This window comes from Homo sapiens, chromosome 8 (genome assembly GCF_000001405.40).
Source record: "Homo sapiens chromosome 8, GRCh38.p14 Primary Assembly".
NCBI classification, from domain to species: Eukaryota; Metazoa; Chordata; class Mammalia; order Primates; family Hominidae; genus Homo; species Homo sapiens.
Genome location: NC_000008.11, coordinates 141,827,986 through 141,900,074, shown reverse-complemented (window position 1 = coordinate 141,900,074; position 72,089 = coordinate 141,827,986). Strand labels below are relative to the sequence as shown.

General features: G+C 48.4%; 2 annotated features.

Moving 5' to 3' along the window:
• Positions 25,606-26,107: an enhancer, noted in NCBI's record as "H3K27ac hESC enhancer chr8:142955329-142955830 (GRCh37/hg19 assembly coordinates)". NCBI's record gives its function as "activates a minimal SCP1, AML or CMV promoter by ChIP-STARR-seq in primed H9 embryonic stem cells {active_cell/tissue: H9 hESC(primed)}" and the evidence as "EXISTENCE:reporter gene assay evidence [ECO:0000049][PMID:30033119]".
• Positions 46,901-47,401: an enhancer, noted in NCBI's record as "H3K27ac hESC enhancer chr8:142934035-142934535 (GRCh37/hg19 assembly coordinates)". NCBI's record gives its function as "activates a minimal SCP1, AML or CMV promoter by ChIP-STARR-seq in naive H9 embryonic stem cells {active_cell/tissue: H9 hESC(naive)}" and the evidence as "EXISTENCE:reporter gene assay evidence [ECO:0000049][PMID:30033119]".

Here is a 72,089-nt window from a genome sequence, read left to right as displayed (position 1 = left end):
AGTTGCTTCTCCGGCCTCTCATCCTGCTCACAGTTTCCCTTCAAGAGGATGGCACTGACATCCCCCCAGGAAGGCTCAGGACCCAGCCGCAGGGCGGGCACAGCCTCTGCTGCAGGGATGCAGTGCGAGCTTCAGTATGCACCGGGTTCATCCCCCAACGCCTGTGGAAACGCATGGGCCCCCCGCTCCTGGAGGATCCATGGTGCCTTCGCTGGACAATATCACCTTGGCTTCTCTCATTTCCAGCAAGTTCCAGAGCTGGGACGGGGCCCTGGCGATGTGCTTTAGCTCTTTCTTTGGGCCTGGCTTCCTTGATGGACAGCAGCTGGCCCGATCACTAGCTGCTGCTGTCTGGGAGACAAGGCCAGGTGGTTGGAGGGGCTGGCAGGGAACCAAGTTCAATTCACAAGGGTTGTGTGCAGGAGGCTCAGGCAATGGGATGGAGGCTCAGGGTGGAGACACTAAGAAGGAGTCAGAGAAAGAGCACAGTGCTGTGGAGGGTGGCTGTCCAGACCTGCCCAGGATGCCAGCAGGTGAGGCTGGGCTGCACCCTGAGCCACCCAGGGCAGGGGAAGGTGGCCGCAGGGGGTCCCGGCCCGGGAGGGTAGAGAGATAGAGGTCATAGACTGAAGACATTTAATGAAGTATGACCCGGCAGAGTTCACTCGGGTTTGCCCACATCAAAGAGGAGGAACGAGAGGCTCTCTCTGCTACACACTAGGTGCATTGGACCTTGCCCCCAAGCTTGATCCCTGGAGAGTCCCCATTCCCAGGCAGCACAGCTCAAATCCTGTGTCCTGGGGGTGAGCCTTCCTTATCAGGAAGGCTCTAGAAGGATGTCCTTGCTCCTTGCTCTTCTGAGCAACCCTGGAACTTGGGCTTTCCTGGACCACAATCTTTGGGAGGATGGTCCTGGCCCCAACCCACTCAGTAAGCCTGTGACTGAAGGAGTCCCATGGGCCACCCTGACTCCAGGGAAAAGCCCCAGTGGAGCTCAAACTGCACGTCAGTGGCACTCACGGGAAGCGTCATTGGAGTCTTGTGAGATGCTTGGGCTCTGGGAAAACGCAAGTGATCTTTGTAGGAAAATTAAAAGCACACACACACATGTGTACACACATGCACACACACACTTATACACACACGCACGCACCCACGCACACACACACACACACACCCATCTAATCATGGTCCCCATCTGACAAGCCCTGGCATTAGATGACTTAAAAATAATCCTGTTTGAAGCCATCACTGGACTGGGCTTTTCTTTGATTTTGCTTCTAATTATGGAAGCTCTCAGCGGCAAGGCTCCAGCTGTCCTGCTGGTCCTTCCCAGCTCTCAGAAAGGCTGTGGCTGTCACCAGCTTCCCACCCATGACTCTGCCATTCTCAGGGGCCCTGGGTGCAGAGTTGGGGGGCCTCGCCTCTGTGCTGTGGGGGCCTCTGCAGGCCCTGAGAAAAGAGTGGCATTGCCCACTTCCCTACTCTTGTCTTAACTACCAGGCACCCGTCCTTGAATTTCCTGCAGAGGCCTAGGCTTGCCCGTGAGATTCCAGTACGGCATGACATGGACCCTGCCTTCTGGGAGCTCATAGTTCAATGGGGAAAGGCATAGACATTCAGAATATCCCACCTGCCATGTATCGGGGTTTCTCTGTTTGCAAAGTAATGAACTGACACCCATTAACCCATTTGATCCCCATTATCTTCATCCTCCCTCCACAGACAGGAACTGGCAGCCAGATCTGGGCAGTACCAAGAAGCAAGAGAAGCCTGAGTTTCAGGGTCAGGCACAGGGTTCTTTCCCCACCTCTGGGCAGGCTGCAGTAATGAAGACCCCACAGGGCTCAAAAATATAGGCTCCAGAGCCTTCTTTGTTGGGGTGGAGGAGAAAGAGGACAGTCACACCATTGGGCTGGATATAAGTTGTTTGTACGGTGTCTTTTAATTTGTTCTAGAATTAACTTTTTTTTTTTTTTTTTTTGAGACGGAGTCCCACTCTGTCACCCAGGCTGGAGTATAGGAGTGTAGTGGCGCTATCTCAGCTCATGGCAACCTCCGCCTCCCGGGTTCAAGCAAGTCTCTTGCCTCAGCCTCACAAGTAGCTGCGATTACAGGCTCCCGCCATCATGCCCAGCTAATTTTTTGCATTTTTGGTAGAGACAGGGTTTCGCCATGTTGGCCAGGCTGGTCTCCAACTCCTGACCTCAGGCGATCTGCCCGCCTTGGCCTCCCAAAGTGCTGAGATTACAGGTGTGGTGAGCCACCGCACCCAGCCTAACTTTTTAAAAACATTTTATTCTGAAGTCATTACAGATTCGCAGGAAGTGGCAAATATAGTCCAGAGAGGTCCCATGTACCGTTCACCCAGTTCCCTGCTGTGGCTGCATTCTACACAATTATACCTACAGCAAAATAAAGATACACATTTCTCTGTCAAGACCAGGGATTCGACATTGGAGCAAGATGTATTGAGCTTTGTGGCGTGTGATTACCACGCAGATTTGTGAAACCACCACTGACATGGAGACATGGAGCCGGTCCGTTGGGCTACCTTTTACGGTCACACAACCTGGCCCCACCACCGTTCCTCACCCTTGGCAACCACACTAATCTGTTTCCCATCTATGATTTTGTCATTTCGAGAATGCTATATTCATGAGTTCATAGGACCTTTTGAGGCTGGCTTATTTCTACTCAGCATGCCATTGGGATCCATCCAAGTTGCTGTGTGTATCCAAGGTTTGTTCCTTTTGATTCCTGAGTAGTAATCCATGATACGGATGGGCCACAGCTTGTTTACCCACTCACTTATGGGAGGTCATTTTTGTTGTTTCTAGTTTCTGGCTATGGCAAACAAAGCTGCTATAAATGATCGTGTCCAAGTATGCATGTGGACATAAGCTTTTATTTCTCTGGGATAAATGCCCAAGAGCACAATTGCTGGGTCATATGGTAAATGTTTGATTTGTTTTTAAAGAAACTGCCAAACTATATTCCAAAGTATCTATACTACTTTACATTCCTGCCAGACATGTCTGAGTGTTCTGATTTCTCGGCATCTTCAGCATTTGGTGTTTGCCTATACGGGATCTATTGTGTCTGTAATTGTAGCTGTTCTATTAGGTGGGCAGTGATTTCCTACTGCTGTCCTAATTAGCATTTCTCTTCTCGCAGGTGATGTCAAGCATCTCTTATGTGCTTAGTTGCCATCAGTACATCCTCTCCAGTGAATGTCTTTTCCATCTTTTTACCCATTTTCTAATTGATTTTTTGTGTGTATTTTTTAACTGTTGAATTTTGAGAGCTTTTTATATGTCCTAGATATGAGTCCTTTTTTTAGATATGTGGTTTGCAAATAATTTTGTTCCAGTCTGTAACCTGTCTTTCCATCCCCCTAACAGGGTCTTTTGCAGAACAAAAGCTTTTAATTTTGCTGAGGTCCAATTTATCTTTTTTATTTAAATTTTATAGCTCATACTTTTGGTGTCAAGTCTAAGGACAGTTCATCAAACCTTAGGTCCTGGAGATTTTTTTCCTACGTTATCTTTTAAAAGTTTTATAGTTTTACATTTAAATCTGTGGTTCATTTTTAGTTAATTTTTATATAAAGTGCAAGGTTCAGGGTTTTTTTTTCTTTTTCTTCTCTTTTTTCTTTGACCTATGGATGTCCAATTTCCTCCACTGAATTGCTTTTACATATTTGTAAGGGTCTATTTCTGGATTCTTTACTCTGTTCCATTGATCTTTCTGTCTCTCTCTCTCTAGCAATACTGCACAGTCTTGATTATTGTAGTTATATAATATATCTTGAAATCAAGTAGACTGATTTTTTCTAGTTTATTCTTTTTCAAAATTGTTGTTGCTATTCCAGTCTATTTGCATTTCCATATAAATTTTTAAATAGTCCTGTCTATATCTATTAAAAAAATCTGACAGATTGGAATGTCATTAAACCTGTATATCAGTTTGGGGAAAACCGATGTTATCAGTATTAGTCTTCTGATCTCTGAACGTGGTATGTCTCTCTATTTCTATAGAGCTTCTTTGATTTATTTCAACAGTATTGTGTAGTTTTCAGCATGCAAGTCCTATACATATTCTGTTAAATTTAAACTCACTTATTTTTTGGAGCAATTGTAAATGGTATTTTTAATTTTTGTTTCCAAATATTCATTGCTAGTGTTTAAACTGCAACCTTGCTGAACACATGCTTACTACTTGGAGTTGTGCGTGTGTGTTTTGTAGATTCCTTAACACCATTGTGTTACCTACAAATAGGTACAATTTTATTTCTTCTTTTCTGACCTGTATGCCTTTTATTTCCTTTTCTTATTTCACTTGCTTGACCTTCTAGTATCACACTGACTAGCAGCCCTGTTCCTGATATCAGAGAGACAACATTCATTTTCATTTTATCACCATGAATGCTAGCTGTAAAATTTTCATAGATTTTTTTATGAATGAAAGGTTCCCCTCTACTCTTAGTTTTCAGAGTTTTAATCATAAATGAGTGTTGGAATTTGTTAAAATGACACTCTCAGGTTGTGTTTTGAGGGAGCAGCTGATGAGAAAGTAACTGAAAAGCCTTAGGGCCCAGGAAGGCGGCTTTGAAGCAATGACCTGGACGTGAATCCGAGGGAGAAGAGAGACAGCCAGGAAAGGTCCAAAGCAGGTAGAGTATGGAGGATGAGGAGGCTGCACAGGCAGGCGGGGGCCAGACTGCCACCATCAGAGACGACAATAAGGTCTCAGTCTTTATCCCAATGCAACAAGATAAGGGTGGGAGGGCGGGTGGCAGAGACTACACCAGTTCCGAGGCCATTGCAGTAGCCAAGGTCAAAAGCAATTATGGCTCAGCTGTAGGGGTGGGTGGGGGACAGAGAGAAGTATAAGTGGTTTAAAGCAATTTAGAAGGTGAAGGGCTCAGGACTTGGTGATAAATCAATGTCGGGTTGATAGCTGGGGAGGTGTCATGAGACTGATCTTGTTAATGGGTCCCCTGTTTCCCAAGAAGTCAACATGTTAACTCAAGAGATTGCACAAGGAGTCTTCACAGGTTCCCATCATTTCCTTGGTCATAAAACCACCCCTGAGCATGGCACTTAATAGCGTAGGGGGCACTTTCAACCTTCATCATCTCTGGGAGCCCTGCTCAGGGTTCTTTAGTGCCTCCCCATCAGCACAGACCATGGCCAGTCCCAGTGGCAGGGACCCAGTAGCCAACCTCTCCCCGCCATTTGCCCTGCGCCCCCATTCTTCAGGTTGGCTGTGTCTCTCTGTGCCTTTTCGCGTGTTGTTCCCGCACCCTGGCCTGGCCCCCAGACTCTTCCTACTGCAGGGGCCTGGCCTCAGCTTCAGAGGCCCAGCAAACCCTCTCTGGATTACCTTGGAGCTTTTCCATCAGAGGTAGCAGAAAGGCACTTCTGCACTCCGTTGGACTAGGTATCCTTCATTTCATATGCATATCAGATAGATTCACGCTGTTTGTTTTTGTGCCTGTCTTTTTTTTTTTTTTTCCAAGATGGAGTACCACTCTGTCCCCCAGGCTGGAGTGCAGTGGCATGATCTTGGCTCACTACAACCTCCAACTCCTGGGTTCAAGCAATTGTCCTGCCTCAGCCTCCCGAGGCAGCTGGGATTACAGGCGCCCGCCACCACGCCCAGCTAATTATTTTTGTATTTTTAGTAGAGGCAGGGTTTCGCCATGTTGGCCAGGCTGGTCTCGAACTCTTGACCTCAGGTGATCCACCCGCCTTGGCCTCCCAAAGTGCTGGGATTACAGGCGTGAGCCACCATGCCCAGCCTGTGCCTGTCTTCATAATGGGTCTCACATTCCCGGGAGGTAAGGACTACTGGGCTCCCCTTTGTGCCCCCACCAATCTTGCTATGTTGCTATGCCCAGGTAAATACATTTTTGCTAAACTGGATTTTGTAGATATTAAAGTGTGTGGTTCTGTGAAGCATCAGGTCCAGGAGAGGCTCAGAGAAGACAGTGAGCTGAATCTGGGTTTGCAGGGAAGGTGTTGGGCTCACTGAAGCCAGGAGGGGCAGATTAAGCAAAAGTGTGGGAACTAAGTGAGAGTCTGCAGAAGAAGTTGTGGACTGGGCCTCAGCCAGGATTTGCACATAGGAATCTGAAGGGAAGCTAACCCTGGGATTGGTTGGCTGGGCATTGGCAGGTACAGACAGTGAGGTGACTCACATCACAGTCACTGCAGAAAGCAGCACAGTTCCCTAGAGCTGGGAGTGTTTACCATACCTGGGAGCTCAGAGGAGCACCCTGTGGGGCTGGTGTTGGGAATCTCCCAGGGGAGGCTCAGCTCCTGGATCTGCTGGCTCCTCTGAGGGGGTGGGGAGGAGCTGGAGGCTGAAGCCAACTGCCTGGTAAGTGCTGAGGTCTCACAGACGAGACCTGGAGCATGGCAATGAAGCACTTTCCCCCACTACTGCCCTCCTGTTTCCCACTGGCAGAAATAGAGAAGCCAGATGGTGAGGGTGGCTGGGGAATATGGTTTGCCCGAGTCCCAGCCCCAGAGCCATAGAACAGGGCATGGAAGGGCAGGCTTGGAGCCCAGAGACCCAGGGAAAACCCACTCTGGATCCACAGGAAGGGAACTGGGGGCTAACTGATGCGGCATCTTTTAAAAAATTGTTTGCAGTAAGTTGAAAACAAGCACCTATATCTACCCACCCAAATTAACGTTTTGTCATTTTTGCCTCAGATCTCTTAAGTGTAAGGGACATTAACAATTCTGATGAAGTCTCCTTTTTTTTTTTCCTCAGGGTTGGAGAAAACTTACTATCTTCATTTTAGGATGAACTTCTGGTGCTTGTCTTTGTATTTACACCAGTAAACTCACGTCAGTGAGGGATACATGGAGTTGCCTTGGTGGGGGGCGGGAGAGGCGGTTAAAAATTACGTAAGAGTGATTTACAAATCAAGACTATAAAGCTATACTAATTAACATGCTCTCCTGTTGTATATATTGCACAACTTGCTTTTTTTTAAAAAATAGAGATAATATCTTGCTTTCTTGCCCAGGCTGGTCTCGAACTCCTGGACTCAAGCAATCCACCCACCTCAGCTTGCCAAAGTGCTGGGATTACAGGCATGAGTCACTGCACCAGCCATGCCTTACTTGTTTTCACTCAAATATTGCTTTTGAAATTTATCTATATCCTTCATTACACAGAGTTCATTAAGATCTTGTAGCTATCCTCGAATTTATTCAAACAGAACCCTGCCTCTTAGATTTATTTTAAACTTTTGCTGTGAACATCCATATATGTTTATCTGTGCATCTTTCTCTTTCAGATTTCTATGATTCTATATTCCTCTAAGTTGAATTGACCAGTCAAATATTTGAACATCTGCACTTGTGTTTGCATATTTAATTTTATTTTAAATTTACATACAGTTACATTCACTCCTTGTGGTCTATAATTGAAGGGGCTTTGGCAAACCCTCAGAGTCATGTGCCCACCACCACAATTCAGAAACAGAAGAGTTTCAAACAGAAGATTGCCCAAAATTCCCTGGTCCTGACTTTTTGTGGTCAATCCTTCTCCCACCACCAACACCCAGCAACCCCTGATCTCTGCTCCATCCCTGTAGTTTTGCTTTTCCGAGAACGTCCTATAAATGGAATCGAGGAGTGTGCAGCACCCGGGGCTGCCTTCTTCATTCGGCATCACACCTTTGAGATTCATCTGTACTTTTGTGCAGCAATAGCTTCCGCCTTTATATTGCTGTGGAGTATTCCAGGGTATGGTTGGAGCATTGTGTGTTTATCCTGTCACCTGTTGGAGAATATTTGGGTGGGTTCCAGATTTTGGTGACTGCCATAAACATTTACATGCAGGTTTTAGTGTGAATATAGGTTTTCATTTCTCTTGGGAAAATACCTAGGAGTGGGATTGCTGAGCCATATGCTAAGTGCATGTTTGACTTTTTAGGGAAATGCCAAACTGTTTCTCAGAAGTTGCTGGTGTACCATTTTGCATTCCCACCAGCAGTGTGTGAGACTCCCTGTTGCTCTACATCCCTGCCAGCACTTGTTATTGTCATGTATCTAAGGGATATTTGCATCTGCTTATTTGTCACCTGTATATTTCCTTGGGTAAAGTGTCTGCTCATATCTCTTGCCCACTTTGTATTGGTTTATTTGTTTTCTTATTATTACGTTATGAGAGTTCTTTATATATTCTAGATACACATTATTTGCCAGATATGTGATGATTTGCAAATATTTTCTCCCAGATGCAAATATATTTTCCACAAAACGGTATGTATTTTTGTAAATCACAAAAAATGTTTTGATAAAATCCATCCTACCCTTGTTTTTATTTTGTGTATTGTGTTTTTGGTGTTCTGTCAAATAAAACTTTATCAAACAAAGGGGTTGGCAAACTATTTATGTAGAAAGCCAGAAAATAAATATTTTAGTTATGTGGACCACAGATGATCTCTATCTTGATTGCTTATTTTTGGATTTTGTTTTGCTGTGTGTGTGTTATAAGGCTTTAGCAACACAAAGTCCTTCTTAGCTCAGAAACCATGTACAAGCAGACCTTGGACTGGCTCTGGCCCATTGGCCATAACTTGTTAATCCTGGCCTAATCCAAAGTCAGAAAGATTTTCTCCGATGTCTTCTTCTAGAAGTTTTATACTTTTGCCTTTCACTTTTGAGCCTGTGATCCATCTGGAGTTCATTTCTGTGAGGTATTGGCCAAGGTTCAATTTTTGCATATGGGTATCCGGTTGTTTCAGCACCATTTGCTGAAAAGATGGCCTCTTCTCCATTGCACAGGCAATTGCTCTTCCATCTTAGTGAAAGTCACTTGGCTACATTTGCATGGGTCAATTTCTTGACTCTCTCTTCTGGTCCATTGTTCAATACTTTTAAGAGGTTGTTTTGATATTTCAGGTAGTTGTAGCAGAAAAGTTGATGGTAATCACAAAGCCCACCATTACCAGCAATAAAAGTGCCCTGAGTTTACTTACTTAAACACTGTTTGATATTCCATCACACGCAATTATTTCCCAAACGTTCACCATCAGAAACACTACTCTAAGCTACTGCATGTGCAGCTCCCATGCATGTGCTTGAGGGGGTCTCCTGGGGCACTGGTGCATGGTGGGTGCCGCTGTCTCTGCCATTACTACTCAAAGGAGTTGACATAGTGTGGATGCTTGTCCCCTCCAAATCTTATGCTGAAATGTGACCCCAGTGCTGGAGGTGGGGCCTGGTGGGAGGTGTTTGGGTCACGGTGGTGATCCCTCATGAACGGCTGGGTGCCCTTCTTGCAGTAAGGAGCAAGTTCTCATTCTGTGTTCATGCGAGATCTGGTTGTCTGAAAGACTTTGATGCCTCCTTTTCCCTTGCTCCCACTTTTGCCATGTGACGTTCCTGCTCCTCCTTTGCCTTCCACCATGATGGGAAGATTCCTGAGATCTCACCAGGAGCAGATACCAGCACTATGCTTCTCGTGTAGCCTGCAGAATCATGAACCAAAGAAACCTCTTTTCTTTCTAAACTACCCAGCCTCAGATATTTCTTGACAGCAATTGCAAATAGACTAAGACAGGAGCATCTGCTGCCTTCACAGTGCCTGGGACCACAGCAGTAACAATTAGGGAGGAAGGCCAGACTTGCTGGACGCCTTGCGATATGTGGGTCAGCATGCACATGAAGAATTGTCCTATGTCTCACACAACCCTCAGATGTCTCATCTGTGCATTCACATAGGTAAATATCTTCAACCACTTTGACATGTAAATAAACATATTTTTGTATGGGTTTAATACAAACTAAACATATACGCTGAATATTTTAGGAATGCAACTATCTTGTAAACAGAAGATAGATTGAACGGTGTTTTGTTCACAACTTTATCAAGAGTCATTCACTGTTTCAGATAGTCATGTCACTGAAGGGACAGTACTCATGGTATTTGAGCAATGCTGCCACATTGGTTCACCTGGGGGCTCCTTCTTTACTATAAATGTCACCCACACAGAATCACACAGCATATAACCTTCTCTTATAGGCATCAGTGCAATGCATCTCTATTAGTCTACACTCCCATCAATGATTAAGAGTGATTATACACACACACACACACGCAAGCATTTTTCTTAGTCTTATGTCAAAATGTCATGTGTAAAGCAAAGTATAGACGATATTCAGCTAAATATTTCAATGCAAACTTACTCATTGCAAAAAAAAAGAAAAATGTTTGACACTTTCATTGAGCCTTCCATTCAGGTGTGACTGAGTATTTACATATTGAATTACACATTGTTTTACTATACATGACTCCTTTTCTTTCCACTTTATGTTATAGATAGAGCATTATATTGATTTTGTTGAAATAATTTGTACTGGTTAGGTTATATTGCCTGTGGTTTTCACTTCAGGAGAGCAAAGGGGTGTCATCTAATTCTTGTAATGAGAAGAGCTTGCTAGGTGTGAAGGGATGTAAGTGGGATTTCTGGAACAGGGTATGCCCAGGTTTTCACTGTCCCTGGGCCCGCCTGGCTGCTGTCCCTGGTGCTGAAACAGTGACTTGCTTCCTGCTGTGCGGCAAGCTGCCTCCCTTTCACATCCTCATCCTCATCAGCCCTTGGTGTCCTTCCACAGGGTGGTTTTGCTCCTGTGCTGGGTGTGAAGTGGTATTTATTGCTTAACTTCATTTCCCTCATTGCTGGTGAATTTATGCACCCTTCCCCTCCTATTAGCCACTTGGGAATGCTCTTTGTGAGCTGACATTCATATCCTTTCTCCATTTTTTCTACTGTGTTACTCACTTTTTTCTTATCGATTGGTAAAACTTATTTATATATTCTGGACACTAGCACTTTGCTACATGTACTGCAAATTGCTCCTTGCCTGTGGTTGTATTTCTTTTGTCTTTATGGATTTTTTTTGTGGGAGGGGAGTACTGAAGTTTTTCATTTGTTGTAGTTACATGTATCAATCTTTTGCTTTAGGTGTTGTTCTCTTAGTGTCTTGTCTAAGAAATTATTTCTTTTTTTAGGTTATAACAAAAATATATTACAATTCCTTTGAGAAGTTTTAAAGTCTTTTTTAAAAGAAATCCTCGTTTTTGTCTTTAATCATGTGGAATTCATTACTTTGAATAGGGTGAAGGAGGGAATCTAATTAAATTATTTTCTGATAGAAAGTTCCCATATTAAGTCATCCATCTGGTCTTCCCTGATTTGTAACACCACCACTGTAATGCATTAGGTTCCCACACATACATCATTCTGTTCCAGGGCTCTTCCGTGTTCTGTTTTTGTTCCATTGATCCATTTGTTAATTCCCAGTGCCCACATAGCCCAGCTTATTTACTGTGTTTTCATGATACTTCTTTACTTTTAGTATGTAAGTCCCTCTCCTTAAACTTATTTTCTCCAAAATTATTCAATCAATTCTTGGACCTTATGACTCCGTATAAACTTTGAAATTGGCTTGTCAATTTTTACCAACAATACTATTGGGATTTTTATTGGAACACCACTGGATTTATTAATTAATTTTGAGACAAATTGTCATATTTATGACAAGTCTACTCATCCAAGAAAATCTCTCCATTTATTCAGATTTTGTATAATGTCTGTCAATAAATTTTGTAATTGCGTAATTTTTCTTCATAAAAATTCTTATGCATGTTTTTTACATTTATTCCTAGGTAACACACAGTTTTTGTTGCTGTTGTGAATGAGAATTTTTTTCTCTATTACATTTGTTATTTGCTATTTGCTGGCATATGTGAACACCATTTTTAAATGATTTTTTTATCTTCAACTACTCTGTTTTTATAAGTTGATCATTGCATTCAGGAGGTCTGCTGAATTCTCTTCCTAGCTCTAATAATTTGTTCAGATTTTTCTGAATTTTCTTAGTAGACAATTGTGTAATTTTCAAATAAACACAATTTTATCCATTTCCATTGTCTATATTTTTTCCCTTTCTTATCACATAGATAACTCCTCTGGTGAAATGTTGAATTGTTGCACTGATCATGCTCAGTCATGTCTTATTCCTAACTTAGGTGGAAACACCCCTCCAGTTTAACCATCAATTTTCTTAAATTCAGTTTCACCTGATATTAATATTGCTAGAATAGTTTTGCTATGACTAGTAATCTATGATTTTATTTATTTATATTTTATTTTATTTTATTTTATTTATTTATTTATTTAGAGACAGAGTCTGGCTCTGTTGCCCAGGCTGGAGTGCAGCAGTGTGATCTTGGCTCACTGCAACATCCACCTCCCAGGTTCAAGCGATTCTTCTGCCTCAGCCTCCCTAGTAGCTGGGATTACAGGCATGCACCACCATGCCCATCTGATTTTTGTATTTTTAGTAGAGATGTGGTTTCACTATGTTGGCCAAGCTGGTCTCAAACTCCTGACCTCAAGTGATCCACCCACCTCTGCTCCCAAAGTGCTGGGATTATAGGCGTGAACCACCGCTCCCGACCATTTTATCTTAAACTTTCTATATGCATACATATACACTCCATTTATATTCCCATTTTATCTGTTTTTTTTTTTAACACAGTTGAATTTGCTGTATTTATTACTGTTATATTGGACTTGTTTCTGTTCTTTTCTGTTGACTTTACTATCCTTTGCTTTTCTTTATTTTTTTCATCCTCTGTCTTAGTCTGCTTGGGCTGCCCTAACAAATACCACAGACTGAGAGGCTTTAAACTACAGGCCTTTATTTCTTACTGTTCCGGAGTCTCAAAGTCTCAGATGAAGCACCAGCAGATTCAGTCTTGGTGAGGGCTCTCTTCCTAGGTTGCAGATGGCCGCCCTTTGTTTGTGGCCTCACATAGCAGAGAGCAGAGAAAGGAAGAAAGCTCTCTTATGTCTGTTATTATAGGGGCAGTGATGGCACCACAAGAGCTCTGCCCACAAGACCTGATCACCTCCCAGAGACCTCACCTCCTAATACCATCATAAACAGGATTAGGCCTTCATCCTACGAATCTTGGGGGACATGGGTAACATGTGGAACATCCTGTCTCGCCGTCTGATGGATTGATACTTTTCCTTTTATACTCTGGCAGGTTTTAAAGAGATGAATTATATTCCAAATGTTTTCATGGTTACATAAAATTATAACACACATAATTAACTATTTCAGAAAAGATGAAGTGACTCGGAATTTCCATCCTCCTGGCTGACCCTGGTCAGGACTATCCCAGGCTCTGGCTAATCATGGAGCATCATTAAGCACTGCCCAGGGCTTCATTTTAACTTTTTCTTAAAAAGCATAAAAAGCTGGTGTGCTTTTAAGATAGTTAACAGTGGGTTATATTTACAAATACACTTTACCAATCAATGCACCCTTTTGTGTCCTGAATTTTACTGTCTCCTCCACCCTGGGTTTTTCTCCTTGACGAACTGCATAGCTTACTAGGGTTGGAGATAAGTAATCCCTCTCAGCCCTTCTATATCTGAAAATCTTCATTTTGTCCTCCTTGAGTGATGGTCTGGCTGGGTATAGAATTCTGGGTTAAACATGATTTTCCCTCATCAATTTGAATTTATTGCTGTATTGTCTCCCAGCAGACCTTGTCACCCATTAGAAATATGCCTGTACCTCTTCCCTCTCATAGATACCAGTTTTTCTCTTTGACATCCTGCAGTTTCATTCAGCTACGTCCTGTCATGAGTTTGTTTACATTTATCCTGCTTGGAACAAATTGTGTTTCTTTTAGCTGAGGACTTCCAGCTTTCTTTGGTTCTTGAATGTTCTGAGCCACGATTTCCATCAATATTTCATCTCTCCAGCTTACCTTGTCTCCTTCTGAAACTCATATTAGACTCTGCTGAACCTTCTCAGTCCACCTTCTAAGCTGCAACGTCTTTTTTATATATTTTGCATCTCTCTAAAAAGGTCTGTTGGTTTTAAGCTTTGCCATGTATCTGTGACTTGCAGGAAGACTTCCACGTTACCAACGTTTCACAAGTCTGGAATGAGGCGGGTGTTCATATGTTTGTTTGGTCTGCCGCCACGACGCCTCTAGATTTGTCTTCTTTGGTGCCCTGGGTTCCACCCATACCAGGTTTCCTCCCTCATCCATTCATCATTCCCCTCATCATGATGTGGTAGGCTCAGGAAATAAAAGCTTTGCAGTCCCACCTTATTTTCTCTAGGGAGTTTTCTATTTACAACCCAGCAGTACTAGGAGTAGTAGTGGTACTGCCACGATTACTACCCCTACTAGCCGTACTAGCACTACCAGTAGTAATAGGAAGAGGAGGAGTACTTCAAGTAGTGGTAATTATCACTATTCATATTCCTAGTACTCCTCTTCCTAGTACTACTGTTACCATTGCCACTGCCAGTGTAATAGCAGCAGTAACAGCAGTAGCAGTGGTGGTAGTAATAGCTTCAGTAGCAGTGGTGGTGGTAGTACTAGCCATAGGAGCAGTGGTGGTAGTGACAGCCGCGGTGGCAGTGGTGGCAGTGACAGCCGTGGTGGCAGTGGTGGCAGTGACAGCTGCAGTAGCAGTGGTGGTAGTGACAGCTGCGGTAGCTGCGGTAGCAGTGGTGGAGTGACAGCTGTGGTGGCAGTGGTGGTAGTGACAGCTGCAGTAGCAGTGGTGGCAGTGACAGCCGCGGTAGCGGTGGTGGAGTGACAGCTGTGGTGGCAGTGGTGGTAGTGACAGCCACAGTAGCAGTGGAGGTAGTAATAGCTGCAGTAGCACTGGCAGTAGCAGCTCCCTGCTGCGTGACCAGCCCCAGAATCCTGCAGGGCCCACGTCCGCATTTGCCCAATGGGTGGGTCCTTGCCTGTCACCTCGGAGAGCACTTTCTATGTGTTGTCTCACTGAGCTCTCACAGTGACCCTATGGGCTGGCACAGTTCTCTGTCCTCATCTAAGAATGATAAACCAGGCACAGATCTCAGTGAGTGACCAAAGTCACACAGACAGCAAACGGCCAAGTCGGGATTTGAAGCCACTATCTCGGAGCCCAGGACCAAAGTGCTTGGCCACAATGCGTCTGGAGCCTCTCCATAAGGCACCGAAAGGCTGGAACAGCAGCCTCTAGACTCAGGAGCGGACGAACCGAACATCTTCCTACGGCTGACGACCGGGCAGTGCAAACAGGGGCCGGCCTTTGAGAGGTTCTCGTTATCAGTGGAAGCTGATAGGAAACAGATAATCAGGGCACATTGAGAGCTTCCCGGAGCAGGTTCCAGCAGAGGCTCAGTGTCACTGAGGCCGACAGGAAGCATCCAGGCCTCAGCAAACACTCCGGCACTGCAGGAAGACAGTGTAAGGAGGTCCGGCCGTGGGCCAGGAGTGAGGCAGAGAAGAGGTGGGCGGGGGGTCTTTCTTGCCACATCAAGGATAGAACACTTGGCTCTGTAGAAAAATGGGGGTGGGAGAAGGGTTTCAAGTGTGCAGTGAGACCGCCATACCCAGCTAACAATTAGGGGAGTCTTTTTGGCAGATGTTTGGGTCACTGAGAGCCCTGAAAACAGGGATTTCAGGTTTAGAAAGGGCCATTTGTATCCCAGGTTTGAACTTGCTCCTTTCTGTAACTGGTGTATGGAAAGCCCAGAACTGCAGGAAAGGCACCTGCCCGGGGCGCGTGGTCCTTGCACCATGCACAGTGCCTCCCAGGGGAAGTGGGCAGGCCCTTTTATTTTTCAGCCCCATCTCAATTCATGGGGAGGGAGAAAAAAACAGTGCCGTCAGTAGCAGCAGCTCCATCAATGTGACAAGGAACAATGTGAATGAGGAACTTAATTTAGAAAGAGATGTGGCTGTGATTTAATTTAAGCCACCAGGTTAATGCATTTTTTTTCCCTAATTTCAACCTTGGGTGCACTGCATTCATCCGAACTGGTGCTCCTGGGTCTCAGGCAATGTTCTCAGTCACTTTCATGCGTAACGTTGTTCATCCTTAACTGAATGATGGGCTCCTGAAGGCCAGGCTGTGCCTTTTCACAGGACAGCAACCTCCAGGGTGGGGCTGCATCTCACCATCAGATCAGCAGCTACCTGAGATGGAACATGTCCATCCAGTCACCCATGCCTTGCTCAGGAGCTCTTCCCTGCATATCTGCCATGCTCCAGGCTCACACAGGGCTGGGGCCAAGCTGAACCTAACATGGCACCCACTTGGAGAGGTGTCTGCTGTGCTGAGGGGTCTGTAGTATGGTCACAGCCACAGGCGGGGCAGGACACAGGATGTGATGAGCCCAGTGGGAGGCTTGGGAGGGTCCTGAGGTGGGCAAGACATTTCCCTGGGCGGCCAGGGAGGGCTCTGGGCAGAGACAGTGGCATAGTGGGCACCTATGCCAGAGACAAGGCATAGTGGGCACCTCCCCACCCCCAAAGCGTGAGCTGCCCCTAGAAGGTGGCACTCAGCCGAGCCAGGTAGCCAGGGGCACGGCTGCTGGCTGGGCCCTAGTCCTCAGCAGAGGGCCTGCAGCCCTCATCCTGGAGAGGACAGGGACCCACTCAGGGGTTTTATCTTAGGACTCAGCGGCATCTGTTGGTGTCCCAGAGAGCAGAACTTCTCGAAAGGTAAGCTGCGTGCCAGCCATCTTTCTGCAGGTCTGGGGTGCCGCTCTAGAGCCTGCATTTCTACCCAGCTCTGAGCTCATGCTGAAGCCACCTATCAAAGAACCCCTCTGAGAGAGGGCGGCTGTAGAGAGATGCATCTGGCAACCAGTTTGAAGGGAGAAGACAGGCTGAGGGCGGCAAGGGAGCCAGCAAGGAGCTTGCTTCAGGTCTAGTTGGGACATGGACATTCCCATAGCAGGGAAGAAACAGATACCATTTCGCTTCCTCCCATTTCCCAGAGCCCCCAGGGCAGGGATGTTACAGTGGGTGCTCAGCTTCTTCCCTCCCTCCTGCTTCTTCCTTCTCTTCATTCATTACTTATTCCTTCCTTTGTTCCAAGGAAATACTAGAAAGAAGATCCACTGTTAACGAGCACTACGGCCAATTTGGACAAATAAGACTGACCAGAAAGCACACAGGGCAGAACAGAATGAGGTCCACAGGTCCCCCTCGTCCAGGAAGCCTGTTGTGCCTGTAGCAGCCCATGGCAAGCCCAATTTTCTCCCAGCCCTGACTACACTTAGTGTGCGTGGTCCAGGCTTGCTCTGGGTCAAGTGTTTTCCCACTAAAATCCTGATGTCTCTGTGAACAGAAGGCCCATTTCCTTGTTTCTTCCATGGGGCTTAACTCAGGGTTAGATCCAGTGGAAACTGTTGAGACCTTCTGATTTGAGATACAGGGTTGGGGAGGTGGTTGGACCTGTTCAGTCCACTAAGACCCTTGTTAGAGGAGGCGGGGGGTCTGGACCAGAACAGAGAAGTGACAGGACATGAGGTGAGGGCTCCCTATTTAGGGGTAGAGCCTCGTCACCATCTCCCAGCCCAGGTCCCCCAGGGAGATGGAGGGCATGCAGGGGGAGGGGACAAGAGGGTGAATGTCGTGATCCAGCCTTTTCTTTGTGGTCTGGAGAGGCAATTTCACGTCTCTTGTCTTTAAACCAAACCACAGAGCCTGGATTCCCAGGGAGGAGTCACTGGAAGGGTTAACGAGGCCCCCGTGCTTTGCCAAGACCGTTCTAACAGTTAATGATGCACAACTCAGTCATAAAGGGAGAGTCTACTAGACTCAATATGATCTGAAATTAAAGAAAAATGGAATGTATTAAAAATGTACTGCAGCCTTAATGGAAGATGTCAGCTTGACAGCCTGAACTCCACACATTATCCTACAGCTGGGAGGATCACCTCTAAGGCTGCCCACTCACCCCTGGCCTTCTCCCTGCATGGCCCAGTGGCCTCCCGATGGCAGGAGGACAAGGATGGAAAGAGCTGGGGTGGAAGCCGCTGTGGACATGGCTGGACTCTGCTCTCCCTCTTCCCCAGCCCAGCATCTGCAGGGACCACTCCCTGCACCAGGACCCTTCCCCTCCTTAGGGAGCTGTTGATCTTTACTCACGGATGCATAGTCTGCCTTCCAGTGGCCTTCTCGCTCACCTGGGGGAGCCCACCTCCTACTCTGCTCTTCCAGCACCTTGCAGGTGCCCACAATGCCCTGATCTTGGTAGCCAGGGTCTCTCCCTGCCACTTCCAGACTCATTCCAGGCAGCGCAGCAGGAGAGAGCAGCATGGCAGAGGAGACCCCACTGCAAGGTGCCCTGGGGCCCAATTGGAAGTGGGGAGCTGAGGGGCAGGACCCACGAGGAGCAGGGCCAGCGAGGGGCTTGTTGGATGCCCTACAAAGGGACAGGCACCTGTGTAAGCATGTAGGGGGCAGCAGGGGTGACAGACAGTGATCATCTGGAGCTGGTGAGCTCAGGTGGAGAGGAAAGCATGCCCACAGGGCATCAGGCCTGATCCTGCCTCTGGCCCTTGGTGGGTTTTAAATGTCTACACACTGTTTGATACTTTACCCTTCAAAGGGTGGACCCTCATTCCCCTGTCTTTGAGTGGGAGCTGGACTGAAGCGCTCATTTCTAAGACGTGGAATAAAGCAGAAGTAGGGATTGCAGTGTTAGAGCCTAGGACATAAGAAGCCCTGTGGCCTCTTCCTCTTCTTTCCCTCTCTCTTTCTTTGATTGAGGGCTCTGGGGGAAGCTGGTGGCTGTGTTGTAAGCACACTTGGGCACCTCTGTGGGGAGGCCCATGTGCTGAGAAGCTGCAGCCTCCTGCCCACAGCCACATGAATGAGCCATCTCAGAAGCAGGCAGACCCTCCAGCCCCAGTCAAGCCTTAAGATGATGGCAGCCCCAGCTGAGAGTGTACCTGCAGCCTCTTCCAGCCCCAGTCAAGCCTTTGGATGATGGCAGCCCTGGCTGAGAGTGTAACTGCAGCCTCCTCCAGCCCCAGTCGAGCCTTCAGATGATGGCAGCCCTGGCTGAGAATGTAACTGCAGCCTCCTCCAGCCCCAGTCGAGCCTTCAGATGATGGCAGCCCTGGCTGACAGTGTAACTGCAGCCTCACAAGGGGCCTTCCCTTAGTCCTAACCAGCAGAGCCACTTCTCAACTCCTGATCTCAGAAACGATGTGAGGTCAGAAATGCTTGTGGTGTTAAGCCCCAAAGGTTGGGAGAAAATGAATACTGATGCTCAACAGCTGTTCATCATCAGCCAGCCATCTGACTTAGAGTTTACAGTTCCTAAACAGTTGTGTGAAATGTAAAGACACCAGCCTCACAGCATTGCGGAAGGACCTGGGAATAAAGAAAGCCCCCCGGAGTCCTCAGCGTGGCTCCCGGCCCCTGGTCAGGGCTCAGGGAGCAGCCCATGTCTCTGTTGCTGTCATGTTGTGAGCTCAGGTCAGCAGGCAGAGTGACAGCCAGGCTGCATGAAGGCAGCTGCTTGGCCAAGCCTGATGCCATGATGCTGGAAGTCTCAGAGGCCAGTGTCCAGGGCAGCCAGCAGCACAGGAGTAGGCACAGTCTGGACCACTCATTTTTCAAAGGGAGCCAGTACAAGCGACTGCCAGGCTCCCCATCTGCTTGTGAGGATGAAGCAGGGTTCAACGTATCCACTCCATGATGCCCAGCAAGGAGGGGGAGTGGCTGTCCTGGGGGAGACGTAGAGGCATCACGGGAGCCCCGTGGGGAGCAAGGAGAAGGCCAGGCACTGATGGGTGGGGAGCACTGGGTGGAGGTCCCTGTGGCAATATCTGGGGCTGACCCCCCCACACACTGGGGGAGGGGAGAAGAGGGGCTGAGCCTGGGCAAGGGGTGGAGGCTGGGCTGCTGCCCTGGCTTAGACAGTTCTCCTCCCTGGAAGGGGGTGGGAGGGGCCTGCCACAGGTGTGGATTTTCTTTGCTGAACTGAGATTTCTTTTCCTCTCTTTTCACTTCTGACCAATTAGTATATCTCAGGCTGGTAAAAAAAACAAGAAGCAAGACAGAAAACAGTTGAGAACCAGTGCAGGTGGCCCCAGCACAGCTTCAGAGCCAGCAGGCATTTTGCCAAACAGGGCTCATTACCTCTCTTTTTCCCCTGCACCTGTAACTGCAGTGACCATGAGACCTCTCTCCGATCCAGGACATCGCAGCAGCTCTGGGAGCACAGGTGGAGAGGGGCCTGATGCCCTGCCCTGCTGATGCCCTGCCCCACAGTTATATGCAAGAGCCCTGGGCAAGTCCAGGCACCGTGCTAGGCTCAGGGACTCAGGAGAGATCCAGAGCACACCCAGAGAGGGGAGGAGACTCGCCCGAGCCACGTGGCAAGGGATGGCTGGGACCTTCCAGCTCTGTCCCCTTTCAACCTGTGATGGCCAGAAGACTGTATCTGAGACCATCCCATGGCAAGGGGACAAGAGGGACAGGAGGGACAGGAGGAGAAGGGGAGAAGAGGGATGAGAGGGACAGGAGGAGAAGGGGAGAGGCCCCTATGCGGCAGAGCCCATGTCCTACTCCTGCTGTGTGCTGGCTGGTGGCTCTTCCCTCCTGGGCCTCCATTGCTACAGTTATGAGATGGGGATGATGAGAGGCCTGGGGAATGACATCATCTGCCAGTTAGAAAGCATCTGGTTCAAAGGAAGCGTGGATTCTTGCCAGCTGTTTGCTTTCCTTCCCTCCACCTGAGGCCTGTGCTGCAGGGTTTAGAGAAGGGGTGGGGAGCCACAGCCATGTGGTTGTGGGGGCCACTGTGCAGAGAGGATGGGCAGTGTTGGGATGAGGTTGGGCTGGTCTGAGAGGCAGCTGAGGGCTCTCCCCAGTCCGGGGGCTCTCAGGCTGCACTCAGGAAAAGCTCAGGTGGCAAAGCTGAGTTTGTAGGGATAAGGACCAGCCCAGCCTGGCCCAGCACAGGTGCACGGGGCACACACCCTCCCTGGCCTCAGTACTTCCACCTCTGTGTGAAGCTTCCTCCACCCCCACATCCCTCCCTGACCTGCCCCTGCTCCAAGCCCAGCACCGTGTGGTGTCCCACAAGCGGGGTGGCAGCCTGGGCTCTAGTCCTGACCCTGCTCCTCCCAGCAGTGGGACAGCCAGCAAATCCGTCTCATAGCTCCAGGGTCATCACCCTGGTGTGCAAATGGGTTCAGGGCAGCCACCACCCTGCAGTGAGCTGAAGCCCCAGAGACACACCCACATGCCTCTGAGCAGGGTGCTGATCCTGTCCATGGCACCACAGAGTTGCCTGCACAGTCCCCATGTTCAGCCCAAGGGCAGCTGAGCCCTGGTGTCAGGAGGCTGGGTGCCTCACTTGGCCCAGCCACGGACTGATGGACTGACTGCCTCAGTCAAGCCAGTTCATCATCTGCACCTGCTTTTCCAGCAGTCAAATGCAGAGAGCAATAGCGCCCACATTGCTCTGCCAGACAGGTCTGGGCTCAAGCTCGATCAGGCAAGTCCAGGGACCTTGTTAAGATCTGCAGCCTGTTTGCCATTAACCCCCTACCGATGTTGGTTCAGCCTCACAGACACTTCTCGTTTCTCAGGCTCCGGGCTGCAGGTTTGCTGGGAAAATGCTCGGGAGTCCTCAGCCTTCCCGCTCAAGTACAGCCTTGAGTGCTCCCTCCCCTGGGCAAGTCACAGGAGAGGCACCCGGGGGATGCATTTGAAGAAGGGGCTCTTCTGCCAGGGCCCTGGATGTGGGAACAACCTCCCGGTGCCTCCAGGCTCTCCTACTGAATGAAACACTATGTGATGTTCCTCTTGTCACCGAGGCGGGACCAGACAGCGGCCTTCCTGGGCCTGATTCCCCACTCAGCCATGCTGCTTAGTAAGGACTGCAGTTGCCACTGTGCAGAGAAGGCTGAGGGAGCCTCTGCTCCCAGCCACAGCCTTTCACCGCCTGGCGGGGCAGAACTGCTGGACACACACTCCAGCTTCTGAAGACTGAGCGGGACATCGGCCTCATCTGCTTCCTGGAGAAGCAAAATATTCCTGGCCAATCTCCGGTCTCCTCAAGGTGTGCACTTTGCCATTTCTGTCCAGCGCTCTGCCCTTCCAGAGGATGATGGAGGGGCGAGCATGCTGATGGGCCATCTCTGTGTGGCTCATTGAGCCAGAGGGAGAAGGGCGTGTGGGGTGTCCTCAAGGCCATCAGAGTTTGGAGGGCTGGAGAGAAGGAGACTAGTGGGCCAAAGATGGGTCCCCCAAAGATGGGTCCCCAAAAGATAGCCACGTCAAACTCCTGGACCTGTGAATCTTACCTTATTTGGAAAAAGGTCTTTGTGATCACGTTAAGCATCTGGAGCTAGTGAGGGGAAAGGCACTGGTACAGGCAGAAGAGGCAGAGGCAATATGACCCAGAGGCAGAGACAGGCGTGATGTGGCTGCAAGCTACGGAACCCCTGGAGCCCCCAAAGCAGCAAGGGGCAAGGAAGGATTCTCTCTTGGAACCTCGGAGGGAGTGAGCCACCCTCCAGCACCTTGAATTCGGACATGTGAACTTCACAACCGTGAGGAAGGCATTTCTGGGTTTTTCTTAAGCCACTGCGTGTGTGGTAGTTTGTTTTCAACCCGAGGACACTGATGCGGAGATCAATACCACCCAAATATCTAAGTATCCGGGAAGTTCTGTTCTGTTCTGAGCACAGTTCCCATTGAGAGATTTCCCAGCCTGAGGAGCTGTCCTCCATCTACAACAAGCAGCCTTCTGAGCACTGGCCTGAGGACCCCCAAAGCAAATGACCCCGGTTCTGGCAAAGGTGACCCAAGCGTGGGTTGCAGCACCAGCAGGTCCTTCCTGGGGGAGAAAAACCCTGAGCGAGGCCCGTGGGGGGCAGGAGCCAGGCCAGTGTTTCACAGTGTCTGCACCAGACTGGGCTGGTACTCTACATTCCCTCTCCCCTGGGATTTGCTCTCTGCCTGTGCTTTCTGCTAGACAAGGAGAGCACACCCCTGTTCTTAGTGCAAAGTGTTTAGACTGAACAGAAGGAGACAGAGACAAAAATAGAAATGTTCCCATTGAACACCCTTCTCTGGCAGCCCCTCGCCCACCTAGAGAGCCCTTGCCAGCAGGGCATGGTGGCTCATGCCTGTAATCCCAGTGCTTTGGGAGGCGGAGGCGGGCAGATCACCTAAGGTCAGGAGTCCAAGACCAGCCTGGCCAACATGGTGAAACCCTGTCTCTACTAAAAATACAAAAAATTAGCCAGGCATGGTGGTGCCGGCCTGTAATCCCAGCTACTCGGGAGGCTGAGGCAGGAGAATCACTTGAACCTGGGAGGCAGAGGTTGCAGTGAGCCAAGATTGCACCACTGCACTCCAGCCTGGGCAACAGAGCGAAACTCTGTGTAAAAAAAGAAAAGAAAAGAAAGAAAGAAAGAAAGAAAGAAAGAAAGAAAGAGAGAGAGAGAGAGAGAGAGAGAGAGAGAAAGAGAGAAAGAAAGAAAGAAAGAAAGAAAGAAAGAAAGAAAGAAAGAAAGAAAGAAAGAAAGAAAGAAAGAAAGAAAGAAAGAAGAGAGAGCCCTTGCCACCTGGGGGCACCACCCAGCAGGCCTTCTGTGCTACACATGTCATTCTCACAAGCTCACGCACACGTGTAGTGGTTGTTTCTGCTAATCACTTTTAAAATGTAATATTAGGTCTTGGAGCTGTGCCATGTGAGCAGGTATAGGTCTGCCTTCTCCTTCAGCCCTCTGCCCACTACTTGAAGACGCGGGGAGCCTGGGGGTCACGTCCCTTTACTGATGAGCACTCAGATGGCTTCTGATTCTCACCAGTCCTGCTGAGCCGACCATCCTTTTGTGCCTTGCTGGGCACTCTCACGGGCACTTCTTTGGGATGGGAATTGCTGGCTGATTCCATTGGGACAGATTCTGTGAACGCCTCTCGAGAGGCTGCGCTCATTCATGTTCTCCCTGAGAGTAGGCGGTGCCCTCGCTGGACTGATTGTATCAACCTGCTATGTTTCCCACATGATTGGGTAAAATAAAATACAAACCTCCCCGTCGCTTTAACTTGCATTTCCCTGGTTACTGCTGATGTCGCGCAGCTTTAATTTCACATTGAGAGTTTGGGTTCTTCTGCCCAGAACTGACCACACCTTTGTGTAATTTCCTTTCTTCTTGTTGAATGCTCTTTATATATTATGGGTATTAACCTTTTCTATTTAATTACCCATAAAATAGATTTTCTAAACTGCTGCTGTCTTTTTACTCTTGCTTATGGTGTTTTTTGATCACATACAGAAATGTTTCTTATGGCTTCAAAGATTTAAATATTTTCCTTTAAATCTTGTAGGATTCACACCTTTCTTAGAGGATTTTCTGAGATCCAAAATTTTAAGAGTATTAACCTATATTTTCTTTTTATATCTTTATGCTTTTCCCATCCAAATATGTAGTTTTTCAATTCACCTGGAATTTATTTTTGAGTACGATGTGACATACTCATTTAAATTAATGTTTTAATGCAAATGTGTTTCTGATCATCTGAACACAGATTGAGTACCTCATCCTGTCCTTGGTAAGCTAAGATAAATTTCCTATTATAGAATAAATCCCGTGCTTACAGGAGCCTGTATTTGGACTTCTTATCTTTTCTCCTTGGTCTCTCGTCTATTTCTGCACCCACACAGCCTGCTGGTTTCTGCACTGCTTGGCGGTGACATTCCTCACACAGTCTTGCTTCTGCCCAGATCTCCTTGGATCTCCTGCCCCTTCCCCGCTCTGCCTCGTGCCAGCACCTCTGTGCGCCCCCAGGACGGCGTGTGCTGAGTGAGGCAGGTGCAGGCCCACTCCACCTCGGTGGTATCAACAGAACCTGGACGAGGATCCTTCAATGATGGGCACTTGACACCTGGGGTGAATTTGGGCATGAAAGGAGGCTGCATGGGTCAGATTGTACTCCCCCGATTTTATAATGAGGCTCAGAGAGCATAGACTGTTTGTCCTAGGTCACACGTCCTGTGAGGGGCCAGGGCTGGGACGCAGGTGTCTCCACAACAAGAACACAGCAGTGGGGGCCACCACACAGGCTCAAGCCCCCTGCAGCCACTTCCAGCCTGAAGGGTTGTTTGTGAGTAGGTTCTGTTCAATAACTCCATTTTGCAGATGGTAAAACCAAAGCTCAGAGCAGTGAAGTGGCTTGCCAAGGGTGCCAGCCAGAAAATCACAGACTCAGACTCTCAGACACTTGAGGCTGGGTCTTGACCAAAAGACAAAGCTGCTTGCTAGCAGCAGGTCAAGGCACAGAGAATCCAGGGCAGCCCCTATTCGTGACCTGGCCCAATGAGCAGGGCAAAAGCCCAGTGCTGTGTCAACAGACATGGACAGAAAACTCAGGTGGCTCAGAGGTCACCAAGCCCAGCTGCTCATTTGAGTGTACGTGAGGCCCAGGACAGGGGTGCTGGTAGGGGCTCTTGTGAAGAGGTGGAACCTATACTCCAATCCTGCTGCCTCTCCAATCCTGCTGCCTCTCCAATCCTGGTGATCAATTGAGCTCACTAGATTGATCTCGTCTTGGATCAGGTTAGCAGCCCAGCGCACCTTTGATTTTGGAGAGGGTCTGTCCAGAGTTGGTCCAAAAGGTGTCTCAGATAGGGACGTCCACGTGGGAACCAGGTAGATGCAGGGCACACCTGTAAGTGGTGACCAGAAGGGCAGCTGGCCGCGGAGGGACTGCACACCTATACACTGTGCCCATCACCTCCCTCCCCTACACACAGTTCCCATCACCACCCTCCCCTACACACAGTTCCCATCACCCTCACCTACACACTGTGCCCATCACCACCGTCCCCTACACACAGTTCCCATCACCCTCACCTATACACCCATCACTACCCTCCACTACACACAGTTCCCATCACCCTCACCAACACACTGTGCCCATCACTCTCAGCTACACACTGTGCCCATCACCTCCCTCCCCTACACACAGTTCCCATCACCCTCACCTATACACCGTGCCCGTCACCACCCTCCCCTACACACAGTTCCCATCACCCTCACCTACACACTGTGCCCATCACTCTCAGCTACACACTGTGCCCATCACCTCCCTCCCCTACACACAGTTCCCATCACCCTCACCTATACACCATGCCCGTCACCACCCTCCCCTACACACAGTTCCCATCACCCTCACCTATACACCATGCCCGTCACCACCCTCCCCTACACACAGTTCCCATCACCCTCACCTATACACCATGCCCGTCACCACCCTCCCCTACACACAGTTCCCATCACCCTCACCTATACACCCATCGCCACCCTCCCCTACACACAATTCCCATCACCCTTACCTATACACCGTGCCCACCACCACCACCCTCACCTACACACCATGCCCATCACTCTCACCTATACACCGTGCCCACCACAAGCACTCTCACCTGCCTCTGGTGCTCACCCTGATATTGTGTGACCTTGGAGGCTACAACCTGTCCATCTCTATTCCATCATCTGAGATTAGCTGCAACTTCCCCTGCCCTCCTTGTTAGTATTTTGTTGTTATCTCACATATTATTTCCCTGTGTCCATTAACAGAAACCTCTCCTCTCCTGGAGCCAGGAGCTGCAGCCTGACTCCACTGTCTGGCGCCTGCACAGGTGGGCGGGGAACACAGTCCAGGCCAGGAAGGCTGCTCTCCACCCTTCACGGCAGCACCCAGGCTCAGTGATGTCCAGAGACGACAGCCATGTGTGGTGTCTTTAGGCCAAATTCAATGCAAGCCCCATTTTCTCTCTGCCAGAGAAGATGCCTCACTCCTGCCCTGATTAAGGTGTCTGATCCTGAAATCAATTTTTTGGCTCCTGCACAGCCACAAGCAGAAGTGACAGGAGCTTTATTGAATCGTGCCCTTCACACTGAGCGGATTGGATAAGTGGGCGCCAAACACTTAGCACAGCTCTCTCCCTCTCCCCTGCACACAGGGGCTGAGGTTCAGATGACATGCAGGCTTCTCTGCAGAGGGCACAGCTGTGCCAGCAAAGCCACCTGAGCAATCTCAGAAGGCGGCATGGTCACAAATGTCATTGTGTTCAAATGTGTGTCACAGTCCTCACATCCTGAATCTGCACTGAAACCCACCACCACCTTTCCAGGCCACTGTGCACTTCACAACCCTGCTCTACCCCTAAGAACAAGACCACCACCCTCACCTGCCCCTGTGCCCATCACACCCTCACCTGCACATGGTGCCCACCACCCTCCCCTGCCCCTGTGCCCACCACCACCCTCACCTACACATGGTGCCCACCACCACCCTCACCTGCCCCTGTGCCCACCACCACCCTCACCTACACACGGTGCCCACCACCACCACCCTCACCTACACACAGTGCCCACCACCACCCTCACCTACACACGGTGCCCACTACCCTCACCTGCCCCTGTGCCCATCACACCCTCACCTACACATGGTGCCCACCACCCTCACCTGCCTCTGTGCCCATCACACCCTCACCTACACACGGTGCCCACGACCACCACCCTAGCCTACACACAGTGCCAACCACCACTCTCACCCACACACTGTGTCCACCACCACCCTCACCTGACCCTGTGCCCATCACACCCTCACTCACACACTGTGCCCACCACCCTCACCTGACCCTGTGCCCATCACACCCTCACCTACACACTGTGCCCACCACCACCCTCACCTGCCCCTGTGCCTATCACCACCCTCACCTACACATGGTGCCCACCACCACCCTCACCTGACCCTGTGCCCATCACACCCTCACCTACACACAGTGCCCACGACCACCACCCTCACCTACACACAGTGCCAACCACCACCCTCACCCACACACTGTGCCCACCACCACCACCCTCACCTGACCCTGTGCCCATCACCACCCTCACCTACACACTGTGCCCACCACCACCCTCACCTGCCCCTGTGCCCATCACACCCTCACCTACACACGGTGCCCACGACCACCACCCTCACCTACACACAGTGCCAACCACCACCCTCACCCACACACTGTGCCCACCACCCTCACTCACACACTGTGCCCACCACCACCGCCCTCACCTGACCCTATGCCCATCACACCCTCACCCACACACTGTGCCCACCACCACCACCCTCACCTGACCCTATGCCCATCACACCCTCACCTACACACTGTGCCCACCACCACCACCCTCACCTGCCCCTGTGCCCATCACCACCCTCACCTACACATGGTGCCCACCACCACCCTCACCTGACCCTGTGCCCATCACACCCTCACCTACACACGGTGCCCACGACCACCACCCTCACCTACACACAGTGCCAACCACCACCCTCACCCACACACGGTGCCCACCACCACCCTCACCTGACCCTATGCCCATCACCACCCTCACCTACACACTGTGCCCACCACCACCCTCACCTGCCCCTGTGCCCATCACACCCTCACCTACACACGGTGCCCACGACCACCACCCTCACCTACACACAGTGCCAACCACCACCCTCACCCACACACTGTGCCCACCACCCTCACCCACACACTGTGCCCACCACCACCACCCTCACCTACACACCATGCCCATCACTCTCACCTATACACCGTGCCCACCACCAGCACTCTCACCTGCTTCTGGTGCTCACCCTGATATTGTGTGACCTTGGAGGCTACAACCTGTCCATCTCTATTCCATCATCTGAGATTAGCTCCAACTTCCCCTGCCCTCCTTGTTAGTATTTTGTTGTTATCTCACATATTATTTCCCTGTGTCCATTAACCAGAAATAAGCAAAATCGAGGTATCTTCATACAACACAATGCTATGTAACAATAAAAGGAAGTTGACTATTGAAATATCCACCAACAAGAGTGAATTCCCAAAACATGTTGAATGAAAAGATCAGAGGCAAAAGAGGTATATATTTTATGATTCCGTTCCTGTGAAGCTCTAGAATCCGTGTAGAGCAGTATTTGCTTCTGGGAGTGGGAAGAAGTAAATGCCAAATGGCATGAGAAAAATTCTGGAATATTAGAAATCATCTGTGTACTATTGTCAGTTTTCACCAATCTGGACACCACATTTTGCATGTTTACTTTAGATTTATTATAACTCAATGATTATAAAAATACTAATACCTGCCACCCTAAACATCTTCTGGGCGGATGAACTTGTAGGACCACGGTGAAGCAGGTGGCACAGGGTCACCCTCTCACCACCAGCAAGCCCCCAACTCGTCAAAATGAAGGAAACTCCTCTTCCAGCAGTGGAGACAGGTAGGGTGAGAGCAAAACCCGTGAGACTGGGGAGACTTGAAAAGTGAGACGTATGATTGCTCAGCAATTTTGCCTAGCAAAAAAAACTGCAGTTTTTAAATGATGGCAGAGAGACCTGGGTTTGAGTGGAGCACAACGGTCCCTCTGAGCTCACAGGCAGAAGCTAGTGTGGGCAGTACCAGAAGCAGCTGTAATCTGTGGGGCAGGAATCAGAGAACAGGGAAGTGTGCAGAGAAGGGAGCCCAGGAATGCTGCAGCTCCGAAGGAAAGATCACTCCCTGCAGCAAGGTCTGCTGTGGCCTCACAGAGTCCACAGCCAAGCCCCTGACAAAGCTGCGCAGCAGGCCCAGTGCTGGTTGTGTCCCCTCAAGTGACAGGTTTTGTGACACCACTTGCACCTTCCTCAGATTCACACTGGACACACAGAAAGCAAACTCATGGGTTCGAGGCCATCAGCCTGAGACTGAGCTGCCTGACAAATGAGAACCAACTCTTATCAGGAAAAACAAAAGGCAAACCTAGAATCCAGAGTCTTCACTATGAACTATCCACAGTGGCTAGAATTCAATCAAAAATCACTAGACAAAACAAAGGAATTGAAAAATGTGATTCATGATCAAGAAAAATGACAGCGTCCATGGAAATCCCGCCAGAGGTGGCCCAGGGGCTGGACACAGCCAATAAAGACTTGAAAGCAATTATTATAAATTTGTAACAAAAAGATATCATCACACAATTAAAGGAAATATAGTCTTAGGAGTGAACAGAAAGGCAGCCTCAGCAGAGAAATGGAAACAATGAGTAAGACGCCAGGGAAATTATGGATTACAAACACTGAAATGAAAAATTCACTGAGTGGGCTTTACCCACGATTGAAGATGGCAAGAGCATCAGTGAACTTAAGAACAGATCGATAGAAATTATCCAATTTGGAGAACAGAGGAAAAAAAAGAATAAAGAGAAATGAACAGGCCCCAGGGACATGTGAGATGTTATCAAACAGCCTAACACATAGAAGCAGAAATAGATATCTGAAGACACAATGGCTGAAAACTTCCAAAATCTGATGAAACTATCACGAAGTGGTTTTTTTTTTTTTTTCATCACAATGGAGAGGAGGGTTTAAAAATATTTAGATGTAGATAAAAGCCTATTTATATTTCCTGGTAAATCTTAGCTTTAAGTGCCTTTAGCAAACAGTGGAAAACAAAAATGAGTTAAATGTTCAGCTCAGGAAGCTAAAAAAAGAACAATGACAGAAATTTTCAAAACGTAGCGATAGAAGAGAGCAAAAAGCAAAGATAAAGGCAGATGCTTAAAAATAGAAAACAGAGCGGTCAAACCAAGGCTTCAATTTTTGTTTTGTTTTGTTTTGGCTTTTTTGTGTGATGGATAATAAGGTAGACGGACCTCTGACAAGTTGAACGAAGAAAAGAAAGAGAAAATCCAGAAAGGAGCACATTGGAAATGCAAAAAGAAGGAATATGCGATGCCGTCTGCCAGTAAATGTGCAAGCTCAGATGAAGTGGACGATTTCACAGAAACAAAAAGGAAAAACCGTGTATGCATGTAACATGATAAGCCATGTTCTCGGTCAAGGCACTTTTAACGCATATAATTAACATATTAGTATCTATTGTATACAAAGACTATATATCTCCAAGGAAAAGACAAAATAGCCCCAAAGAAAAATATGTAAAAATATGACAATAATCATGTCACAGAAAAAAACATATACAAATGGCCAGGAAGTCACCAGGGAGTCACGGGGGACATATTTCACTCCCAACAGACCAGCAGGATCACCGCGTGTGTGCAGCACGTGTGAGTGGGGAGGCAGGGAGACGGTGCATTTCATGCACTCTGTGAAGAGGAAGTAAGACAAAATGCAATATTGGAAATGCAGATGGATAGCCCCAAACCCAGCCATTCCACGTCATTGACGGAGACTCCCCACACACTCTACACCCAGCTGCTGCACTGCCGGCACATTCGGCAGGACGGCAAGTTTATCACAGGGGGCAGGAGAAGTTAGGAGAGGGGGGAGGAGGAGGAGGAGTAAGAGGAGGAGGAGGAGGACGAGGAGTCATCGGCCAGGGTCAGAGCTCAGAACCAAATGGTGCAAACATGAAAATGTGGACTGCGGGTCCAAACATGCTCATTATTTCATTCTCTGTACTTCTTGGTACATTTAAAATATTTCTCAATAAAGTCATTTTTCCTCCCTGCAATACCATGAATGCCTCTCACAGACCGACAGGATGCAGTGAAAAAGCCAGACAGAAAAGACACATCCCGTGCGGTCCCCTTAGGTGATATTTAAAGGCAGCAGAAGTGGGAAGGGCAGCTCTTGTCCTCGGCGGGCACTGCTGGGAGGCGCCAGGGCTCTTGTCCCCGGCGGGCACTGCTGGGAGGCGCCAGGGCTCTTGTCCCCGGTGGGCACTGCTGGGAGGCACCAGGGGAACCTTGAGAGGTGGGGAACACTCTTTCTTACTCTGTGGGCCCAGGGAGTGTAAACGTCCACAGAACCCTGCATGGAGGATCTTGCTGTGTCTGTTTCACCCCAATAGAAAATGACAGAATGATGCCTGGATGGGATGTGGTGTCTTAGATGGGACACCAAGAAAAAGGACATCAGAAAAACTACGGAAATTAGAACCATGTGTCAACTCCAGTTATTGATCGATTAACAGCTAAAAGGCATCCTTTGTTCCGATCCATTAACCATGGTAAAGGCGCTGGTCCTGACATGCCTAGGGCCCCCCCTAGAGAGGCAGGGGATCCCAGAGTCGGGCACAGGGGAGAGAGGACAGGGCCTGTGAGAGGCAGGCTGGCACCCCTGTGTGCCCACCCTAGAGGAAAATGAGCCCAGGGAGCCAGCCCCGATGGCTGGTGGGGCCAGTAGGGAAGGACTCCGCGCAGTGTAGATGTGGGACACAGCCTGTTCCTTGCTGGGTGACGGACAGGTGTCAGGACTCACCGCAGCAGCCCCATGCCCCCTGCCCGAGCCATCATGCAGCTCTGACCCATTGTCAGTGTCCTCCTCTGGGGAACCTGAGGCCTGAAAGTCAGGACCCTCCTCCCCTGTGTCCTCTGTGTGAACCACTCCCCCCACCCCCGCCACCATTCATCTGGACAGCAGTGCCACCCACAAGGCTGGGGAGAGCAAACGCCATGCTGCTGGACAGAGGAGACCCTCAAGGGACCTGGCCCCTTGAAGCACCTCTACCCAGGGATGGAGGGAGAGAGGTACAGGCCAGGTCCTGTCTGCTCCCAGCCCTGCCGTTGGCCCTGACACCCTGGCCAGCAGCCCATCGCCCCTCCTGTCAGGGATGGCCAGGCACCGGAGCCTTAATTAATTCCCAACAAGACTCATTTGTATTCTTTACAAGGCCCGGAACTTTCTCCATGGAAATTTTCCCCCTCTGGGAAAGACACTTTAACTGGCTAATATTTTCATGATTAGATGTCTATGGCTGTTGAAACCAAGCTCTCTCCCCACTAGCCAGCATCATCAACAGAGGCAGGACGGGCGCCCATGCCACCCAGCAGGAGGCCTGGTGCAGCTACTTTGCCAGGGTCCTCACCACGGACTCAGCCTTCCTGGCGGTGCCTGTGGGTCCAAAACAGCCCCCAGCCTGATTCCTGGCCCCCTCTGGGCCACAACCACCCTCTGGTCCCTGGAGAGAGGCCCCAGCCTGTCTCTCAGCTGCTGTCTTTTTCTGGAAGATGGTGAGTGACATGAGCCCTGTGGAGCAGCCCTGTGGCTCCGGGTCCCCTGTTTTCCTGGCTGTGTGCCTGGTAGCAGTGGCTGCACCTCTCTGAGCCTCCACACTCTTACCTGGGAAGTGGGGACCCCCACGGGCAGACTGGCTTGGGATAACCCACTGCAGATCAGGGTACATGATCCTACTGTATCTCACTGTCCCTGCCCCAGGTCAGGCCCTGTTGGCCCTGTCCACTCCCCCCAACCACAGCCATCATCCCCCATGATCCCCACAGCCGGGCCTGCTGAGAGTCGGCCTGGAGCCTGCAGTTCCCAGCAGAGCCCACAGTGAGGTGGGCAGAGCCTTCCCACCTCCTCCACTGAGATATAGACACGTCCCTGTGTCCCTGGCCCCAGGTCCCTCCAGCCTGCTGCTCACCTGCCCCACAGACCCCCTCCCCAAAGCCTGGTTCTCTGCTGTCCTGCTGCCCTCGTGACAGATTGGGAGGACCCTCACCCATCATAAACAACAGGGAGCAGATACTGGGGTGTAAAGGGCAGGGTCCCTCCTCCCAGGGACGATCCCCCTTCCCGCTCAGGCCTCCTGCTGGTGGCCCAGGAGGCTGGGGCAGGGACAACACACAGATTGGAGAAAAATGACCAGGGGTCAGCATCGGCACTTGGTGACCTTGTGCCGCTCTCTCCCCCCTGTCTGGGCTTCACGGTGAGGAAGCAAGTGCACTGAAGCTCCTGGTGGATGAAGCAGGGGGTCTCGTTGAGCTGCCAAGCTCGCCACCCTCATGGTGCAGCCACGTGGGTCTCTAGTGCCCTCCCCCATTGCTCTCTTGCTGGAGGCAGGGCCCCGAGCCAAGGTCAAGGGAAACACAAAATTCTTCCTCTGCAGCCCTTCAGGTTCACTCAGTGAGCAGCGCTAGGACTGCTCATCGTGGCACTACCGAGCTCAGAACCGGGGCAAGACCCCACAGGTGTTCTTGGGGGGTTCCAGGGAGCCGGTGGATGTGAAGGAACTTGGCCACCAGGAAAGGCACCTGAGAACAGGGCTTACTGTTGTGTGCCCCACCCCACACTGGGGCCAGCTCCCAGGACTCACTGCAGCCCTGGGTACAGGTCTCAAATATGTCCCCCTTCTCACCAGAGCCCACCAATGCCCTGTCTGCCACCCACATCCCCTTCCCCACATATGTAGGCATGTACACACGTACATGCACACATGCACACACAGACATACACACACGTGTGCAGGCACCCGCTTGCAGGATTGTTGCTGCCTGTGGCTCTGCCGTTAATTCAGGTCTAGAGGACATATTCATGGAGAACAGGCCGTCCGGGTAGAGTTGCATCCCTGGCCCAGTTTTTCACCCTTCCCTGTGTCCACGCCCTTCGTAGTGAAGTTTTGTTTGTCCTCCCCTGTGTGTGTGTGCCTGTGGGGGTGGGAAATACATTCTGACTCAGCCTTGGTCATGTGACTCACTGAAATGGAATAAGGCCCTGTGAAGCGCACCGGTGCATGCCACGGCCTGGGGGGCTTTGCCTGCCTCTGCTTGGCCCCTTGCCCTCGGCCCCCAGCTGAGATCAACCGAGATCAGCCACTGTTGTCAAGGCTTGTGAGGCTTAATGCAAATGATTGTGGCTTAAGCCCTCATGTGATGGCTAATTTCATAGTGTCAACTGGACTGGGCCACGGGGTGCCCTGGTATTTGGTTGAACATCGTTCTGTGCATGTAAGTGCTTCCACCTGAGACTGCCATGGAATTTGGTGGACTGAGTAAACAGACCACCCTCTCCCATGTGCGGTGAAGTCCTGAGTGGATAAAAGCCGGGGTGGAAAAGAACTCTCCCTCCTTTCCTGGCTGCCTCCAAGCTGGGACGCTGGTCTCCTCCAGTCTCAGGCTCGGACTTGGGCTCCAGCTGCCATCGGCTCTCCCAGTTCTCCAATTCACCAACTGCAGATCTTGGACTTCCCAGCCTCTTTAATGTATGAGCCAGCTCCTTTCAGGAAATCTCTGTCTGTCTGTCTGTCTATTCTGTTTTTCTGGAGAGCCCAGGCTAATCCACCCGCCCGGGTTTTCCATGGCTCTTTACACAGCCTCAGTGGACGTATTCACCTAAATACCATCCATGTTTCCTTTCCTTTCTTTCTTTCCTCTGAAGCAATTTTAGAGAACACTGGCTTCCCCTTAAATCGCATCTTCTGGACTCATCTTTGACGCTGTGACCTCCGTTTGGCACTGTGACCCTTGATTGCCATGGAGAAACCTGAAGAATCTGCAACGGAGCCTCACCCTGTGCTTATGCAGAGGTCTGTCTAGGTGCCCCCAGGCTACACAACATGGTGGCATCTTCAGGACCCCGGTGCTTTTGCTTTGCGGCCCCATTCAGCTGGAAAACGCCATTTACCCCTGAGCAGCCAGCACCTGTGAATGTCGGGGTCCTCTCTCCCCCTGCATCACCCCTTGCTCTGACTGCTGAGAGTCCGGGAGCCTGGAAGCTGCAGATCCTGGGAAACCAAGCTCACATGCCTTCGTGTGGGAATGTTTTCAGTGTGCTTCGACTTGATTCGCACCCTTTCCCCTCCACTGTTTGGTGGTCATTAGAGCTGCTCATGTGGCTGTGTCCCTCCAGGGACCCTGAGACCACACACCCCACGCTGTTGAACACGGGCACGGCCCGTGAGTTGTGTGCCAAGGTGACCTGTCACTTCTTGGAGGGACCTTCACCGGCCAGGGTTTGCTTGCCACCCTGTCTTTTCCCTCTCACGTGGTGACCAGCAACATTCGAGATGGGAGATGTGTCATCAGCCTGGGTTCCTGAGTGACAGCCGTGGGCAGGGCACCTGCTGAGCTGGGGAGGGCATGGTCAGGTGAGCGGGAGGCGCCTCTGCTGTGTCAGTCACTGAGACACGGGGGCTGTCTGTTGCTGCAGCGTGAGCGGACCTCTTCCGTAGGATGCTCTGGGACGTTGTTACCCAGTCTCTTGATTCTTCTGTTACCTGCAGGTACGTGGGGGTCACACATTATGTAAGTAAGCAGAAGTGTGAACACAGAGCCCTGAGTGAGTGCAGGACACTCCCCTGTCAGTGCTGGTCCCTTCTCACCATCTGCCAGCCTGGGAAGGAGTGCCCTTCCCTGACTAATTCCCAAGTCCTCTGCCACTTGTGGGGCCCAACTCCCCTCCAGAGGTCTTCCTGGACCACCCCACAGCAAAGAGCTCTCTCCCTCCTCCGGCCCCATGACTGTGAATCCTGACACTTGGAGTCCGCTTTCTCTCTGTCTGTGTTCATGTCCACTCCCCCTGTGAGCAGTTACTGTGTGCATTCAGAACAGTGCAGAGAGCTCATGACGCTGAGGGGCCAGCCTGCGGGGCCAGGGGACAGGGCTGGGCATGGGAGCAGGGGCATTCCAAGGAGGAGCTGTAGGCCCACTTTGCAGTGAGCAGGCAATTGCGGCTGCCTTCCTGGAGGAGGCTGCATGCATATCACCAAGTGGACTGGTCTGGACTTGGACTTGGACTCGAGCTTAAGTCTCTCAGACCCCACCCAGAGCCCTTCCTCCCCTCTCAGGATGTGGCACCATCCTGCAGTCCCAGAGAGAAAGGGGGGGCTGAGGATGTAGGAGCTTTAGCCTTGTTTGGAGTCATGCTCCTGCCAGGCTGTGAGAAGCTTCAGGTGGATGCCCCCTGGAGTCTGGGTGCTCCCCTCCGCTGGGGAGTCCTGAGCCTGTCGCCCAGCTGCTGCTGCTCTCAGGAAGAGAAAATCCTGCCCACTGGGCCTTCTGGGCAACCACCTATTGTCGTCCTCCACGTCCAGCCCAGTGTCCAGAATATCCCAGGTGCTTCCAGCAGTGGTGAGGGCAGCCAACCTGCTGCTGAGAGGTTAGTTCTCCAATTACTGCGGCTCCGCGGCAAATAATGGCCCGTGCAGTCATTAACAAGGCACTTAGTGAGAGGAAGCAGGCAATCCGGGCCCTGCGTTGTGGGGGTGGTGGCAGCCCCCGGCGGCTGCTCTCTCCTTATGGTGGCTGTGTCCACACCTGTCCACCCAGGTGTCTCCTCGGGGTCCACCCAGCATCCTGCCAGACGGAAAGCCAGCAGCTGCGACTTCGGGCCCTGCTGCCCTAAGTGGAGCGAAAGGCCCTGGTGGAGTCCTGGCTGCTCCAGTGGGCTCGAGGGTTCCAAGGGGAGATCAGCCCAACTGGGCCTCAGCTGGCTCACCCGTCAAGGGCAGGGTTGCTCCCGACGGCAGGGAGGGCCGAGATCTGGTGCGGGCGAAGCCCAGAAACGTGATCAACGTCAGTCCTCTAGAGGAGAAATTTTAGCTCATTTTCACCTCCCACTGGGAAGGCCGCTGACTTTCATCCACCCCTGCTGGTCAAAGCTCCCCCTCTCCCCAATGGGTTCAGGGCCCCAGCCCTGCCCCACAGCCCTGCTTCGCTGCACCCACACAGAGCCTGGGCCCCCCAGCCTGACACCGTCTACTCACAGCTCAGCAAAAAGCAGCTGAGTGCCTACTGCGTGACAGTCCCCGGGTGAAACATCCCCTCTTTCAGGACCTGTTCTCATGCAGAGAGGCACAGCCAGTGTTCTAGGAAGTATCTGGAAGGGGTCACATTGGACTCAAGCCCAGCTGAAGGCCAGGAGCAGGCTCTCCAGGCAGGGGAGCCAGACAGGAGGCAAAGGCCAGACAGGAGGCCAGCCCTGATGGGGAGGGATGGGGTGCTTCTACCCTGTCCCTGGCAGAGAAGTGCATGTTGCTCCTGGAGCCACTCTGTTTGGGGAGGGGAAGCGGTGCCCTCAGCCGGGTGCAGGAGACTAGCCTGCAGCAGCCCATGCGTCCTCTGTGCCCCAGCACAGGGCACACAGAGCAGCCGACGGCTGGGAGGGCCCCTGCGGAAGGCAACCAGGGAAATCCCACAGGACACACAGAGCAAGGGGTCGGAGGTGAAGTAGGGCCACCTTCATGCCACCCCATGGGTCCCACCATCCTCCAAGCTCCACACACACAGCCTGAGGCTGCTGCATCAAAATAGACAGCCCAGCACCCTCCATGAACAGGAAGCCAGGACTACAGAGGGGCAGGGGCCAGTCCTGGTCACTCGGTGGGAACTAAGGGGGCCAGGGCCAAATCCTGGGCAGGTTATTAGGAGGCTGCCCGTGCCAGGGCACCCCGGAGAAGGAAGATACCCAGCCAGGGAGATGTGTTCATCAGGCCCCCAGCAAGCCCCTCACCTGCCTTGTACGGGGCTGGGAAACCTGTAGCTTCCAGGGCAAAACCTCCCTGGCTTCGCTCAGCACACAGCTTTGAGAATGTGCTGGATCCACCGATGGGCCCCGAGGACTTTCTTTCCCCAAGAACACAGCCTGAAAACAGAGGTTCTGGACCCAGGCAGCCCCAGGCCTCCCTGGTGAGGTCGGAGACCTCGGGTAACGACTCAGCCCCACCAAGCCTCAGTGTCCATGTCCGCGAAGTAAGGCCCCTAACCCCGCCCCTCCCCTGCAGGCAGCAGCTTGCCTGGCACCCTGAGCAGTGCGGTCCCTCAAGGGGGCTTCGGAGACCATGAGGAGCTGGCATTCAAGGAGGGACAGACTCTCCGGGGGCTGACCTGGCTCCGCCTCCAGCCCCGAGCCGCCCTCTTGAGTCATTGAACCACTGTGACCCTCAGGGTCCTCATGCCCTAGCCGAGCACAAACACCCTCGCTATGCCAGGCTGCACCAGGGGCTGTGAACTAACACCAGCCAAGGCGAGGGCCCCACACGGGCTGTACTCCACGGGCGCCACGCTCACTCCCTGCCCTCATTCCTCCGTGCTGGAGCTGGGCTCCCACGGTGGGTCCTGTCTGGGGACTGAATTGCTCAGGGAAAGGGTCATTCCTGATAGAGGGGCAGCCTGGGTGACAGCCAGCAGTTAGGAAGGGCAGGGATGGTAGCAGCCAGCCTGCCCAGCACCCCATGGGCAGGTGTCCACTCCCCAGGGCCACCCCACCTGCGCCTGTGGCTGCCACACAAAACCAAACCCATAAACCGCGGGCGGCATGGAGGTCACCAGGGGGATGGATAACCTGCCGCCTCCTCTAACAGCATCCGAGTAGAAAGATCGCGCTTCCCCGACGGGCCCAATTTTTCTTCCTGCCCCTCCCCCTGGCGGCAGCCTCCCTGAGATAATGACCACAGAGCGGCCGCATTCTTCAGCCCTGGCCAGGGCCTCTGTGTGGCTGCCGCACTGCTATCTGCTCTGTCGGCTCTGAGGCCTAAATTACCCAGCAAAGGGAGATGGATGGCCGGGCCTTCCCAGGCTCAAATTGATTCTCCACTCAGTGCTGGCGGCGTCTCCTCTCCCCGGTGATCATTGAAAAACACTTTTTTCTCAGCATAATGGCCCAGTTCAGGAGCTTCTTGATAGGAAGCAAAGATGTATATCTAATCACTGACTAATGGGGGTGCAGGGGGAGGAGGCAGACAGCGGCAGGGTCACCCCAAGGCACAGGTGTTGGGAGGGGACAGGGAGCGTACAGCGGCCCTGCCACTGGGCTCTATCTCCTGCCCCTGCAGCCCTGATGGCTCTGCTCAGGGTGGGAGGGTCCACAGAGGTCAGACCCCTGGGCCAGGCAGAGAGTCAGGGCTGGAGCTCCTCTCAGGGTCATCGGGGGCCCGAAGTCATGGACTTCCGGCCCTCACTGCTTTGTCAAGAAGACAGGCAGAGCCTGCACAGAGAGGGCATCCTGATGCAGGAGGGATGGCCGGTGGACATGCTGGGCACCAACTCCATGCTGGTTGCGTGCAACGTCCAGACGCGAAATGAGAGAGGTCGAGAGCCTGCCCAAGGTCACAGAGCCAACAAATGGCAGAGGGGGACGAGGCTCCCAGGCCTCCAGCAGCCCCCATCTCCACACCTCTCAGCAACTCCAGGGATGCTCATGCTGAGCACTGGATGGTCTTGATGGACATGGTGCACAGGCTGTTTACTGAAAGAGTTCTAGGCAACAAAACCTACGTCCTAGGCTTTCTTTGCTACGACACTGCTCCTTGTATCATTGAGCCCCTTCCACCTGAGCTAGCAGGGCGGCCTTCCACTGGCCCCCACCTCTCTCCATCTCCGCATTACAGTGTCACATGACTCTGGGTGAGCTACCTCCCCTTTCCAAGTCTGAATTCCCTCAATGGTAGGACGATGCTACCTCCAGGTGGGCTGTTTCAAGAATAAATGAATCAACCTCTTGAAAGGTCCCTGGCAGAGTATGTGCTCAATAAATGCTTGTTCAAACTGCAAGACAGGGACCTAGAGATGGCAAATGTTAGCAGGCAGGGCTTCTCTCAAAGGAAGCCCACAGATAAGTGATTCGTGCTTGGTGCAGGGGAGAGGAAAGGTGGCTGGGATGCCCCGGACGGAGGGCAAAGGGAGAGCTGGGCTCAGGCAGTGGTGATCATGGCAAGATTTGCAGAGGAAACAGTTGATACATCCCTGAAACCCAGACATCCAGCAGAGCTTCAGAGCAGACTTCAGTGATGACCAGGTGGTTGTGGTTGAGGGGTGGGACCTGGCCAGCAGGTGGAAGGGAGGCCGACAGGAAGGAGCAGCTTGCTCTCAGGTGGTCCACATCTTCTCTGCACCCCCAAGATGTGTAGGTGGCAGAAAGGTCACCTCCAGGAGGGGGTGATCTGACTCTGATGTGACCGAGTTTATCTTCCAAATTTTTTAGGCCAGCTTCCCACTTCCTTGAGCCCACTTTCCCCATTGTCCGAGGCACAAGCTGGGAGCTTTCCCACCTCCAGCCAATGTCTTGGTCTGACCTAGACTCCATGAATGGCCCTGCCTTTTCCAAACTTCTCTAGCATCCTTCCACCCAACTCAAGGACCACCTCCCCCAGGGCATCCCCACAGGGCTCCCCATTCTGCCCTCCATCTTACCCAGAATCCTGGGGTGTCACAACTCAGGACCTCTCCCCACACAGCCCTCATGATGCGCTGCCCTAAGGATGAGGGTCACTGCCCCTCTGCCTCCTCTCACCACATCACACCTCCCTCTCCATGTGTGTCCTCACACAGGGTGGGAATGCCTGGTGCTGATGACTGTCTTTCTTGCTTCACTGTGAGCACTGAAAGTGTGAGATCCCCCCAACATATCCCCAGCATGGGACACAAAGACTGCGTGCAGTAAGTACACAAATGTGTGTAAGGAGTGAATGAATAAATGACTTTGGAGGGCTTGTCTGCTTATCTCCTGATTTTACTTATGGGGATATAGAGCTACAAATAAGAGAGTTCACACAATAGGTGGGGCGTGGCATGGTGAGCCACCTTTGACTTTCACAACTAATGCCACACTAAAGCTCCATCACCCTGAACAAGTCATGTAGCTCCTCTAGTTCTCTTTTTCCTCATCATAGAGCGGTCTAAAATGCAACTTGTCCCTGTGTGCAGTTCATTCGAGAACACCTACCTAAGGATCTTCTAACTCCCAGTCTTAAAAAAAAACAACAGCAACAATAATAGTAAGAAGTAGTGATGGTGATGGTGGTAATCATGATGGTTATGATGATCTAGAAGTTGTATCAATGGTGATAATGATGATGGTAGTGTTGATGGTGATAGTGAGGATGATGATAGCAATGCTATTGATAGTGATAGTGATGGGGATGATGATGACAATAGTAATAGCAACAATGACAAGGATGATGATGATAATAATAGTGTTGTTGATGATGATAGTAATGGTGTTGATGGTAATGGTGATGATGATGGTAGTAATTGTGTTCATGGTGATGGTGATGATAATTATGACAGTAATGGTATTAGAGATGGTGATAGTGCTGATGATGATGATGACAGTAACAGTGTTCATGATGACGGTGATGGTGATGATGAGTATGACAGTAGTAATGTTGATGGTAGTGATGATGGTGATAATGACAAGCAAGAATAATGATGATAGTAATGGTGATCATGATAGTTATGATAATGATGACGATGATAGTAATGGTCTTGGTGGTGATGGCGATGATGATAAGAGTGATGATCATAGTAATTAATGGTAATGCTGATGATGGTAATGGTAATGATGATTATAGTAACAGCATTTGTGGTGACAGTCATAATGATGATGATAGAAATGGTTTTGATGGTGATGGTAATGGAAATGATGATGATAGTAATGGCATTCATAATGATGGTGATGATTATAATGTAATGGTGATGATGGTGTTGGTGATGAGGTTGATGATGATGATGATAGTAATGGTGTTCATGGTGACAGTGATGGTGATGATGATGACGGGAATGGCGATGATGGTGATGGTAACAATGATGATGACAGTAACGGCATTGATGTTGATGGTAATAGCTATGATGATGACGATGATGATGATGATAGTACTGGTGATGATGACAAGGATGGGGATGACGATGGTGGTGCTAATACTGACAACAGCACTGACCGAGCACTGGGTTAGGTGGTGTGCCGGGTGCTTACTATTGTCCAACTCATTTAATCCTCACAACTACCCTTTGAGGCAGGCACCACTAATATAGTCATTTTATAGATAAAGAAAGCAAACCCACTGAGTTGCATGGCCAAGGACACAGGCTGGAGCCAGGATTCATACCCTTCTGTCTAACTCCATAGCCTGGGCTTCCCACTTGCAGAATGCTGTCAGTCCTCGAACTAGCTCCCTTGCAAGCTGACTCCTAATCTTGGTGGTGTTTTAGTGCCTTTCATTGGAATCCCCAGCAGCCAGTGCTGTACATCTGCTAATTACATGTTTTATTGTCTCGTTTGCTGTTAAATATCGTCTGTACCTATCATTAAGCAAATTTGCCTCCTTCATGGATTTATCCTCCCCTGAACTCCTGCACATGGCCCCTTAGGGTTTGCAGTCAACCTGTCAGCCAGGGGCTCACCCCTTGGAGCCAACCCTGCCTGTCCTTCTGATCACAGCCCTTGGCAGCCCCTACCCCCATCACAATGCCATTCTCACTATGCTGGCCCATCTTCTCACCCATCATCCAGCAATCTTCCTTTAACAGGAGGCTGCTAGCTAGCATCACCCTCCTATAAAGCATCTTCAGTTTTTCTTGCCCTTGCTCCTGGGGGTGACATCTCAAGCCCAGGATTTCTGTCAGCATGACCCAGGTCCCCTGCAAGACCAGTGGCTTGCCTGTGAAAATCCTCATCCTTGATGCCTCTGGGGCCAAAGGCCAGGCCCACACAGAAGCTCTCAGCCCCAGAGCTGCAAGCCTCCCATCACTGTCCCATGCAGGAGCCCTGAGAGCCCAGCCCCTTTCTCCCCAGGGCCCTCATTGTCACGCTGTGCTCTGTCTCCCTCCCCACTGCGCCTGTTCCCCAAACTTTCCCCTGCTACCCCTGCAACTCCCCAGGGTAAAGAAATTGGTGGGATCTTCAAACCCCCACCTCTTGTCCTCAGTCTGCCCCTCCCACACTGCCCCCACCAGCGGTCATCCAGTGTAACTGCAGTGTTTAACCAGGATGGTCTTTGCTCCCTGCCTCCGCAATTCCAGTCGCCCTCACCAGCTCTGAAACCTCACAAGGCAGAATGTTGCCCTCTGCCTGTCCTCCTGCCCTTCCAGCCCACAGGCTCTGCCCCTCCCAAGGCACCAGGTCTTGGCCTCCCACTGCCTCCAGGTCCAGCAGCCTCTGGGTTTGCTTTCCCTGCCTGTGGTGGACCACACTCTCCCCTATAACCCGACCTTGGTCATTGCCTCCCTGCCTCCTGGCCTCCCATGGCGCCTACTAGGAAAACCCAAACTCAGTTCCCACCAGAGGCCTCCTTCTCCACGCCTCCCAAAAAGGAAAATGCTCACAGCAGAGTGGGCTTTGCTCTCATGGGGTGATGGCTTCTGTCCCCCATGGAGCCCTGCGTCCTCCCAGACACTCTTTCTGTCCCCCTACCTCGCTTACCTGTCTAGCGTGGCAATTTAAAATATCTATGTAATGCCAAGTTTCCAGAAATCTTCTTGAGCCTTGCAGCCAATAACATTTGCTCCTCTTCCCAGAGAAAACATCTGGGCTCCAGGCTCAGATGCTAGCCATGGTTTTTTAAAAATCTGAGTGTTTACTTTAAAACAGAAATACTGCTCAGTACAATAAACAGCACTACCCGTGATGCATCAGGAGAAAGCTAGCGCCCCCAGCTCCCCAGCCCACCCTCCCATGGGGACCCAGCCAGTGGCCCAGCTTGGGGCTCACGCCTTGGCCCTGCCACAGCCCCCAGGTGTCCTTTCACAGAGGCAGGGTTGCACCGCAGGCCACACTTGCTGCCCTCCCCTCTCTCGAATGGCAGCCTCAGCCCGGGTGGAAGGCAGAGCCGCCAGGTCACTGCAGGCAGCTAAGAGAACTGGGAACCAGGAAGGCAGGGCAGCTCGGCCCCGCCCTCCTCCTGCTGTTGGCTCCTCTCCACTTGGAGGCCCCTCGGCAAGGGCAGTGGTGGCCTGGGGTTGCCATCCCAGCAGTCTCCTTGCAGGCCCGACCCCTGCACTGGCTCCAGGCTGTGAGCACCCAGATCCCCCGGGTGCCGTGCCCTGGCTTTCTTGGACGTGAGCATCTCTCCGTCTGTTTTGCACAAACCTTCCTCTACCGCTGGCCACCCACTCAGCTTGACACACAGTACCGTGTCCCCAGGATCCTGTCCTCTGTCCCACTCTGCTCTCCTGCCCTCCTGCCCCTGTCACCCTCACCCTCCGGTACCGCATGCAGCCTGCTCCAGGCCAGCCTGCTTTTCCTGCCCCTGCACCCCTGGAGCTCCATTCCCAGCCCGCGTTATCGAAAGCCTCACACTTGGCCTCTCTGCTGCACTCCTGGGCTCTGGTGGCTTCCCCTCATCCAGGGCCACTGCAGATGCCCCTAGGTGCTCGGCCCTCCTCCCCTCTCCCATTCCCCCGTCACCATCCTCAAGGTGAGGCTTACAAACCCCAGTGCTGTTCTGAGCATATGACGAATGTTCATTAACTTAACCCTCAACCACCCTCTGACTTGGGGACAATTTTTATCCCCATTTTTACTGATGAGGAAGTGAGACATAGAGAGGTTAAGGGACTTGCCCAAGCTCACTCAGCTGGTAAGGAAGGAGCAGAGACTTTTCTACCTTCCCCAGGAGACTCAGGGTGCAGGCTCTGCCAGCCCAAGGTGGTATCCTACTGCAGAGATGCCACTTTCCGGACTCCACCGCCAGCCCCACTCCACCTTTTGTGGCAGGAGCTGAGGTCCCTTGGCCTTGGCCATGCTCAGGTGCCTCCACTCCCTGCTCCTTCCCTCCTTCCCTGTGCAGGACAAGCCTTCTCCAGACAACACCTTCCTCCCCACCGTTCTTTCCCCAGGACACCTCCCCCAGCCCCTCACTGTTCAGGTCTAACGTCTGCTCATCTGGGGAGCACCCCCACACCCCCAGGTCCTGCAAGAGGTGCCAAGTGCCCTCCAGCTCTGGCTGCTCCATGCCACGGGCACTGGTGTGACACCTGACTGCTACAGCCCCCAGAGGAGCAGGTGTTGGGAGCCCCCTGGACACGTGGGAACGCCCGTAGAGGCAGAGGCTTCTGGCCACTCACACCTGAGCAGCCCGGCAAGGCGGCCCAGCTAGCAACTCCAACTTCCTCTAGGCCTCCCTGTTCCAAAGCCACGGGGTGCCCACCTCTGCCTCTGTACACCCCAGTGTGTGTGTGTGTGTGGGGGGGGGGGGCTGTGGGAGAGTGTGTATGTACATCTGGGTGTGCAAATCTATATGTGCACATTGTAACTTGTGACAGTGTCTGTGTGTACAGCTCTGTGTGTGCATATGTGTGGGGAGCTACATTGTACAAGACTGTGTGAGTGTGTGCCTGTGTGTGTAAGGCTCTGTGTGTGTTTGTGTTAGGCTCCGCATGAGCATGTGTGTGCTCACATGTACTTGACCTGGGAGCCTGAGTGATCAGGCGTGAGTATGTGTGTGTATGCCTGTGCATGCATGCCTGGTCCTGGGTGCCTGGGTGCCAGTGTGAGTGTGTGTGTGTGTGTGTGTGTGTGCAGGCACTGCCTCTCTCCGCCCCCTGGGTGCCTGGATGCCTGTGTGAGCATGTGTGAGTGTGTGTGTTTGTGCAGGCACTGCCTCTCTTCTCTCTCTGGGTGCCAGTGTGTGTGTGTGTGTGTTTGTGTGTGTGTACAGGCACTGCCTCTCTCCTCCCCCCGGGTGCCTGGGTGCCAGTGTGAGCATGTGTGTGTGTGTGTGCATGCACTGCCTTGCTCCTCTCCCTGGGTGCCTGGGTGCCAGTGTGAGCGTGTATGTGTATGTGTGACAAGGCACTGCCTCTCTCCTCTCCCTGGGTGCCTGGGTGCCAGTGTGACCATGTGTATGTGTGTGTGTATGTGCATGTATGTGTGTATGTGTGTTTGCATGTGTGTGTCTGTATGTGTATCTGTGTGTATGTGTGTTTTGTGTGTATGTTTGTGTGTGTATGTGTGTGTTTGTGTGTATGTGTGTGTGTTTATGTGTATGTGTGTGTGTTTGTGTATGTGTGTGCATGCACTGCCTCACTCCTCTCCCTGGGTGCCTGGGTGCCAGTGTGAGCGTGTGTGTGTATGTCTGTGTGTGTGTGTGTGCAAAGGCACTGCCTCTCTCCTCTCCCTGGGTGCCAGTGTGACATGTGTATGTGTGTGTGTCTGTGTGTGTGTACATGTGTGTATGTGTCTGTGTGTGTGTCTGTGTATGTGTGTGTATGTGTGTATATATGTATGTGTGTATGTGTGTGCTTGTGTGTGTTTGTGTGTATGTGTGTGTAGGTGTGTATGTGTGTGTAGGTGTGTATGTGTGTGTGTTTGAGTGTGTATGTTTGTGTTTGTGTGTGTATTTGTGTGTATGTGTGTGTTTGCGTGTGTGTGTGTGTGCGTGCGTGTGTCTGTGTTTGTGTGTGCCCATGCATGCAGGCACTGCCTGGCCCTGGGCACAGGATGCACTCCCTGGCATGTTTGTCCCTGGGTCACTCACAGGATGTGAGGCAGCACACACGGTTCTCACCTCCTCCAGGGTGCTGGGGTGGGCCTGTGTCTCTCTACCTCTAGGGTCCCCGTGTGCCGCACAGCCTGGGCACAGGAGCGCTCCCAGCTGCTGGGCATATGGTCAGGTCAGCGGCTCCTTCAGTTCTGTCCTCCGGGGTCCACACCCCTGGTGGACAGGTGGAGTGAAACCTGCCCCAACTCAGGGAGGCCCAGACGGCAAGCCCTGGCAAAGTAGGAAGAAGGGGCCTGTGTGAGTTGCTTTTATCTTTTTCATAAAACATTTTTTAAAATTACAAAGTCAATATTTGTTCAATGCAGAATACTCCAGAAACAAACAATGGAAAGGAAGCAATCAGCCATCTTCATGCAGCAGGAAGATAAACACCCTCACGTGTGGGGTGTGCGTTCCTCTCCCTCCCGCCCGCTTCCTGGCTTCCTTCTCCTCTCACACGGATCAAAAGCAGGACCCTTCTGTGCACACACGCACAGTTGTTCATCTTGTCGGCCTGCATTGGCAAGGACCATGGGCATTTTCCTGTTAACAGATACACTGCTCACCGCATTTCCAAGCTCTGCCGCAGGCTGTCTTGTTCATTGTGTGGGTCTCCACCCACTCCCTGGGTCCAGGCTGTCCTCGCCTCCTGCCTCCTAACAGCACAGCCTCCTGTCTCCTGCTTCCACGGGGCCCCTCTGCAGCCCATCTCCACCCAGAGGGGATGCAATCTCACCTCCCTCGGGGCCTCCCAGGGCTCGCACCATGGACGCTGCTGTCCTGTGCATGAGGTGCACTTTCAAGGTCTCCCTGGTCACACCTGTGGCCTCCCTTCGAAGACAGGCCTCCCGGGGCACCAGGCAGCCTCCCAGACACGAGCAGCCCACTCTGCTGATTGGCACAGCTCACTCCAGGGGCCCTTCCCTTGCTCCCACCACCCCCACAGATGTCCTTGCCACGACTCTGTACTCACCTGGGGGATGACCGGTTTAGTGCCCATCAGCTCCACTGGGCCCAGGCCCTGCGGGACAGAGCTGTGTGGCGTTTGCCCATCACTTTACCTCTGTTCTCAGCACACAGCTGGGGCTGTCTCTGTATTTCCTGAGTAAATGAAGGAAGGAGACACAGCCGTGTAATGCACGTTGTTGAACACACATTATCCTACACAGCCGTGACTACGTCTCCAGGATAAGCTCCTCAAAGGCACCGTGGGATGAAGCATGAGAACAATTTTTGGCAGGGTTGTCACCCATCATCCCGTCCCCTGCAGGGTTGTCACCCATTGTCCCGCCCCCTGCAGGGATGCTGATGTAACGCCCATCCCTGCCATTGGCAGGCCGGTCAGGTGGTCCACACGCTCAACACTGGGCAACAAAGTGTTTTTGCCTAGGGAAGTGGCTGCTGGGTGGAGACATTTACCTTCTTGCTCGGATTTGCAGCTATTCCTTTATTAACGAAGTTAAATCGCTTTTCACTTGCGCCCTGACCATTTGCGCAGCTTTTTTGGCACTCTCTTGCTCATACCTTAGGACGGCCTATGCTCGGCAGACCTTTTATTGTTTATTTATGATACTATTTTAATGTCGTTAGCTCATCAACCTTTTGTCTAAACATATGTTGCGAAATATTTCCCCAGTGTCTTGTTTGCCTTTAATTGTGCCTAAGTTATCATTTGAGATTTGAATTTTAATGCAGTCACCTCCACAGGTCCTTTGTGCGTCTTGGTGGGTCTTACATTTAGCAAGTCCAAGGTGGACATGAGCCTGGGATGAGACCAACACTCTCAGTGGTGGAATAATGGCAGGGCCAAGCTGGCCCACTCAACAGATGCTGGCAGTGAGGCTGGGTCCATTTCCAACCTGGCCAGCCTTTGGAAATTCTGAGTTTAATATCTATCTTCACAATGTCTCCCCAGTCATACACTTTCTCTTCTAATTTTAGCTCAGTTGTTTTCTTGCCCTCGGGAAAAGCCAGCAGACATTTTCAATTCATTAACCCTCCTACCTGTGTTTTGCATTTCATTTTCAAGATAAAATCCCAAAGGCAACACACAAATCAGAGCACACGTTCACTAAAGTGCACTGTCCTGCCCACTCCCTTCTCCAGCTTCCCAGCCTGGTCCATTTCCCCAGCCCTGGAGATTTCTGGGATCTGTTCATTCCCCGAGCTACATGCATTCACCTGCTGGGGCTGCCATCATCAAGCACCACAGGCTGAAGGCTTAGACACCAGGATTCATTTCCTCTCCACTCTGGAGGCTGGAAGTTGGCCCTTAGGGCATCAGCAAGACTGATTCCTCCCAAGGCCTCTCTCCTTGGTGGGTAGACCCCATCTTCTCCCTGGGTCTTCACGTGATTGTCCCCTGTGCATGTCTGTGTTCAAATCTCCTCCTCTTCTATAAGGACACCAGTCATATAGTGACTACATTGTACCTCTAATCACATTCTGAAAAGCCCCATTACCAAACATAGTCACTGGGGCGAGGACTTAAACCTGGGAATTTTGGGGAACACGATTCAGCCCAGCACATGGCACAATGGGCATTTCTAAACTGGAGAATTACCCCCATCACTCTACGATAGCACCTGAGAATTCTTCAGCTATATGTAAATATCAACCTGGAAAGGGGCAGGTTTTGGCTTTCTTTTTAAGCAACCCCAAATCATTGATTCAATTGTCCCTCCCTAGTCTACACTGCAGGCTCCAGGGCAGGGCAGGAGAGGGAGCTTTCAAGACTGCAGGGATTTGTCCTGTAACTTGAGGGAACTTGCCCTGTCTTTGGGGCCTTAGTTCCCATACCTGTGAAGTGGGGGTGAGAATAACTCGCCCAGCAGGGCTGTGGTTGCACCCTGAGCGGAGGCTCCTGAAACTTCTCTTGGCCCATCTGTGCCCTTCCTTGTAAAGCCCAGTTTTAACAAGAACCCTGCTAAGTCAGTTTATCAAGAACCCCTCACCCTTGGTGTCTGATCCTTCCTAAATATCTGATCAGGGTCCTCATCCCCCACCACCCCCCAGGGAAGGCCTGGTCCCCTGGCCTGCCTTCAGCAAGCATCCTGTTAGCGAGGGCTTAGCCAGAACCCCCTCACCCCAATGCTTCCTCCTGGTCATTTTCCATCCCCCGATCCCACCTGCTCCTCGGCTGTAATCCCCACTTGCCAGGCTGTGTTGGGAGTTGAGCCATCTCTCTTCCACTGCAGAATCCCATTGCCGTGATCCCTGTGCCTATCACAATGGGCCTGAATAAAGTCTTCCTCAGGGTACCCTGACAAGCACCACTGAATCACTGTTTTCTCTAACAATGGCCATGCAACTCTCTTTGCCAGTGGAGTATGAGGGGTAAAGGCTGGTGTGTGCCTCTTCCAGTCCTGGCCCATCACACCCACTGTGGGAGGCATCACTCTTCATTACCCACTCTCTGTGAATAAAGAGGGCTGGGAGGACCTGGGGCAGGGAGGATCTACAAGAGGGAGGGAGCCTGGGCCTGCCATGTGGGACGTCACTCACTGAACCAACGAACTGTTCATGTCAATAAGAAATAAATGTAAAGCACACAGACACTTGGATTTTCCTTGTGTTTGTTTTTGTGTTTGGTCCAGCAGTTAACCTGCACTGACCACCGTGCCCGATGGTGCTTCCCACCACATTCTGTTCTGTGTTCCTTTTCCTTACATACTTGTGACTTTCCACAGTGGCAAACACAGCTTACATCATGTATAAAAAATAATGGCTTCAGAACATGTGTGTCCATTGCAGCTAACAAAAGACCCATCTCACAATGGCTAAAGCATGGGTTTCATCTCATACGTTAGGAGATGGACTCATCCCAGAGTGAGTTAAGTCGATGCTTCAGACATGTGACTGAGGACACAAGTTTTCTCATCTTTCCAAACAGCCATCTCCTGATCGTTGGCTTTTGTCCTTGGGTTTGTTCCCTCATGGTCGCAAGGTGGCTGCAGGAGATCTAAGTGTCATATTTACACACAACAACATCATATCCAATGGCAGGTATGTTACATTTGTTATGTCCAAGGTGCAAAGATGCTTTAGCAATGGAAAGCTAACGTTCATCAACAGGAGAAAATGTGAATCAACTCTGAAATGTTCATGGGTGGAATACTGTTCTTAGTGAAATGCATGAGCCTCCGTGACACAGAACATCATGGATGAATCTCGTAATGTTGAATAAGAAAGCAAATCTCTGCAGAACCCTTATAATCTGATATTGCATGTTGGCATTTCTACGAAGCTCAAACACACGATGTGCTGAAGAGTATTCCATGTATTCCGTGTATTTTATATGACCATAGAAAATAAAGAAAGGGAATGATAAACTCACAGTTCAAGGGAGAGATTGCATCTGTGATAAACTCATAGTTCAGGAGAGAGATTGCATCTATGATAAACTCATAGTTCAGGAGACAGATCACCTCTGGAGGGGCCAGAGGATGGGGCATGGAGTTGCCGTGGAGGCATAGAACGAGCAGATGTTTGCCTGCCTGTGACCCCATATTGCTGCACACAAGCCTGGGCCACATTTCCCAGCCTCCCTTGCAGCTTGGTGGCCACATGCCTGAGTGTGGCTCATTAAAGGCAAATGCAGTGCTGTGTCCCACTTCCAGGCGTGGCCCCTACATAATTACCCCATCATCCTCTATGTTCTTTCTCTACTCCATCACCTGCTGCAGGAGCTCCAGGGAGGACTCCAAGGCACTAGAAAACAGCAGGGCCACAACAGAGAAAGAGCCTGGGTCCTGAAGAACTCTGTTCTCCACCCCCATTTGCCCTGGACAGTAAAGTGAGCATAGAATAAACTTTTCTCATTCTCAGCCTCTGAGATTGGGGGTGGTTGTTTTAGCAATTGAACAGTGCTGACTAACACAGAATGTGCTAGTTGTGAAGCTGAGTAATAAGTTCACAGGCTCTCCTTTTGTTATTATGAACTCACTTCAATAGGTCTTTCTGAGTTAATCAAATATAGTCCACCCTCTGTTTCCGTGGGTTCCACATCATGGATTCAACCAACAGCAGATTACAAATATTTGAAGGCAAGGTATTATTCTTCTGTTTTCAAATATTTTAAAAATAATATTGTAAATGATTATTTTAAAAATAATAAAATATACAAATAGTGCATATTTTATTATTTGCATAATAAAAATTTTATTATTATATACTAAAATATACAAATAAAAAACTTACGGTGCAACAACTATACAGGATTTACATTTTATTAGGTATTATATGTAATCTAGAGATAATTTAAAGTATACAGAAAGATGTGTGTAGGTTATATACAAATACTGCACCATGCTGTTTAAGGAACTTGAGAATCTGTGGATTTGGGTATCTGTGGAGGGTCCTGGGATCAATCCTTCCAAAGACCAAGGAATGATTGCAACATATAATTAAAATACTTTAAAGCATCCATCTGGTCCCCTCCCAAAACTTTCTGACCCCCAATCCTACTTCTAGAGGAACTCTCTCTTAAAGGTTTATGCTTTTATTTCTTTCGTTACTTACATCATTAATTAGAAAATAAAAATATCAATTTCTTACTGGTTAACTTTAAATAATATCACTGCCTTTATTGAAATGAATAAATAATTAATGTATTAAATAATTAATTAAATAAAAGCAAGAGGATTAATTCAATGCACTATTTCCTCTTTCTCCTCTTCTCCCTCCTGATATTGGATACTCCTCTGAGTGTGCTCGGTACTCTTCCTTGCTGGATGTGGAACTGTAAGTCCCTTACAACCCCTTCTTTCTTACCCCTCCACTTTCAGCAGCTTCTCCTGGCTCCTCACTTGTTAAAGATCCACCCGTCTTCTCTTCACTTTCCTTCCTGTTTCTCATCTCACATTCAGAGCTTCATCATCTCACTTTCACATTATCAAGGTTCTTAACATTTGCATTCTGTTCTGTCACCCAAACAAAGCCTCGTATGCTCTGTTGACTGATTGAATTTAAGCACTGAGAACCAAAGAACCAGCTATCTGTCATTATGACCAAATAAACACTACCAGGAGGAAGAGGGCCAACTCTCCACTAGGATGCACAGCAAGACTCCTCCTGTGAGTGCATGTCCCCTCCTCCTGAGCCTCTCGAAGAGACACTCGTCACCGAGGACCTGTTGCCTCTCACTCCACTGCACAGAGGTCTGCCTGTTTTGGGGTGACGACCTTCACTTACGCTCGTTCTGTGTGGTTTTCATAGACCCATAATCGCTTCTGTTTTGTCTTGTACTTCTTGCCTCTATCAGAGCCTGAGTTCTCCCTTCAAACTCTCAATCACAACAATGCACAGCACCAGGTTGCCTTCTCCTGGGGCCTCCAGCCTCTGGTACCAGTAGGAACTGGCCTCTCTCTTCACTCCCTCCTGGTCAGTTGCCTGTCCTCTTCTTCTGGATGATTCCATCTCCTTCTTTTTTTTAATTTTACTTCCTCATTTTCCTGGAGGATATCCTCAAGTCACCTTTTTTTTTTTTTAAGCCTTGTCACCCGTGCTGGAGTACAATGGTGTGATCTCAGCTCACTGCAGTGCTATGGTGCAATCTAAGCTCACTTCAACCTCCACCTCCTGGGTTTAAGTGATTCTCCTGCCTCGGCCTCCCAAGTAGCTGGGATTACAGGCACACGCCACCAAGCCCAGCTAATTTTTGTATTTTTAGTAGAGACGGGGTTTTGCCATGTTGGCCAGGCTGGTCTCGAACTCCTGATCTCAGGTGATCCACCTGCCTCAGCCTCCCAAAGTGCTGGGATTACAGGTGTGAGCCACCACACCCAGACTCAAGTCACTTTTTAAGAGTAGCCAAATGAAAGACTGACTTTGAAAGTGTGAAAATGGCTTCATTCCACCCTCACACGTGATTACTAGTTTGGCCGTGAATAGAATTCCATCTGAATGTCAAAAGCATGGGTACATGTTTTTTTCCAGCCATTGCTGATAGGAGGGGAGATGTCAGTTGATTTTTTATGTCTTTGTAGATGACCTTTTTCCCTTCTCTGAAAGGTTTTGGGATTTTTGGTGGTGGTGATGTTTTTAATCTTAGGTGTTATGCAATTTTATGATAATTAGACTTCCTGCGAATTCTTCTTTTATTCATCCTGCTTGGAACTTGGAGGAGGTCCTTTCAGTTTTGAGGTCTGTGTTTTGCTTTAGTGCTCAGAAGTGCTCTTGCATAATTTATTGGATCATTTCCCCACCCCCTCCCTCTGTTGTGTTGCTGATGTTGGCCTCCTGGAGTCTGCCTCTCATGTTCCTTATCTCTTTGCTTCTAAGTTCAATCCGTTTGTCTTTTTGTTCTGTGTTTTGGAGATTTAGTAAACTCTATTTCTCCTCCTCCTGGTGTTTTATCGGGGGTGCAGTCATCTTTTAGAATCTAAGTGCTTATTTTGGTTGCCTGTGTTCCCGTTTCAAAGCCTGCTGGTTTTTATTTTATGGATATAATAGCCTCCTAAATATCTCTGAGTGTGTTAATTGGAGTATTTTTAGAGTGTTTTTCACCTAATTTGCTCTGTTTCCTCTGGTCTTAGTTTTCTTCAGTGTGCTTATCTTCGTTTCTCTCTTCTACACTGCCAGCTTTCCCCATGTGCCTGGTGGTCGCTGGCTGTCTATTGATAGAATAAATCTAAAGATGCAGGTGTGGGGTGCTTCTTCTGTGGCTGGTCGCTCAGCCCTCCCCGGGGAATAACTCTGCCTTTGGGCTTCCTCAGGGGTGGGGTGGGGGAGAAATGGGGCTGCTGCAGGATTCTCTGTAGAGGGAGGGAGAGCGTGGCCTCCCAGTTCAAAATGAGAGGGTTTCACTCTGAGGTTTGACCCAGCTTTGGCCTTCCCTGAGGAGCTGATCCCATGGCTTCAGTGACAAGCCACCAGGAATGTACCCACAGGCTGGCACCTCCGCCTGCAACCTGATCACATGGCTGGGGGAGGCCAGGGCTGCCTGGTGAGGTTGTGCTGGGTGAAAATCAGCAAAGAGTTCTGTTTCCACCGGGCTCCTCACCCCCGGCTGTCCCGCTGGCTTCCTCTGTGCCCTGAGCCTCCCCAGGATCCCGTGGGTGGGATCCTGGTCGTGGCTGCTGCCAGGAACCTGACTACAGCTTCTTCCTGCTTTATAGGTCAGCTCATACTCCCCTGCTTGCTGTCTCCTGGAAATTTATTAAAATCTCTTAGTCATTGTTGTGAGGATTAAAATGCAATTATGTATGCAAAGCACATCTTACAGTACCTGGCACATAAGGAGTGCTGGATAAATGTTAGCAATTATTATCACAGTCAGTTAAGTGATTTCCCCAAGATGAGAAGACCTCTTCCCTGAAGGAGGCCATGGTTCAGCCAGACAAAGACACAACTACCCCCCAATAATAGCAGCCTCTCCACACCCCAGCACTGGACTAGTCACACAGGATTCTATGCATGTGGGCTCAGTCCTTCCTCACGAGACCTCACCTCACCGCTCACTGCTGGGGCCAAAATACTTGACCTTGCTTCCATGGCAGGGTCAAAGGAAAGGCCCACAGTACCAGCCACAGTCATTCCTGGAAGGGAGACCTTTCCAGTTGAGGAGGCTCGTAGATGGACTCTGGTGATGATGGAATAGAGGAAGGACAAGCCTTAGACAGGCTTGTGGGCAAGTGGCTCTCAACTGAGGGCATCTCCCAGGTGTTCCAGTAGCTAAGGACACTGCCAGCATTTGAGGGAGCAGGTTTCAAGAAGACCCTGTGATCCCTGCGCCATGGTGCTCCCCCTGGGGACACTGCCCTCTCCAGGAGTGTGAGGCAGAAATGGAGATTTGCTTCTCCCATACCATGTAGCAAAGGTGATGATAGCACATCTGCACTCATGTTACCCTCTATGACACTCAACTTGCCCACCCCTCCCGGGCCTGAGGAAGTGGGCAGCCTTGTGGGAAAGCTCACATGGCAAGGAGCTATCTGCATCTTCTAAAATTACAGCTGAGCTTTAGGAGAAACTGTGCAGGAATAAATCCTGCCCACATCCTGAACAAGCCCGGAAGTGCATCCTTCCCCAGTCCAGCCTCTGAATGAGAACATAGCCCAGCCAGTAGCTTGGCCGCAACCTTGTGAGACCCTGAGCAGAGGCCCCCACTAGGCTGCACATGGACTCCTTCCTGAGCCCCAGAAACTGTTATAATAGGCATGTGTTGCTTTAAGCTGCTGAATGTGTGGTCATTTGTCACACAGCAATAGACATGGGACATGCTGTGTTCCCGTGGTGTGCTAGACACTCCCTCACACAGAAGGACTGCTCTGCCCAGAAGGCCAGCAGTGCCACCCTGAGACCCTAACCTCAGAAGCATGGCTTGCACATCGAGGGCTAAATGTGCTGTGCAGTGATGCAGGTGCCAGTCAGGCAGAGGCCTCCTGCCATCACAAGGACTCAGAGGTCTCCTCTGTGACTGGTGAGCCCTGCTTTCCAATGGGCAGTCAGCTTGCAGCAGCCCTGGCAAAGATGGAGCAAGAGAAAGGGGCATCCAATTGCTGTGCTCTTCAGAACCCCACCCTGCTGCCTTGCTTGAGTTCAAGTCATTAACAGGGGACCATGCTTTCAGGGGGACCCCATTTTCCACCCAGGTGGAAAGGGCCCAGGGGTCACTGGAGCGGAGGCAGCTGAGCTCAGAGATAAATGACTTTACTCTGCTCGCTCACTCTCATGGCCCATACAGCAGGCCCTGCTCCTGCTGCTCATTCAGCCCAAGTCCAGCTGGAAGAACCACAGACGCCAACCCCCTACAGAGGGGCTCCTGTGTGCTCGTCACTGAGAACTACATACATTGTGGGTCTAAGTTTCATAGGAACCTTATGAGCAGGAATCCTGGCAGCTGCATTTTACTGATGGAGAGACAAAGCATGGGAAAGTGTCATAACCTGCCCAAGGTCACACAGGTAGAAATAGTGGGGCCAGGGTCGGAACCCCAGCTCCAGAGTCTGGAAGCTCAACCACTGCCCTGTACTGCGCCTCCCAGGCTGGGGGGTCACCCGGACCTGAGTCTATACTGGCTGTGTGACTTTAAGTAAGTTCCTAATCACTATGAACCTGTCTTCTTGTCTGAAAAGTGGGTTCTGTATGAATCACACCTACCTCATGTGGTTATTGCAAAACTTAAAATGGCACCTGGGGGGAATTCAGTAAGTGTGAGCCCCCACTCACAGCAGCCCGTCTGGGTGTGAGACGGAGCTGGATGGAATGCCATGTGCTCCAGAAAACATCTTCCTGCCCACAGGGATGGCAGACAGCTGGCTCCTCCAGGGGAAGATCTCAGGCATGGAAGAGCAAGGTTATGCAGACTTGGCTTTGATGCCCAATGGCTCTGACCTTGAGAAAGTCATTTAGACTCTGACCTGCCATTGATTCCTTCCTAAAATGGCAATGCCATAATCAACTGCTCATGTTCCTAAGATCGCTTATGTAAGACAATATTTCTGGGGCACTTAAAGAAAGGTCTGGCCCCAGTAAAGGTCATTCTCCGCGGCAGCTATGGCTCTTAAACCTCTGTGTCCTGAGGAGGAGGCATGGGCCTCCGGGAACCCTGAGTGACCTTGGCGCTGCCTTCTAATTCTCTGAAAAAGAGTTGTCTGGGCAACTCATGTCACCAGATTTGTCTGTGCTCTTATTATGTTTCAGGCCAGTTCTACAGTTTGCCAGGAAAAGAAATAATGGAGACAGCATGTTATTCTTCCTATGCCCGAGGAGCTTAGAGTGTAAGGGGGAAGGGCTGGGAAGGAAGGGAGTGAACACTCATGTGCACCTGCTGTGTGTTGGGGTACTTCCCACTATGCTGACTGGCACTTTCCTTCATTTTACACACAACAGTGTGTGTAAAATGGACTGTATTTTGCAGAAGGAGAACTTGAAGTTCAAGGAACTTAAGGAAGTTGCCCAAGGTCACACAGACTAAGGATTGTCTCCTTACAGACGTGCATTCAAGGAACCATAAATCAGGGAGAAAATGATAAGTATCAAAGCTATTTAAATGAGACAAGTCACTTGGCCTTCTGAGTCTTTTATCTTTATTGGCTAAATGCCTAGAGTAAAACCTTCTTCTTGGAGTTTTTGTGCAGATTCGATGATCCATCAAACATGAACACCCATAGCATGCTTAGGGCCACGTAGTAGGGGCTTAGTAAATGTTTGTAAATCAAAATCTAAATGAGGACTGATATTCAAAAAAACGTTGAGGATATTAAAGAGGAATATGATCATCTTAACTGAGGAGCAGGGATTAGGAATTTATAGAGCAGAAAACTTCTGAAATAGGCCTTACAGGAGTAGAATTTAAGCAGGCTCTGTAGGCATGAAAGAGCTAAATATTTCTAGGATAAGAGATTCTCTGAATGGAGAGTGTGGAGAACAGGGAAGGGTGCCCCCAAGATGTGCCTTGGATGCCCTGCCACAGTGAAGTTCACAAGCTAAAGAAGCCACAGAGGGGTTTCAAGCCCGGGATGGTGATGGGATCACTGAAAGTTGGGGTCCCACATCTATGCTGGAACCCTCTTATTTCCAGTGTCTAGCTCTCTGTAGTTCAGTGGGCTCAGGCAGCTTTCTAATGATCACAAGTGACAGAGTAAACTTCTTCACACACTTTGTAAGAGCCAGCCTGCACAGGCACCGTGGTTTAATCCAATTGATCTCAACAGAACAGTGGCTGGTGCAGGCACAAAATCTGAGACCCTCACACCCATGCCTGACCAGCATGGATTGGTTCACATAGGGCAGGTACCACTCACTAGTAAGAACTCAGAATGTGATGGCCATTTAGGTCCTCAAAGGGCAAATAAAAGATCAATGATTAAGAACCAAACTGCTTGTATTAGTCAATTTTCACACTGCTATAAAGATACTACCTGAGACTGGATAATTTATAAACAAAGGAGGTTTACTTGCCTCACAGTTCCACATGGCTGGGGAGGCCCCAGGAAACTTACAAGCATGGCGGAAGAGAAAGGGGAAGCAAGGCGGCACCTTCTTCACAAGGTGGCGGGAGAGAGAGAGTGCAAGCAGGGGAAATGCCAGACGCTTATCAAATAACCAGATCTCCTGAGAACTGACTATCAAGAGAACAGCATGGGACAAACCACCTCCATGATCCAATCACCTCCCACCAGATCCCTCCCTCAACATGTGGAATTACAATTCGAGGTGAGATGTGGATGGGGGTCACAGAGGCAAACTATATCACTCCCCTTTCCACTTCCAGTCATGAGGGAATAGCAAGGTATGGCACCACCCTCCCATCATTAAAAAAAATAAACTGGAAATCAGCACAAGTAAAACGATTCTTTGTAGATACTGAGCATTGGGCAGGGCAGGGCTGACCCCAGAGGGAAGGGAAATAGACAAAGGGAGGCCTATCATCATCTAGGACTCTTCCTAAAGATATCTGGGGACAGCCCCAAAGGAATCAGGAACCCAAACAGATCTAGACATGTTGCTAAGTTGAGTAGACAGAGATCAGAGTTCCGGAATGCCAAGGCAGCTAGTGTTTGTAGGGCAGAGTTATAGAGAGGAGACAGCTATGCAGGGGAAAAATTCTAAAAATTGCATGGGGTCCCCTAGAGTCTGACTAAATACCTGTATGCACATGTGTGGGACAGAGAGGTGCAAGTTAAACAGTGCACAGAATTCACACAGAGCATGGAGTTCCCTTCAGCCATAATGGAGAGACTTCATTGAATACATGTGACATTTAGGATGGTGCCCAGAAGGATCTGGGTCTTAGGAGTGGGGCTGAATTAACACTAACTTTATTAAAGGCTATTTTTTTTTTTTTTTGAGAGACAGGTTCTCACTCTGTTGCCCAGGCTGGAATGCAGTGGCGCCATCTCAGCTCACTGCAACTGCCTCCTGGGCTCAAACAATCCTTTCACTTCAGCCTCCTGAGTGGCTGGGACTATAGGTTTGCACCACTATGGCTTGTTAATTTTTGTACTTTTTGTAAAGATGAGGTTTCACCATGTTAGCCAGGTTGGTCTGGAATTCCTAGGCTCAAGTGATCTGCCTGCCTCGGCCTCCCAAAATTCTGGGATTACAGGTGTAATTACAGTAACCCAGAAGACATAGCAATACATTCTATTTGAAGTAAGCAGAGACAAAAAGTACAAAATAAATAAACTGTTTCAGTGGCTGGTGAGATATCAAGTGGTCTGACATCTGGTAATTTCAATTCTAGAACATAGGGTATGGGAGTGGGGAAGACAGAAAACATAGTTGAAGAAATAATGGCAGCAATTTTTTCAAATTTCATTTTAAAAAATTTCTGTCAATTCTAAGCATCTTATTAAACTGAAAGGAGAATAAACACACACCACCACCACCATCATGACCACCAACATCATCACCACTAAACTGAAAGGAGAATAAACACACACCACCACTATCATCATCACCACCAACATCATTGCCACCATCATCATCACAACCATCACCACCATTATTCGTTATCACCATCACCACCATCATCACCATCACTATCACCATAACCACCATCACCACCACCAACACCATCACCACCAACAGCATCACCACCACCACCATCGCCACCATCATTATCCATTATCACCTTCACTATCACCATCACCACAGCCATCATTACCAGTACCACCACCATCACCACCACCATTATCACTATCACCACCATCATCACCGTTACATAAAGAGAACATTTAAAAATCAGCTAGAGAAAAAGATTTAATGTAACACGGAGCAAAGATAAGAATAATCACAAACTTCATGTCATAATTTATGCAAGCTAGAAAACAACAGAATTATATTTTTCAAGTGTGAAAAAAGAAAAAAATTACTTGTCAGTTTGGAACTCTATATGCAGTAAAAGTATCCTTCAAAAACAAAGTCAACATAAAACTCTTCAGATAAACAAAAGCTGAGAGAATGCATTGCCAGCAGACCGGCACTGTTAAAGTTACTAAAGGAAATCCTTCAGATAGGAAGAAAATGACACCAGATGGAAACTTCAATCTGCAAAGAAAAAAAAGTGCTAGAAATTATAAATATGTGGGTAAATAAAAAGTTCTTGTTTCTAGTTTTTAAATTTATTTTAAACAAGCTACTATTTAAAGTGAAAGTAATAATGAAATGTGGGGTCATAACATATGTTGAAGAAAGAGATGACAATAATAAATTAAAGGGGAATCTGCAGAAATAAAATTTTTGAGGTTTTTTAATGGTGCATGAACTGGCACAATGTTATTTGAAGGCAGATTTTGGTAACCATATATATGGTAAACACTAGATCAAACACAGAAAGCAAAAAAACAAATAGAGCTAATGGGCCAACTCTAGAGATAAAATTGATTCCTAAAACTTCCCAGTATAAGAGAAGGCTGGAAAAGAAGAAAGAGGGACAAGAAAACAGATGGAACAAACATAAAACAAAGAGCAACATAATACATTTAAATCCAGATATGCAGATAATTACATTAAATGTAAAGGATAAAAACCTTCCAGCTTAAAAAGAAATTGCAAGACAAGATTAAAGAACACGATTTGGCTATCTGCTACCTACAAGAAACCAACTTTTAATATAAAAACACATATAATTAAAAACAGAAACATCTACAGCATCCAGACTCTAATCAAAAGAAATCTGGAGTAGCTTTATTAATATCAGAAAAGTAGGCTGCAGAAAAAAATATTATCAGGGGAAAATGGGCATGTGATAATAACATAGGTTCATCAAGATGGTGTCATAATCCTCAATGGGTATGCACCAAACAGCAGTGCTTCAACATAAAGGGAGAAAAAAATGGATAGAACTTAAAGGAAAAACGGAATAATCCACAAATATGTTTAAACATTTCAACACTCATCCTCAGCAATTTATAAAACAAATAGAAAGTTAGTAAAGATATAGCAAACTTAGAGAATACTATCAACCAGCTTGACCCAGTTAACTCTACCCACCCAGAGAAAAAGAGATGTTCTCTTCAAGTGTACAGGGAACATCTACCAAGATTCACCCTGCACTTGGCCATAAAGCAAGGCAACAAGCCTCAACAAATTTTTTTTTTTTTTTTTTTGCTGAACTCATGCGGAGTATGTTCTCTGGCCACAATAGAAGTACATTAAAAACAAAGTAACAACTAGATATCTAGAAAAGACACAAATATTTGAAAAGCTAAAATGACACTTCTAATGGAGAAATCATAATAGGGCTTAAAAGAGTGTTTTAAATTGAACGAAAACTAAAATAACCATATTACAAAATTTATGGACACAACAAAATCAGTGCTCAGAGGAAAGTATATTGCATTAAATACTTATTTTAGTAAGATGAAACATCTTAAATCAATAACTTAAGTTTCCTTAATAAGAAACTCGGGGGAAAAGGACAAGATAAATCTTAAATAAGCCAAGGGAATAGGAAAATATAAGAAAAGGGAAATTAAATGAAAGAGAAAGCAGAATAACAGAAAACTCAAAGAAACAAAATCTGCTAGAAGAGATCAATCACATTTAAAGACGACTAGGGTACAGACAACCTCCAGTACCAGCCTGGAGCTGAGTAGACTCACTGAGTGGCTAGACCCAGAAGAAAGACAACAATCACTGCAGTCCGGCTCACAGGGAGCCACATCCATAGGAAAAGGGTGAGAGTGTTACATCAAGGGAACACCCCGTGGGACAAAAGAATCTGAACAACAGCCTTCAGCCCTAGACCTTCCCTCAGACAGAGCCTACCCAAAGGAGAAGAAACCAGAAAACCAGCCCTGGTAATATGACAAAACAAGGCTCCTCAACACCTTCCCCAAATCACACTAGTTCACCAGCAATGGTTCCAAACCAAGAAGAAATCCCTGATTTACCTGAAAAAGAATTCAGGAGGTTAATTATTAAGCTAATCAGGGAGGGACCAGAGAAAGGTGAAGCCCAATGCAAGGAAATCCAAAAAATAATACAAGAAGTGAAGGGAGAAATATTCAAGGAAATAGATAGCTCAAAGAAAAAACCATCAAAAATTCAGGAAACTTTGGAAGCACTTTTAGAAATGTGAAACGCTCTGGAAAGTCTCGGCAATAGACTTGAACAAGTAGAATAAAGAAATTCAGAGCTCAAAGACAAGGTCTTTGAATTAACCCAATCCAACAAAGACAAAGAAAAAAGAATAAGAAAATAAGAACAAAGCTTCTAAGAAGTCTAGGATTATGTTAAACAACCAAACCTAAGAAAAATTGGTGTTCCTGAGGAAGAAGAGAATTGTAAAAGCTTGGAAAACATATTCAGGGAAATAATCGAGGAAAACTTCCCCGGCCTTGCTAGAGACCTAGACATTCAAATACAAGAAGCACAAAGAACACCTGGAAAACTCATTGCAAAAAGATCTTAACCTAGGCACATTGTCATCAAGTTATCCAAAGTTAAGGTGAAGGAAAGAATCTTAAGAGCTGTGAGACAGGAGAAAACCCATCAGATTAATAGCAGATTTCTCAACAGAAACTCTACAAGCTAGGAGGAATTGGGGCCCTATCTTCAGCCTCCTCAAACAAAACAATTATCAGCCAGGAAATTTGTATTCAGTGAAACTAAGCATCATATATGAAGGAAAGATACAGTCGTTTTCAGAAAAACAAATGCTGAGAGAATTCACCATTACCAAGCTACCCCTACAACAACTGCTGAAAGGAGCTCTAAATCTTTTAACAAATCCTGGAAACACATCAAAGCAGAACCTCTTCAAAGCATACATCACACAGGCCCTAGAAAACAAAAATACATGCTAAAAAGCAAAAACAAAAACCAAAAAAAAAACAAAGTACACAGGCAACAAAGAGCATGATGAATGCAAAGATACCTCACGTTTCAATACTAACATTGAATGTAAATGGCCTAAATGTTCCACTGAAAAGATACAGAATTGCAGAATGGGTAAGAACTCATCAACCAACTATCCGTTGCCTACAGGACCTAACACATAAGGACTCCCATAAACTTAAAGTAAAGGGGTGGAAAAAGGCATTTCATGCAAATGGACACCAAAAGTGAGCAGCAGGGATAGCTATTCTTATAACAGACAAAACAAAGTTTAAAGCAACAGCAGTTAAAAGAAACAAAGAGGGGCATTATATAATGGTAAAAGGCCTTGTCCAACAGGAAAATACGACAGTCCTAAACATATATGAACCTAACACTGGAGCTCTCAAATTTATAAAACAATTACTAATAGACCTAATAAATGAGATAACAGCAACACTATAATAGTGGAGAACTTCAGTACTCCACTGACAGCACTAGATAGTCCATCAAGACAGAAAGTCAACAAAGAAACAATAGATTTAAACTATACCTTGGAACAAAAGGACTTAACAGATTATACAGAATATTTCATCCAAAAACCGCAGAATACACATTCTATTCAACATCGCATGGAACTTTCTCCAAGATAGACCAGATGATAGGCCATAAAACGAGCCTCAGTGAATTTAAGAAAATTGAAATTATATCAAGCACTCTCTCAGACCACAGTGAAATAAAACTGGAAATCAATTCCAAAAGGAACCTTCGGAACCATGCAAATACAAGGAAATTAAATAAACTGCTCCTGAATGAGCATTAGGTCAAAAACCAAATCAAGATGAAAATTAAAGAAATTCTGCAAACTGAATGCCAATAATGACACAACGTATCAAAACCTCTGGGATACAGCAAAGGCAATGCTAAGAGGAAAGTTCATGGCCCTGAACGCCTACATCAAAGAGACTGAAAGAGCACAAACTGACCTTCCAAGGTCACACCTCAAGGAACTAGAGAAACAAGAACAAACCAAACCCAAAGCCAGCAGAAGGAAGGAAAGTACCAAGATCAGAACAGAACTAGGTGAAATTGAAACAAAAAAAAATACAAAATATAAATGACACAAAAAGTTGGTTCTTTGACACGATAAATAAAATGGATAGACCGTTAGTAAGATCAACCAAGAAAAGAAGAGAGAAAATCCAAATAACCTCACTAAGAAATGAAACAGGAGATATTACAACTGACACCACTGAAATACAAAAGATCATTCCAGGTTACTATGAACACCTTTATGCACATAAACTAGAAAACTTAGAAGAGACCAAGAAATTCCTGGTACAACCCTCCTAGCTTAAATCAGGAAGAATTAGATACCCTGAACAGGCCAATAACAAGCAGCAAGATTGAAATGGTAATTTAAAAATTACCAATATCCTTGATGAACATTGATGCTAAAATTCTTAACAAAATATTAGCTTACCAAATCCAACAATATATCAAAAAAGATAATCCACCATGATCGAGTGGGTTTCATACCAGGTATGCAGGGATCGTTTAACATACGCAAGTCAATAAATGTGATACACCACATAAACATAATTAAAAACAATAATCACTTGATCATCTCAACAGATACAGAAAAAGCATTCAACAAAGTCCAGCATCCCTTTATGATTAAAACTATCAGCAAAATCGGCATACAAGGGACATACCTTAAAGTAATAAAAGCCATCTGTGACAAACTCACAGCCAACATAATACTCAATGGGGAAAAGTAGAAAGCATTCCCTCTGAGAACTGGGACAAGACAAGGATGCTCACTCTCACCACTTTGCCTCCTCCAGGAATGTACGTTTGAGTTAACATACAAAAAGGTTAATGTAAGAAAATTACTTAATGTAATTATCTTAGAATTATAAGAATAAAAAATAAAAATACAATTTTATTTGTAGATACAGAAAAAGCATTTGATGAAGTTAAGCATCAGTTTATGAGAGAAAATCTGAACAGACTAGAAACAGAAGTCAATTTCCTGGATCTGAGGAAAGGTATGAGTGCAAACCCTGCAGCTGATGTCATCTTCTGAGATTGGTAATGAATGCCCACTCCCATCATTTCCATTCAATTTTGTACTGGAAGTCCCAGCTAGCTTAAGAAGGCAAGAGACAGGAATAAAACTGTACAGATTAGGAGGGAAGAAATAAACTGCTTTTATTTGCAAATGACATGATTGTGAACAGAAACAATCCAAAAGAATCCATTAAGAATTTTCTAAAACTAGTTAACGACCTTAGCAAAACCACAGGATAGAAAAGCACTACACAAAAACCAGCTGTATTTCTACATGCTGACAATAAATCGTTAATTAAAGTATTAAAACATTTTAAAAACAATGTCAATTAAAATAGCATTAAAACCATCACTTATATGGGAATAAAATTAACAATATATGTTCCAGACATATACACTGAAAATAACAAAACATTACTAAGGGAAATTTAAAAAGTCCTCAATAAATGGAGAATTATGTGATGCTTAAGAACTGGAAGACTCAGTATTGTTAGGTCAGCAATTTTCCCGAAGTTCATCTATAGATTCAATTCAATCTTAATAAAAATATTCTTTTTTTATAAAAATTACCAAGCTGATTCTAAAATTTACATGAAAGTTTAGTGAACTTAGATTACTTCAGACAATTTTGAAAAAAAATTCATACCACCTTGTATGAATAAAACGAAATCAAGAGAGTATGGTGTTGGTGTAAGAATCGATATTTAGATTGAACACAGTGGAAAATCTAAAAATAGACCCACACATGTATGTTCAATTGATTCTTACAAGGATGCCAAGGTAATTCGATGGAAAAAGAATAATCATCAACAAGTGGTATTGGAAAAATTGGCAATGTATATAGATAGGAAAAAATAAACCTTGACCCCAACCTCAGGCCATTAACAAAAATATACTTGAAATGGGTCATAGGCTGGGCTCGGTGGCTCACACCACCAAGTGCTGTGGATCACAAATCTAAATCTCTAAAACTTCCAAACAAAATCATAAGATGAAATCTTTACCAACTGGAGATAAGCAAAGATTTCTTAAGTAGGGTCTAAATACATACAAACTATAAAAGAAAATGTGGTCAAATTAGATTTCAATTTGTGCAGAAACTAAAACCTGTTGTACTTTGAAAGACATTGTTAAGAAAATGAAGAAGGAAGACAGAGAAGAGGAGAAAATATTTATAATAAGCATATCTAGCAAAGCTCTTGTAATCAGAGTATGTAATGCTCTTTATTTTTATTTATTTATTTATGAGACAGGGTCTGGCTCTGTTGCCCAGGCCGGAGTGCAGCGGCACAACATTGGCTCACTGCAACCTCTGCATCCAGGCTCAAGCAATCTTCCCGCCTCAGTCTCCTGAGTAGCTGGAACTACAGGCACGCACCACCACGTCTGGCTATGTTTTGTAGCTTTTGTAGAGACGGGATTTTGCCATGTTGCCCAGGCTGTTCTCTATAATGCTTTTTAAGCTTAAGAAGGTAAGCAGCCCAAGAAAAAATGGCCCAAATAATTGAATAAACACTTGGCAAAGAAAAAGAGAAGAAGATGATGACATACAAATGGCCGCTAAGCCTATGAAAAGATGTTCAACATCACTATCCATTAGAAAAATGCGAATTAAAACCAAAACGGGAAACCAGTGTATACTCAGTCGAATGGCCAACGTGAAAGAGGCTGACGATATGAAGTGTCAGTGAGGATGTGGAACAACTGGGCCTCTCACATTATTGGTGAGAATGTAAAATTCTATAACCATTTTGGAAAAAAAAAATAGAAACTTCTTAAAAGTTAAACTACACTTATCAAACAATCCAGAACTTTCAATCCTAGATATCCACCAAAGATAAATGCACACATTATGTCCACATAAAAACCCATACTTTACAAGAGGATCACTTGAGCCCAAGAGTTGGAGGCTGCAGTGAACTATGATTGCACCACTGCACTCCAGCCTGGGTGACACAGCAAGACCCTGTCTCTAAATAAAACCAAACCAAACCAAACAAAAAACTCCCCATACTTCAATGTTCATAGCAGCCTTATCCATAACAGCCCCAAACTGGAAACAATGCAAATTATTTATCAAAGGTGAATGAATGCAAGTGACCATAGGAAATAATAGCTAAGTTGAAGTTCATCAAAATTCTAAACTTCCGTGCATATACATATATGCAGAATGCGAGAAAATTTTGCAAATCATGGATCTGTTAGGGTTTAGTAACCAGAATATACGAAAACTCTTACAATTCAACAAAAAAAGACAAATAAAGCAATTTAAAAATGAACAAAATATTTGAGTAGACATTTCCTCAGAGGTGATCTACAAATGGCCAGTAAGCACATGGAAAGAAACTCCGTGTCACCAGGCACCAGGGAAACACAAACCAAAACCGCGAGAAGGCACTGCACACCCACCAGGACGGCTAGAATCCAAAGACGGCAGAAACCAGCCGTGCTCGTGGAGAAACCGGCCCCGCAACCACTGCTAGTGGGAACATAAAATGACGCAGCATCTTGGAAAACGGTTCTGCAGTTCCTCAAAAAGCAAAACACAGGGTTATTTGACCCAAGCATTCTAATGCTAGGTAGAGAGTCAGGATAATCTTTAAAATATGTTCGCATGAAAACTTGTACACATATGTTCACAGCAGCACTATTCATAAAAGCCAAAAAGGAGAAAAAACCGAAATGTCCATCAACTGATGAATGGAGAAAAAAAATGTGGTAAATCCACACAACAAAATACGTTTTATCCTTAAAAAGATATGAAGTACCAACCTGTGCTACAAAATAGATGAACCCTGAAAACACTATGCTAAGTGAAATACGCCAGGCACGAAATACCACATACTGTAAAATTTCTGTCATACAAACTCCCCAGAATGGGCCAATTCGCAGAGACAGAAAGTAGATTAGGGTTGCCAGGGCATGTGGGGAGGGGAGATGGAGATTACTGCTCATGGGTGTGGGGTTTCTGTTGGGAGTGATGAACATTTTCTAAAATTGGATAGTGGTTTGGTTGCAGAACTCTGTGAATATACTAAAACCATTGAATTGTACATTTTAAATGAGTAAATTTTATGGTATGTGAATTATGTCTCAATAAAGCTCTCATTAAAATGGAAAAACAATCAATGGATAAACAAATTGTAGTATATTCATACTGTGGCAGTACTACTCAACAATAAAAACGAGGTAACTACGGATATATATACACACACACATACATGTATACAGAAAGCATGGATAAATCTCAAAAATATTATACTGAGCTTGAGAATCCAGACACAAAAGAGTGTGTCCTTTAGGATTCAAATATTGCAAGTCTCTAAAAGCACAAATCTGATCTATAGCGAGAGAGCGGAGCCGCAGTGGTTTTGCCTGCGGCTGGGGGAGGGGAAAATGGGCTGGGACAGCAGGAGGGAATTTTCTGGGCTCATGGGAATGGTCTTCATCACGATGCCAGTGTTGGTCACACAGGTGTATACACTTGTCAAAAAATCATGCAAATGGATGCTCAAAATGGGTGCGTTGTGCTGCATGTAACCTATGCATACTTTAATCCAGCAGACTTCACAAAAGAACAGAATTTTTTCAACATGTGAATAACTATATGCAGTTTATTAACAATTAGCCTAAGAAGCATGTAAGCGTGTATTTAAAATATCTATGACAACTAACATTCTGTGCAGTTCTCGTTCAAGGTCTAATTTCAGGCAAGTTGTCATGTGGACTTCGTTGCTGGCCTTGCACTGGGCACGAGGAAGAAGGAGGTAAGCAGAGTCCCTGAGTTCATGACACTTGCATTCTAGGATGGAGCCAGAGAGATGAACAATATTTGAATAAATAACTGTACAATGACATTTGAAAAAGCGTCTGCAAAATTAAAGAAGACCTGCTACTGACTCAGGTGATGGACAGAGTCCCTGTGTATCAGGCAGGCAGCCTCAGGGAGGAATTCTCGAAGACACTACATCAAAATAGTGACCTGAAGGCTGAAGGAGTCAGATGCTAAGCTACAGTAAGAGAGTCTGGCAGAGTGATTACATTTTTCTGATATAAATGGGATCCTCTGCCCAGATAATGTCTTCATTTCTTCACCCATGTCCTTGAGGCTATGTGTATTAATCAGGGAAAGCTAGGCTGTGCTGCAGTAACAAATAAACCTCCACATCTTAATGATTCACACCATTTATCACTCTGCACAGGCCAGAGCAGGAAGTGGTTCTTCTCCATAGCTCTCCCCTAAGCTGTATCCCCTTCCAACATATAACTCCGGCACCTGGAGCTCCAGGCTCCCTGGTCACTGAGGGCTGAGTCATGATGAGAGGTATTTTAGCCACACCCAGAGGCATCTTCCATTTCTGCTGCCCACGGTCCCTTGGAATCTGTTATATGGTGCCAACCTAGCTGCAAGGGAGGCTGGGAAGTGCAGTCTTCCCATATGCTCATGCAGAGGAGATGGAGTGATGGATGCAGAGCCCTGACTCTGCCCATCCATGGTTCATGAATGTTGGAAAATTCTTACCCTTCCTCATCTCACCTATGGTGGTTATGTTGCTGGGCATCCTCCTAAGTTCATTCCCACAGTAAGCCCCATACAACATACTGCTGCAGCCAGTTGCCTCGCCTTCGCACAGAGCTGGCCATGAGGGTTATTTTTTGTTTTTGTTTTTGAGACAGAGTTTAACTCTTGTTGCCCATGCTGGAGTGAAATGGGTGCAATCTTGGCTCACCACAACCTCTGCCTCCCAGGTTCAAGTAATTCTCCTGCCTCAGCCTCCCAAGTAGCTGGGATTACAGGCACCTGTCACCATGACTGGCTAATTGTTTTGTATTTAGTAGAGATCAGGTTTTACCATGTTGGTCAGGTTAGTCTCAAACTCCTGACCTCAGGTGATCTGCTCACCTTGGCCTCCGAAAGTGCTGGGATTACAGGTATGAGCCACCGTGCTTGGCCCATGAGGGTTATTTTTTAAAGATGATGAAGATGCTTCCAGATATGCAGGTTTGTCGTCTGCAATGCTTAGATTCTACAGCCCGTGATGGAGCAGTCAATGTGGCGTGGGAAATTGGGGAGGATGTGGGATTGGAAACAAAGGCTTCTAACCCTCCTCCTCCTGCTCATTCACCTTAAGACATGATTGCACCATTTAACCTTTATGACACTCAAGGTCACATTCCTGTGGAGGTGGTGGGACTCAACCCAGATGTTGGGATTCCAAATCTAGCTCCCTTCCCGTCTCCTCTCGCTCTGTTACAGACTGAATGTTTGTGTCTTTCTAAAATGTATACATTGAAATCCTAACCCCTGATTTGATGATATTAGGAGGTGAGGCCTTTGGGGGGTGATTAGATCATGAGGGTGAAGCCCTCACGAATGGGATTAGGACCCTTCCCAAAAATTCCATGCAGGGGTCCCTTGCCACTTCCACCATGGAGGACACAATAAGAAAACGGTCATCTGCAACCCAGAGGAGGGCCCTCCCCAGAGTCCTACCCTGATGGCGCCTCAATCTTGGATTTCTCAGAGCCTCGAGAGCTGTGAGAAGTAAATTTCTGTTTTTGACAGCCACCCAGTCTGTGGCAGGTTGTTACAGCAGCCAACATGGACTGAGACACTATCCTTCCCTTGTAGGGTAGAACTACATATCCCATATCCTTACTAGGCCTTGACGAGTACCCAATTAGATAACAGCATCACAAGGCTTTAAAATGTTAAGGGGCAATGTTAGTATTGCTTTGATGACTGTGATCATTGCTATTATTATTACCATTGTTATTTTTCAGGCTGCCCTTCTGGAGGGAGGTCATGCCTTTCTCTGGCCCCTGAACAGTTCTTAAATTTCCTTTGGCCATTCACTTTGAACACATACTTCCCTCCTCTCCTCTTAATGAGGAAAATATAAGTTAATGAGCTTGTAAATGAGCCTCGGGGCCATTTCTGGGGGTGAGACACCAGTGCAGTGTGTGCAGAGGGTTGTGAAGATGGGTGTTTAATAAGGGAGATGTAAAGGAAATTGTATAACCCTGAGTGCTCAGCTATCACCAAAGCCATAAAGCTATAAACTGGGATTGTCTTTAAGATTGAACTTTTTCCCCCTCTCCAGTGGCTATTAAATATCTCCAAGGAAATTACTGTGGAGGAATGGCATTTAGCTGGGTTTTCTTTTGGAGTGCACTGGCTTTCCAGAGGCCATTGCTCCTGCAAAGAGCCTGCAGGAGTCCTGGGAAGACTGGGCCCTCACGCCCAGCTTTAATTGTTCCCGTTGTCACTTCTGGTAAGAAGCGTGGTATTTCTGGGGTATTCACCTCTTGTAGAATGGGGATAACAGGAAGAGAAGTGTTGTTTATGGTGTTCCTTGTATGCGCAGAGCCTGGTTACATACATTTTTT